The following is a 72,089-nucleotide window of genomic DNA, read 5'->3' as shown; positions in this document are numbered from 1 at the left end:
TCCATAATTCCCAAAACAATTCCAATTTGTTCCTTCCATTTCTTAAAATTAGTTCTACTCAAAGCTTAAATACCAGACAAGTAACTATTAATGGAAGTAGGATTCAATGCTGCAAACACATAATATCCATTACATAATATAATCAAGAAAACTACTTTTCACATCTCATAAAAATAACACCACAAGTTAAATATATCTAACTATAAAACATAATTAGTTAGATACGAAATCAAGTTATCCTTCCGTTGGGCCGAATAACAATATATTTTAACAATTCATAAAAGTAAATGAGATGACTAATAAAAATAAACAACATAAAATAAAATAAAATAATCATTAAGACCATAACGAGTTTATCACCGTTGGGCAGAAAAACTCAATGTCTCTTATTTTATTTTATTAACTAAAGCACGAGAGAAGTTTATCACCGTTGGGCAGAAAAACTTATTGCTATATTTATTATACTAATCATCTTGGTTGTTCAAACATACATAGTGTTGAACCTCCGTTGGGCTGATCAACAATGTTTCAACTCATAAGGTGTGTAACAAAACATTATAAGTGCATAAAACATTATCTTAATTACCACTTGTTCAATAATTTTCAATTTTTATTTTAATATCAATAGAATAAAAGATTGGCCAAAAATAAAATAAAATTGGACAAGTGTAAATCAAGGTTTTGCACTTGTTACACCAAACATCATTATAAAATGAAATTCATACTTATACGTTTCATGCATCAGAATTGAGAACCGCGCTCTGATACCAATTGATAGAAAACTTTGCGAAACATAAACTAAAAACCATTAAGGATTCAATTCCATACATGAAAACTATATGAATTTCTAATATACAAAATAAGTGAATACATACCTTGATCCATGATAGTATGAAATCCTCCTTTAAGAAAGAGAAATCTTGAATGGAAGATCTTGATCTTTAAGTTCTTGACTTGTCTAAGATCTTCAAACCACTTCTCTCTCTCTAGGCGATGGGAGCCTTCATGTGGTGACAACTTAAGTTTTTTTGATGAAGAGTATGGTTTGGGACCTTATACTATTTATACTAATATTCTTCCCATCAAAGAACCATTCATTCAATGAACTTCATTAAATAGATTAATGTATCTTACACATTCATGATACATAATGCATCTTCTATATTAATGAATTCATTAGATAAGACTAATGTATCTTACATATTCATAATAGATACAATGCGCATATCTAAGATTCATTCATAATGAATCCATCACATTCAATGTGCATCTCTATGATTCATTCATAATGAATTCATCACATTCAATGTGCATTAGCATTAGTCTTCTATACATTGTATATATAGGTGCATTCATCAATAATTAGTCACCATCTAATTGATGTACATGTATCTTACTTAATGAGATGAATCTAGTATAATTATGCATAAGCCACATTAAGCCATATTTAGGAAAAATTCTTACATCACGTTCATATTTTTAGCTCCTATAATTGGCCATCTGCAAACCTAATTTGACATGTCGCACATGCATAGAAAAAATAATACCCCGTAATTTTGGCACTCATATTAGCCATTTTTATTCTACCTTTAATGTAGATGAAAGTGATACTAGGGCTCGTTTAAGAACATGTTATTTTAGTAATTTTTTAATTTTTTAACTAAAATATGAGGTAAAAAAAATTAGTATGTTTGAGATGATTTTTTGACTTTTTATGAAAGGATGTGCAAAAAGTAGAGAGAGAAAGAAATCTTTGACTTTTTGATATAAGTTATTGACTTTTTAATTATTTTAATAATTTTTTAACTTTTAAGCTAAAACAACAAACGAACCTAAACTACTTGCGAGAATTTTTTTTTTTTTAATATGCTCTAGGATAATCATTTCCTTGTATAGCCAATATGTCCGTACCTTGATGTTCGCTCTGCAATAATTTGCATATTAACATTGAAAATACTTCTTTTTGATAGCTTGTCATATTCCAATGTTAAAAATAAACACTTAATGTCCAATATTTAAGATGAGCTGTTTTGGGAAGTAGGTTAAAAGTTAATTTTTTAATTTTCTTTTTTCTTTGCAAAAATATATAAAAAAAGTATAGAAATAATGTGACCAAAATACGTTAAAATTCAAAAAATGACTTTTTACCCACTTATCAAAACAAGCCGTAATAAAAATCAATGAATATGCTTGAGGTTGAATTCAACTATTCCATATACACCGTTGATTTTCAAGCCATATATAATTTTCGTGCGTACATAAATTCAGATGCGAAACTATGTTGGGGCCAAGGGGGTTATAACCCCTAATTAATTTTTGAAAATTTTATAGTTATCTTTATGTTTATTTTTGTAGATAGGAATCTTTATGTTTATAAGTATTTGTAAAATGTATAATGGGATAAGATAGTCTTCTAAGTTAGGAAAAGTGTCTTAATATCTCTTTATTCTATTAGTATTTTAGAATAACCAACCGTTTCACATGCTAATTCATGGCATTACTTTTATCTAGTTGATTTTTGATTATGCGAGGGGTACAAGCCACTTTTTTATTTTTTTATTTTTAATAAATCAAAGACGTATGTGTACTTTTGATTTACTATTATGTCAATAAATAAAATAGCTTAAAACGGTGGTTTAATCAATTATATACTGATATTTAGGTCTCATTTAGGAAGTGATCGGTTTAGTCAAAAAATCAAAAAATTATTAAAAAAATTAAAAAGTTAACAACCTATATCAAAAAGTTAAAGATTCTTTTTTCTCTCTACTTTTTGTACATCTTTTCGTAAAAAGTCAAAAAGTCATCCTAAATAAACTAATTTTTTTTACATCACATTTTAGTCAAAAAGTCAAAAAATTACTAAAAAAGTCTGTTTCCAAATGAGACCTTAATTAATAGTTTAAAATTAACTTTATAAAAGAATGACTTGTCAGATTTTTATTTTTTATTTTTTCCTCATGAAATACTTATTTCACAACATTCATGTAATAAATTATCTTTGATCAGTTGTGTACCAAAACTAACTCAATTTTTTTTATGCGCACCTTGGACTTTTCCTATACAAAATTTATTGTTCTGCCCTAGTCATATTCAAGAAAGATCATTACAAAGTGCATGACAAAGTTTTAAAATTTGAATTATATGGTGACAAACAATGAACTAAATTCGTGTCACTTTGAAGCAAATTAATGAATTGAAATTTGTATTTTTAATTATTGCATTAAATATTTTAAATAAAAATATAATTTAAAGACAATAAAATAGATCATTGACACAAATGAAATAACACCATCCGCTAAAAATGATCAAAACGCCGAAAAAGTTTCATTTACATTGTTTTTACATTGAAATTATATGAACAATTTTTTGTTAAAAAAATGATTTTTGGAGACTTTAATTTAATATTAAAGTGTGGTGACTTTAATTAAATATTAAAGTGAGTCCTAATCATTTTTTGTGTTGGGTCCAAGTGAGCCAAAAATCATTGGGTTTTGAATAAGAAATTGCCAAGAAATTGTTTCATGATGTTAGATTCATGAATAGGATTTTAAAGAGTATTTAAATTTTTTTTCTTGGCTAAAGGGTGTGAATCCTTTGGGCATCTATACTTTTCATTTTGTGGAAATGAGCTATGGATGCTTGGTGTTTTAATGACAAGCCTTAAAAGCTGAAGGCTTTTCCTCTCTCCCCTATACATGTATAAATTGAGACCCTCCTGTCAAGTTTCAATATAGAAATTTTTGCTTCCATTTTACAAGTCAGTTTGCTAGATAGTTCCTATTGTGAGAGAGTGCTGCCATTGTTTTGTTCGTTAAGCTAGACAGATAGTGCTTCTGCCGTAGCTGGTTTTGACCGTCGTATCCTGGGAGACAGACGCCGGGTTTCCTCAAGCACTCGACCCGTGAGGGCGAAATCTGTTTTAAGGAAACTGCTTCCGTGCAGGCTTCGGTTTCGTCTCTTTATCCTTTTATTGTTTTGTGTATTTCTGTTGAAATTTAATTGTAATTATCAGCATATGTTCTTGGTATATAATTTGATTTCTTCATAAATCTATTTATTTAATTTCACAATTTGAACAACAAGCTTAAAACAGATTTTATATATCTTTTCTATGAAATTGATTGAATAGATTTATATAGACTATTAGGTTAGCTTTGTATAATGTTACTAGGAATTGTTGCGCAATTGCTCACTATTTCAATAATTATAAATTATGCAATGGTACTCTCTAATTGCTTAGTTTAATTAGAATGCTCTATTATAATTTACATACTTAATTGTATTAGTATGATCTTGTTTTATGCATATGGTTCATCATTTCCCTACCATGATTTGCATGAATTTTAAGGTTATAAAATATAATTTATGGATGTTGCAATTTTGACATGCTAATTCTATTCTAGTCTCAATTTGTTACATGCTTATTATTTTCTAGGCTAGATTACATAATTTAATGTATTTGGAGTTATAGAGTTTTATGAATTGTGTACATGATTAATCTAAATTATCTAATTGTGTGCATTAATATGAATTATTTAATTGGGTGCATTAATCTAAATTATCTAATTGGGTGCATTAATCTGAGTTATTTAATTAGGTGCGTTAATCTAAATTATTTATTTGGGTGCATTAATCTGAATTATTTAATTAGGTGCATTAATCTGAATTATTTAATTGGGTGCATTAACTTTGAATTTGACTTATCTATTTGGAGTTATTAGTTTAAATGTTTATTATGAATTAATTTCATTCATGACTCATGAGTATTGAACTTTATTTTAAAATTGTAATTTAATTTTGAAGTTACAAATTGTATTTTGTTTTGGTACCTTATATTAGTTGGTTACTTATATAATTAATAGTTGGCTAGATGGTTTCAATTATTTATTATAATTAAATTTTTTAGATTATTTGTTTGTATTTTGTTGTGGTTTGCTACTAACTTTCTTTGTAGGGGTACCAATGCGAAAAACAAATATAAAACCAAATGAATAGAATTTGAGATGCAAAAACAAAAATGTTTGAAGCATGTTTTGCTTGAGATGTAATTGATTTGTTTACCAATTTGTAGTAGTAAGTTTTATTTGCTTATATTGTTGTAGCAATGGTTTTACATTGCTTGTAAAAGTTTTGGACCCTGGTTTGCTTTAACCTAGTTCATCCCTACGAAAATTTAATTCTTAATTTGTTTATCACGGACTAGGAGTTAACATGCTCTTAAAAGTTTTGTCAAAAGGTTAACTGGGTTTTAAGTGGGACCGATGTGACCCCTCCAGTCTTCCTGGGAACTTTCTTGACCATGTTCGATTTTAGGTTTTGTGGTGAGACTAATTTTTGAATTAATTTTTCTTCTAAGGGATTTTCTAAAGGTTAAGTTTAATTTCTGGAAACACAGAAGTGATATTCTGGTGTAATTTTCAGAAATGGAAACTATCACTGATGCTGTTGCTACTGCTAATGTTAGTGGGGATTTGAACCCCGGGGCAACTGGATTGCCAACCCCTACTGCTGTGACCTCTGTGGTCAACCCTGGTGTTACTCCGGCTGTTCCAGGAGGACCGCTTAGTCACCATGAGCGCCTAGAAAAATTTGCTGGGGAAAACTTTAAGAGATAGCAGCAAAAGATGTTGTTTTACTTGACCACGCTAAACCTTGCCAAGGTTCTGAGTGATTATCCTCCAGCCGTAGCAGAGAATGAGCCTGACAGGAAGAAAGTCATGACGCTTGACACATGGAAGCAGACAGACTATCTTTGCCGGAACTATGTGTTCAACAGCTTGGCAGACTCACTCTATAGTGTGTTTTGTTCCAAGAGCTCAGCAAAAGAATTATGGGAATCTCTGGACAAAAAGTACAGGACTGAGGATGCCGGGGCAAAGAAATTTGTGGTTGGCCGTTTCCTTGATTTTAAAATGGTAGATTCTAAAACTATGATAAGCCAAGTCCAGGAGTTCCAAGTGATCTTGCATGAAATTCATACTGAGGGGATGCCTTTGAACGAGTCATTCCAAGTTGCTGTGATCATTGAGAAACTTCCCAATGGTTGGAAGAATTTCAAGAATTACTTGAAGCACAAGCGCAAGGAAATGTTTGTTGAAGAGCTGGTTGTCTGACTCCGGATTAAAGAGGATAATAGAAAGAAATGAGGAAGTACCTCTTCAGTAAAGGCCAATGTCGTTGAGCACGGCAAATCTTCTGGGATAAGGAAGAAACCCCCTGTGAACAAGAGCTCTAAGCTGGGGCCAAGGGGTGGTGTTGCAAAGAAGTTGGCTTACAAGCCGCAGGAACCTGGTTATCGGTTCTTTGGGAAGTGTTATAACTGTGGTAACGAGGGGCATCGGGCTAGTGACTGCCGCAAGCAGAAGAAGCCATACAAGACCAAATCTCGTGCTCATATGGCAGACTTACAAGAGCACTCCCATGAAGAGGATGATATACACTTGTCTGCCGTTGTCTCTGAGGTGAATCTGGTCGGTTCAAACCCAAGAGAATGGTGGATTGATACTAGGGCTACACGCCACATTTGCTCCTTGAAGGAGCTGTTTACAAGTTCAAACCGGTTACAAACGGTGAGAAGTTGTTTATGAGAAACTCTACTACCTCATTTGTTGAGGGAAAGGTGGTCCTGAAGTTAACCTCAGGAAAAGAGCTAACTTGAACGAAGTCCTGTATGTTTTGGACATTTGTTAGAATCTTGTCTCAAGGTCTCTTCTCAGTAAACATGTTTTTCGCATGGTTTTTGAGTCCGACAAGGTCGTTCTGACGAAACACAAGTGTAAAACTTGTGTTGAAGTGAAGTGGACAAGATCCCGTATGAGTTATGAAAATGCGTTAAGCCTTCTTATAAATTCTTACAAATGTGGGGGTGTCTTGCAATTGTGGCGATTCCTACACCCTAACGGGTTAGGATAGGCCCGAAATCCATGGATTGTATATTCATTGGTTATGCACATAATAGTAGTGCATATCGGTTTCTTGTTCATAAGTCTGAAATTCCAGACATACACAGGAATACCATCATGGAGTCAAGGAATATATGTTTCTTTGAAGACATTTTTCCTTGCCGAACCCATGCAGGGGTTCCAAGGTCTTTGGAGCAATTTGATGAGCTTGCTAGTGAGAATGATCATGTTGATGATCCAAGTGATAATCAAATTGAGGTTTTAGATGAGCCCAAAAGGAGTAAAAGGGCTAGGACATCCTAATCTTTTGGTCCAGACTTCTTGACTTATATGGTTGAGAACAAATCTCAAACTTTCCATGAAGCTGTGACTTCTCCTGAGAGTCCTTTATGGAAAGAAGCGATCAAAAGTGAGATTGACTCCATCTTAAAGAACCACACCTGGGAGTTGGTAGATTTACCTCCAGGTTGTAAGCCTTTAGGCTGCAAATGGATTTTTAAATGAAAGATGAAGGCCGATGGGTCTATTGACAAGTATAAGGCGAGACTCGTTATCAAAGGGTACAGGCAACGAGAAGACCTGGATTACTTTGATACGTACTCACCTGTAACTAGGATAACATCCATTCGCATAGTGATTGCGATAGCAGCTTTGCGCAATCTTGAGATACACCAGATGGATGTAAAGACAGCTTTCTTAAATGGGGATTTGAATGAAGAAATCTATATGGAGCAACCTGAAGGGTTTTCAGCTCCAAGACAAAGCAAGAAAGTCTGTAAACTTGTCAAATCTTTGTATGGTTTGAAGCAAGCGCCTAAACAATGGCATGAGAAGTTTGATAATGTAATGTTGTCAAATGGGTTTCGAATCAACGAATGTGACAAGTGTATTTATGTCAAAGACACTGACAGAGGTCATGTCATTTTGTGTCTATATGTTGATGATATGCTCATTATAGGTAGTAACGATGAAATGATCAAAACTACCAAGAAGTTGTTAAACTCTAAATTTGACATGAAGGATATGGGCATTGCAGATGTTATTCTGGGAATTAAGATTACCAGAATCTCTGACGGAATTGTACTTTCTCAGTCTCATTATGTTGATAAGATACTTGAGAAGTTTAGTGGATCAGATACGAGTGTGTCATCGACACCTGTAGACTTAAGTCTACACTTTACCAAGAATAATAAAGAGAGTGTCTCTCAATTAGAATATTCTCGGGTAATTGGAAGTTTAATGTATCTAATGAGTTGTACTAGGCCAGATATAGCTTACTCGGTTAGCAGGCTTAGTAGATACACAAGTAATCCTGATGCTTCTCATTGGAAGGGCATTGTGCGGGTGTTAAGGTATTTACGCTACACTCGGGATTATGGGCTGCATTATACTCGATATCCAGTGGTGCTTGAAGGATATAGTGACGCGAATTGGATATCAGATATAAAGGACTCAAAGTCCACTAGTGGATATGTGTTCACTCTTGGTGGGGCAGCCGTGTCTTGAAAATCTTCCAAGCAAACGTGTATATCCAGATCAACGATGGAATCAGAGTTTATTGCTTTGGATAAAGCAACGAAAGAAGCAGAATGGCTTCGCCATTTCATTGAAGATATTCCACGTTGGTCTAAACCTGTGCCAGCTATTTGTATTCATTGTGATTGTCAATCTGTAATTGGTAGGGCACAGAGTAATATGTATAATGGAAAGTCTAGACAAATCTGCCGTAGACATAATTCCATACGACAACTACTCTCGAATGGAGTTGTCTCTTTAGACTATGTAAAGTATAAGGACAACATTGCGGATCCGCTAACCAAAGGGTTAAGTCGAGTGTTAGTCGAAATGTCGTCAAAATGAATGGGGTTAAGGCCTTTGGAAGTTACCGGAATGGAAACCCAACCTAGTTGACTGGAGATCCCAAGATCTAGGTTCAATGGGACAACCTAATTGCGTGTAACGGTGGTATGTCACTGAGGAGGTTAAACCTCCAGCCATTCCTTCTATTAGTGATACCTGCAAGTGTAGAGGATAAGCTGAGCTTTTAATGACTCTTATGTGTTAAGCTGTTGAGCTAAGTATTGCAGGATACTTTAGTAGAGTCACCTATATGAGTTTGAAGTGGGGCCAGAAGAATTGGGCAGGCCAAGATTCTTTGAAACCACTCGCTGAACCAGGCTAGTGTCCAGGGTCACATAGGGCACACCAGTGAGAACATAATGGTGGTAGGAGTAATTCCCGTGTGAGATCTATTGTCTCAGTTTACATAAACGGTAGAGCAGTTCAAGATGTCTTATTCACTGATCTGCCAGTAAACTCGATAGGTTTTCACTGGGAGAGGTTCAAAGCCAAAAGCTACCTTCTCTGATGTCGGGGTTAGTCCGTTATACTCTCTCTCAGAGTCTTTATTGTTGAACGATGTCCGTTTGTTGAGTCATTCGGTCAATTTTTATTCATGTGGGGGATTGTTGGAAAAAATGATTTTTGGGGACTTTAATTTAATATTAAAGTGTGGTGACTTTAATTAAATATTAAAGTGGGTCCTAACCATTTTTTGTGTTGGGTCCAAGTGAGCCAAAAACCATTGGGTTTTGAATAAGAAATTGCCAAGAAATTGCTTCATGATGTTAGATTCATGAATAGGATTTTAAAGAGTATTTAAATTTTTTTTCTTGGCTAAAGGGTGTGAATCCTTTGGGTATCCATACTTTTCATTTTGTGGAAAGGGGCTATGGATGCTTGGTGTTTTAATGACTAGCCTTAAAGGCTGGAGGCTTTTCTTCCCTCCCCTATATATGTATAAATTGAGACCCTCCTGTCAAGTTTCAATATAGAAATTTTTGCTTCCATTTTACAAGTCAGTTTGCCAGATAGTTCCTATTGTGAGAGAGTGCTGCCATTGTTTTGTTCGCTAAGCTAGACAGATAGTGCTTCTGCCGTAACTGGTTTTGACCGTCGTATCCTGGGAGACAGACGCCGGGTTTCCTCAAGCACTCGACCCGTGAGGCGGCGAAATCTGTTTTAAGGAAACTGCTTCCGTGCAGGCTTCGGTTTCGTCTCTTTACCCTTTTATTGTTTTGTGTATTTCTGTTGAAATTTAATTGTAATTATCAGCATATGTTCTTGGTATATAATTTAATTTCTTCATAAATCTATTTATTTAATTTCACAATTTGAACAACATTTTTTTCATGGCAAATGAGGAATTATTATATCAAGTTCATTATACCAACCTCATGCATATACATCTACTTCAAGTAGTCTCCATCCTTTACAATTTTTATTTATTTTTAATTATATTCTTTATAGTTTTGCTTGCAGTTTGGATAAAGTATTGATGAAAATTGTATAAAGTCACGGGGGACACAGTTTATGTATTAAAAAATATTTACATTAATGAATGATGATGTATAATATACTCTTTTACTTTTATTTTGAATTAATGAAAGTTCTAATAAACTCTATTTATGAAGAAATATGTAAAATAATCATTAGAATTGAGCATATTTTAAAAGTCACGTCTGATTGACCATATGTTTTTTTTTTTTTGATTGGAAATGGTATATATCATAGAATTATATCATAAAAAGTTATTTAGCAGACCTGATTTATTATATAGTTGTGTATACTTAATAAGATATATATATATATATATATATGATTATTTTATAAGAGAAAAAAGAAAAGAAAGAATGTGATTTCGTGTTAAAAAGACACCCCACATGTGATATAGACCATATTATTAAAAATAAAAAATAAAAAATAAAAAAAACCTTTATATGGGGCTCACTGATTCAACAGTTATATACTATGCGTTTTTGTTTATAAAAGGTTTATATATTTTTTGAAAATTCCTATCAAATTGATTGTTGTAATTTTTGCTTGTTATATGTGTAATAAAAACAATTTAAATTGAAAGTGATTCTATTTTTTTTTTTTTTTTAGATTCTACCACTCTATTTACTTTCGTTTTCAAAATAATTTTTCTAATTTTAAAAAAAAAAAAATCTAAAAACTAATTTTAATGAATTTTTTTTTTATCATTTTCATACGACTCTTTTTTTGGAGTGAAAATAAGGAATTCATATGTATATTTTACTTTTTCATTATAAATTTATTAGTCATTTGAATGAAAAAGTAACGTTGTCACCTCTTTTACATTAAAATATATACTTTATCTTGTGTATTTTTGTGTCTTTATACCATCTATATTATTTTTTGTCTCTTTAACCTTACTAGAAAATAGATCTATTGCAACTGTACGGGGAGCAAATATTCCGGCAAGCCCGTACTCCTTTCTTCCGAGCTCCGTCTCTGTCCGATCACCTGCGAGCAAATAATAGTGAGCTACCCGGCGGTGTGTGGCCGGAAAAACCCTCCGACGATCAAGCAAGTTAGCACACACCTTAGGATAGAGAGAGAGAGGGGGGGTTAGAGTGTAGGAGTTTTCTTACAAAGTGTTTGTCTTGCGTATGGGGGGCGCATACATGCTTATATACCCTCTGCGCCCCATATCCACTCCCAGTCATTTCTTGACACGTGGCTCCGCTATCCCATCTGTCAGCATAAACCTTGCTGAACATCACCTAATCTCAACTGCCTGCCTTCTCAGCTGGAGCTCGGCAGCCGAGCTTCTCTATCCACGGTCGTGCTGTGCTTCATACCCAAGCACTTCACTGGCTAAGCCCAAGGAGGACCGGGCTAGGCGGCATCTCGGCAAAGCCTAGCCCGGGGCACCTCCTGTGGTCGGCCTTCCTGCCGATCAAACGATTACCTCGGCTGACCACGCCTTTCCGGGCGCCGGTCACTCAGCTTGACTGGCTCCACTATTGCCTGATCAAGCAGCTCGGTCCAACCGAGCACTGCCTTGCCGAGCAGCTTCTTTACGGTCTGGAGCGGCACATACTTGGCCCAACTCCTGCCCGGCCCAAGTCCTGGCAGCCCATCCCTGGGCGGATCGCCGGTCATCTCGGCCCCATGCACCATTAGGCTCTCAACCTGCTCGGCCGTTACCTCGGCCCAATTCAAGATCATAAATCTCCCTCTCAATTGCCCCTTAATTCCGTCCGCGAAAGCGTGACTGGGATTACTCATTTCGACCGAGATAACATTTCTTCGGTCTTCAAAATGCTGTAGGGCGACCGGGCTAGTTAACATTACCGTCTGCAAACTTGCCCGGTTATACTCCTCGGCTGATGTCCTCTTCTTTGAAAGTAGCCCGGTTGGCTCCTCGACTCTTCAACCTGTCTCTTCAGTTCTGACGTCGCCATAAATGGGGACACGTGGCGGGCTGCCATTGGTTCTCGAGCAACCAACCCGCCGTTTTGCTAGAATTTGAATTTGGGCGGTCTCTATTCCTCTATAAACATGCCCCTGCCCTCTTCATTCCATTCTTACTGCCTCTCCTGCTTATCAAGCTTCACAGAGCTTCTGTCCATCCTCTGCCGTTCCTGAACTCGAGCTCCAAGGTGGAGAACGCACTGCCCTAACTTGGTAAGTCCTCAAACTCTCCTTTTATTGTCATTTTCTTCGATATTTCACACATTAGGGTAGAGAAACGCAGCTTTTAGGATTCGGGCACCAAAAACCATCCCAAACCCTCCATTACTCATGGTGTTCTTCATTTTTCCTGAAGAACACTGAAAAACTGGGGCTGACCGGGCTCCTGGTTTTCATTTGATCCAAAAAACCAATCTGACCGAGCAAATAACATGTTTGTCTCAACTCCAGCAGAAACCGAGATAGCAAAAGGAATCGGTCGCTCGACCGGGCTAACATCTGGTCTACTTGGGCGACCGAACTCCTTAGTTAGCTTAGACGACCGAGGTGGTTTGGCACTCTTAATGACCGAGCTAAAGTCCAGCTCCTTTCGCGCGATCGCGCTCACACTTACACTTGCCATCATTTTCCTGCAGAGTCCAAGGGGACCACTGTCCATTCCTGAGGCTCTCCAGGCCGAGCAATGACCAATTACCACAGTGCCAAACCCCTCAGCCGAGCTATCCTAGGCCGACCACAAATGGGGAAATTTTGATTTCTCGTAGATACTCCGGCTGCACTGGCTGCATTCAGGGAGGAGTACGGCATCCCGGCCGATGTCCACCTTGAACTTGCAGAAATTGAGACAACGCCTTGGGGCAGAGAGGAATGCCCCTTCACCGTGCTATCCATTGTCGAAGGGGGCCTTCGTTTCCCACTCAATCCATTGATTACCGAGTTTCTGCGCCGAACCGGGCTAGCACCCACCCAAGTATGCACCAACACTTACCGGATAATAAATGGCGTGCACGAGCTAAACAACCGGTTAGGCATAAGCCTAGGTTTAGCCGAGATCCTGCGCCAATACACCCTAGGCCACACCGGCGACGGCCTCGCCTATTATCTCAAGATTAGACCGGGTAGAGAGAAAATCGTGACCGGCACACCAGACAAGGATCTTCACGACAATGATTTCTTCTGGGTGTCAGGAAATTACGAGACAGCCGAGGTACCGGGTTGGATGATAAGCAAAAACTTTGGCAGCACATGTAAGCCGCGCAAATTACCTCGGTTAATACACTTTCTTCATGTTTCTGTACTTAGTCATTTTCTTTCTTGTTTCTTTTGCAGCAATCCAAGCCTTGCAAGCCAACTATCATTTTCCCAACGTAGAGGCAATCAGGACCGCGCTCCGCTACTGCGATCGAGATTGCAACCAATTGCTCGGTTACAGTCCCACATACAGATACTCCACTCCCCGCCGGAGTAAAGTGACAGACTTCCTCCGCGCTCCAACACCTCCACCAGATCCAACTCTGCCAGACGTTCCACTCATTCGCTTGACAGAGGGGCAAGAGATGGCCAAACGAAGTAGAATCAAGAACCTGCTCACCGCCACGTCTGCCGAGATGTCGAGCGTTGTCACCCGCTTGCTGGCCACCGGTCAATCCAGCGGCGCCGTGATCGCTCTTGCCTCTACAGCGACCGGGCAGTCCAGCCGGGAACCTGCTCCTCGCCGTGCTGGTAAAAGAGCTCGTGCAGACCCATCTGCCGAGCTTGTCGCCAAGCTGACTACCGAGCATCCATCTGACGCTCCCGTCCCAGTGCCGGCCTGGCGTCCATAACTGAAGCACCGGGGTCAAGACATCCCGGCCACGGCTTCGATCAAGGGCGATAAAGAGCATTTGCTCGCCTTCAATCTTACCAAAGCTCTTCTTCTATCGAGCGACGTGGTCGGCAGCGACCACGTCCCTGACACTCGGTTGATAAAATCATCAGTGAAGTCTATGGCTAGGGTAAGTCAATGTGCCTCTGAAATTTTCACAAGTGTTTGCTCGGCTCCTTCTCTAATGAACTTTACTTCTTGCAGGCCATTCAGAAACAACACCTAGTACTGGAGCGCATCCATAGACTTCGGCAAAAGGCCAATGACACAGCCAGCCAAGTCCAGAGCCTCCAAGCTGAGCTCGGCCGGGCAAAGTCTTCACTTGAGATGGCTAATGTAGACAACAACAGACTGCTCGGTCAGCTGGATGCGGTCGTGAAAAAACAGGATGAGCTCCAGACCGAGGTAAACGCGCTCAAAAAAGTCGCGAAAGAAGGACTGCCGGGCTGCTAACAACGCCGGCTTCAACGAAGCCGAGCAGAGCTATGAGAAACAAGTCTTTGCAACACAAGACATTTACTTCAAAGCTGGCTGGAAGTCCGCCTGCGAGCATCTCGGCCAGGGCTCTGACACCGACGTATTTGCCGATCCTCCTCCTGCTTCGCTACCGGTCTACCTCGTGCCTTACGCAAACGACGTCTTCAGCGCTTTGCAAGCTGAGGCCGAGGAAGGGCTTGAAGAGGGAGACCCCGAGACAGATACAGAGGCAGAGGATGCCGAGGTACAGGAGCAGCCCAGCCATGACGAGCCCGGTGCCCAAGACAAAAGTCCAACTATCAACCTTGAGGCCGCCGAGGACGAGTTTACCAATCTCTCCCCCTTAGTTTAGTTTTCTTTTCTTTTTGTATGTTTGCTTTCTGCGTTTCTGATGTAACCGGGCTCTGTCCCCACCTTTTGTATTGACTTTCTTATCAATGAAAAACTCAAATTTTGTCAAGTGTTTGCACGGTTGTCATCAATTCCATCTTCAGCAAAACATCTCGGTATAAATCATAGATTGAACAAAATACCTTGTCAACCAGAATACATAACTCGGTTGAAGTACTTACGCAGAACAAAACAGCAACTTCATAAACCGAAATAACCATCTCAGTTAGTAATAACAAAGTTGAACAAATCACCAGCTCTTCCAACCGAAGTAAATCATCTCGGTTGGGAATAGCAGTTGAACAAATCACCAACTCTTCCAACTGGGATAAATCATCTCGATTGGGAATCCGAAGTTGGACAAAACACCAAAATCATCTCGGTTGGGAATCCGAAGTTGGACAAAACACCAACTCTTCCAACCGGAGTAAACCATCATGGTTGGGAATCTGAAGTTGGGCAAAAAACCAACTCTTCCAACCGGAATAAATCATCTCGGTTGGGAATCCGAAGTTGGACAAAACACCAACTCTTCCAACCGGAGTAAATCATCATGGTTGGGAATCCGAAGTTGGGCAAAACACCAACTCTTCCAACTGGAATAAATCATCTCGGTTGGGAATCCGAAGTTAGGCAAAACACCAACTCTTCTAACTAGAGTAAATCATCTCGGTTGGGTTAACTACGTCGAACAAAACAGCAGCGCCTTTCGGCCGGAGTAGATCATCTCGGCTAGAAATAATTAAGTTGAACAAAACACCAACTCTTCAAACCGGAGTAAAACATCTCGGTTTTTACATTAAAACACAGTCCAAGTGCTAAAGCAAAATTACTTCTATATATTGACAAAAAGAATTACATTCTGTAGTGCAAGCCAAAAAATTCCTTTGCACAAGAAAAGAAAGCAAAAGCTTAGAAATAATACAGTTTCAGGTTGGCCGCATTCCATAGCCGGGGTATTGCTCTTCCCTCTAGATCCTCCAAGTGGTAAGCCCCCTTGCCCGCCAGACCGGTGATCTTGTAGGGTCCTTCCCAATTTGCCCCTAATTTGCCTTCACCTAGCACCAGGGTGTTGCCCATAACTTTCCTCAAAACCCAATCACCAACTTTGAACGGTCTGGGGTGCACTGTCTTGTTGTACTTCTTTGAGAGCTCTTGTTGGTAGGCGGCCACATGGATGAGGGCCTTCTCCCGACGCTCTTCCACTAGGTCTAGCTCCTAGGCAATAGCCTCGGCATTCAGTTCGGGCTCAAAACTCTCGCTTCTTAGGGTGGGCATGCCAACTTCCAAAGGTATGACCGCCTCCATGCCATAAGCCAAAGCAAATGGAGTTTCCCCGGTAGATCGCCGCGGGGTTGTTCGGTATGCCCAAAGGACGCTGGGTAATTCCTCGGCCCATTTTCCCTTTGCCTTCTCTAGCCGTTTCTTCAACCCATCCAGTATAGTCTTGTTTGATGCCTTGGCTTGGCCATTGGACTGCGGGTAAGCCGGAGTGGAGTTGTAGAATTCAATCTTCAAATCTTCACAAAATCCTCTGAATAGGCGACCGTCAAACTGGGTGCCGTTGTCAGAGATCAAGATCTTGGGGGCGCCAAACCGCGTGACCACCTTCTGCCAGACAAACCGCTTCACGTCTTTCTCTTTGATTGTTGCCAAGGGCTCAACTTCAACCCATTTTGTGAAGTAATCTGTGGCCGCAATGAAGAATTTCCGGTTGCCCGGTGCTGTTGGCAGTGGCCCCACTATATCTGGCCCCCACATGGTGAAGGGCCAAGGACTGGTGAGGGGAAGAAGTTCCCTAGCAGGCTGATGGATCTGATGGGCGAATTTCTGGCATTTTTCACACTTGCGAACGTACTTTTGTGCGTCGGCCTGCATGCACGGCCACCAGTATCCCTGCGAAATAGCTCGGTAGGCCAAGGACCTGCCCCCTATGTGGTTGCCACAAATGCCTTCGTGAATTTCGTACAAGAAGGCCTCCACACTACTCGGGTGCACGCACTTTAGATAAGGATCGGTGAAGGACTTTTTATACAACGCACCAGATGGAGAGAGCCAAAACCGCTCTGACTTCACCCGGACTTTGTGTGCTTCTTTCTTGTCAGTTGGTAGAGTCCGGTCTCTGAGGAATAAGATCAAGGGGTCCATCCAAGGAGGACCTAGCGCGGCGCAGAGTACATCCGTCTGCCCGGCGTCTTCAATGCTTGGCCGTGGAAGAAAGTCAATTAACAGGGGGTTTGGAGACGTACTATCTACCATAGAAGCGAGGCCGGCCAGCTCATCAACTCGGTTGTTTTCTTCACGGCCAATCTGTTGGACCCTGATTGCCTGAAACTGCTTGATGTGTTCCCTGACCAGAGCTTGGTACTTCGCCATTCTGTCATCTTTGGCTTCGTAAATCCCAGAGACTTGGTTAACCACAAGCTGGGAATCACTGTACACCAGTAGCTCGGCAGCCTTCATTTGAATAGCGCTCTTGAGCCCGGCGAGAAGGGCCTTGTACTCAGCCTCGTTGTTAGATGCTGGGAAGCCAAGCGTGATAGAATGTTCAATGGTTAGGCCATCCAGGGAGATAAGAACGATACCTAGGCCGGCACCATGACGGTTGGACGCTCCATCAACAAAAAGTTTCTACATTTTCCCCACAAAAAACTTCCAGCAGTCTGATGGGTCTTGAGAGTTGCGAAGGGCAATGGGATCATGGTTTCTTGGCTGTCTGGGTTCAAGTTCCGTGTTGATTGGTTCCACTCCAGCTCCCCTTGGTGATTCGGCATCGGACTCAGCAAGTCGGTTTGTAATGCTCAAGTCCGTAGGCGAATCATCAGGTTGCGGTGCAATGCCGGCCGCAGGTTCTGAGCTGTGTGGTTCCATTTCTTTCCCCCTTAGTGATGCGGGACCGGACAAAGCAGATGGGTCGGTGATACTCAACTCCGTCATCGCATCACCGGGTAGTAAAACCGTGCAAACTGAGGGCGCTTCAATGGTGCGCGCAAACTCTGCATCGCTACTTCCACCAACTGGTTGTATCTCGGATGGTCTTACGTGCATCTCATCATCCGCCACGGTAATATCGACCGGGCATACCAGATGAGTGCCAGGTGAGAACTCGGTGACGAAGTCTGCCAAAGTCTGGGCTTTGATAGCAGTGCGCGGCTGGAACTTCACATCAAACTGTCCTAACTCGACCGCTCACTTAAGAATGCGGCCTGAAAAGTCCGCCCGTTCAAACAAGGCCTTGAGGGGAAACTCGGTCAGTACGACGATGGTATGTGCGTGAAAATAATGCGCCAACTTCCTTGAAGCCATCATCAATGCCAACGCAAGCTTTTCCAGCGGCAAATATCTCGTCTCAGCCAGTAGCAAGGTCTTGCTGACATAAAAAATTGGGAGGTGCTTGATTCCTTCAGCGCGGACTAACACCGCACTGACTGCGTGCTAGGAGACGGCAAGGTAAAGGTAGAGTTCCTCACCCGGCTTTGGTGTAACCAACAGTGGCGAAGAAGACAGATATTCCTTGAGCTCGGCCAAAGCTCTGTCACACTCTTCGTCCCACGAGAACTTTGACTTCAATGCTTGAAAGAAAGGGCGGCAGCAATCTGATGACCGGCTTATAAACCGATTAAGCGCGGTGGCCATTCCGGCCAGATGCTGCACGTCCTTAGTCGAGCTGGGCTGCTTCAACTCTTGCACGGCTCTGATCTGGGTAGGGTCTGTTTCGATGCCTCGGTTCGTGACTAAGAACCCCAAAAATTTTCCAGATCCCACGCCAAAGGCACACTTGGATGCATTCAAGCGCAGCTTGTGCTTCTTTAGAATGGCAAACATCTCGGCTAAGTCGGACAAATGGTTTGCCTCTTGTCGGCTCTTTACCACCATATCATCGATGTAAGCCTCCATTGTACGGCCAAGCAAAGGAGCAAACATTTTGGTCACCATCCTCTGAAAGGTTGCCCCGGCGTTCTTCAAACCAAAATGCATGACTTGGTAGCAGAAGAGTTCCCTTGGAGTCGTGAAAGAGGTGATCTCTCGGTCAGGCCTATGCATGGCAATCTGATGGTAGCCGCGGTAGGCACCCAAGAAACTGAGCCTATTATGTCCAGCCGACAAGTCCACAAGCTGGTCAATTCGCGGCAAAGGGAAGCTATCTTTAGGACAAGCTCGGTTGACTGTCTTATAGTCGACACAAACTCGCCACTTTCCATTCTTCTTGGGCACCACTACTGTGTTGGAAATCCACCGAGGGTAGTGCACTTCCTGAATTGCTCGTGCCTCAAGCAGGTTCTTCACCTCCTCTGCAACTACCTCGGCGTGATGCAGTGCCGATCTCCTTGTTCGCTGGATGACTGGCTTTGCTCCAGGGAAGACATTGAGGTGATGGCAGATAAAACTCGGATCGAGGCCAGGCATGTCATAAGGTGACCACGCGAAGACTTCGATGTTGGCCATCAAAAACTCAACCATCTCGGTCCTCTCTATGGCCGTGAGACTTGAGCCGAGCAAGAAAAACTTGTCCGGCTGTTCTGTATCAATTCGCACCTCAACTAATTCCTCAACAGCCTTGTCTTCGGCCTTGGTGCCCATATCATCCAAGACACCCTGGTCCTCCGGTCCCTCAATCATTTGAACAAATCCTTTGGCAGCTCGGCTTCTGTTGACCGCCACGAAGCACTGCTTGGACATGACCTGATCGCCCCAAATTTCCTCGATTGCCCCCATAGCCGAGGGGAATCTCATCACCTGGTGGTAGGTCGACGCTACAGCTTGCATAGCGTGAAGCCATCCCCTTCTAAGGATAAGGTTGTACGTCGAAGGCACTTGTAGCACCCAAAACTCCACTTGCTTGACCACGGATCCCGCTTTGACCGGCAGGATAATCTTTCCCAAGGGCCACTCCGGCTGCGAGTTGAAACCAACCAGTGGCGAAGTTGCCGGAGCCAAGTCTGTCTCCCGGAGTTTGAGCTGCTTGAACGCATCATAATACATGATCTCGACCGAGCTTCCCTGATCGATCAAGATCCGTTTAACATCAAATTCCTTGACGCGTAGTGTTACTACTAGGGCATCGTTGTGCGGCGTCTGGATACGCTCTAGATCCTTTGAGGTGAAACAAATTACGTTTTTTTCTTCAGTCTTCTCCCTTTTGATGGAGGCTGTACCGACAAAACTTCCCTCATATGTTCTGCCTTTTTTATCATGCCCCGGAGTTCGCAAACACACTCCGGTTCCACGATGCCGTGGATGACATTAATAACTCCCTGTGGTGGTGTGTCTCGGTCATCCTGTCCCCTGGGATCGACCGGAGCCTGATTCGGCTTCACGCCACCATCAACGTAAAGGTCTAGGTGCCCGGCCGCGACCAGCTCTTCTAAGTGTTGCCTTAAAGGCAAACAATCCTCAGTCCGGTGGCCTCGCTCCCGATGAAACGTACAACGATACCGCGGATTATAGCCCTTTTGTCCATCGCCCAACTTAGCAGGAAATCGGACATACTCCTCGTCTCGGATTTCACTAAGTATGCGATAGATTGGAATCTTGAAGACCGTGGTTATGCCAGTCCTTGCTTTCAACCTTCTGTTTGCGTCCGCCACGTCATCTCGGGGGTAGTCATCCCGGTCATTCCGACGTCCTCTACCCCGGTTTTTGCGATTCGAGCCACGGTCCGATTCCTCTACTCGGTCACTTGAGCGGCTGGACTCTTGCCCAATTGCGTGCACTTTGCCTGCTGTCTTCTTGTCTGTTGCTACCGGAGTTGCCTTCACGGTAGAAGCTGACGCGTCATCCTCAACTCGGATGTGCTCATTGATGCGCTGGCCCATGGAGGTCGGTTGGTGCATGGTCAGCGAGTCCCGCAATCTATGGCCGATCGGGAGACCACGCTTATATTGCGTGATTGTGAGGTTGACCGGACAATCCAAGATCTCGTTGAAGGTTTCCCAGTACCTTGAGTTGTATACCTTCAGTGTGTCGCTCGGTTCCATCTTGACACATAGCAAATGATCGACTTCTTTTGGTGTTTTTGTGTTGGTTTTGAAGCGTGTAACAAACGCCTCGGCCAACTGATGCCACCTTTGTATGCTCCCTTCCGGCAACCTCTCGAACCACTTTAAGCCCAGCTCGCCTAAACTGGATGGGAAGATTAGGCACATAAGTCCGTCATTTCGTCTATACCCGGCCATAACCTGTCGGAAGTGGCTCACATGCATGTAAGGATCGGTTTTTCCGTCGTAGAGTGTGAACTTAGGCTGGTGGAAGCCTGCCGGAAGCGGTGTTGTTTCTATTTCCAGGGAAAAAGGGGTGGCACTCAGCCTGGCCAAGTCCGTATCTTCAAAGAGTGGCACTACTTGGCGGGGTGGAGGCATTCCGACCTCCTAGTTGGCGTGAACCCCGTAGGATAGCCGCTGGAAAGCCGGTATTCTCTGAGCTTCGCGCTGGCGAGCCCGCTCCTTTAAGGCCGCCCGTAAATCCTCTGAATGAGCGGAGTAAGAGTACCTCGACGTCATCACCAGACGTGAGGGTTTGTAGGTGCTGTCTTGCGCGCTAGACTTTTCTGCATGCGCGTCGGAATCACCAACCTGGTAACTTCTGGTAATAGATATGGACTGAGTACGTCGCTGACTCTGACCGCCTGAACGGCGGGATGGGGTGCGCTCACTGTGGTCTCCCACTCTAGCTACACATTTCCCTTTGACATGCCGCTTCAGATCCTCCATCTCCGCCACCATTCGCCGGATGACAGCGTCTTGGTCCCTCAACTTATTTTCCAGACGTCTGGCATGTGAGTCTCTCCTCCCCCGGTGACCGTCTGGACTCCGTGAATGACCATGACTTCTTCCGCGCTTATCCCGCGTGTCTCCTGACTGTCCTCCGATAGGCGTCCCCAAGTCTGCCATTGGATGGATGGCGGGAGGACCTTCTCCCATTCGGGTGAACTCCGGGGTGGCTCCGTCTATGGCAGACAACGGAAACTCGTCGTTGTTCGCCATGGACGGCGATCAGATGAACCTGGAAGACAAGGTTTTGTCTATCAAGTTTCCCACAGACGGCGCCAATTGTACGGGGAGCAAATATTCCGGCAAGCCCGTACTCTTTTCTTCCGAGCTCCGTCTCTGTCCGATCACCTGCAAGCAAATAATGGTGAGCTACCCGGCGGTGTGTGGCCGGAAAAACCCTCCGACGATCAAGTTAGCACACACCTTAGGATAGAGAGAGAGAGAGAGGGGGGTTAGAGTGTAGGAGTTTTCTTACAAAGTGTTCGTCTTGCGTATGGGGGGTGCAGACATGCTTATATACCCCCTGCGCCCCATATCCACTCCCAGTCATCTCCTGACACGTGGCTCCGCTATCCCATCTGTCAGCATAAACCTTGCTGAACATCACCTAATCTCAACTGCCTGCCTTCTCAGCTGGAGCTCGGCAGCCGAGCTTCTCTATCCACGGCCGTGCTGTGCTTCATACCCAAGCACTTCACTGGCTAAGCCCAAGGAGGACCGGGCTAGGCAGCATCTCGGCAAAGCCTAGCCCGGGGCACCTCCTGTGGTCGGCCTTCCTGCCGATCAAACGATTACCTCGGCTGACCACGCCTTTCCGGGCGCCGGTCACTCAGCTTGACTGGCTCCACTATTGCCTGATCATGCAGCTCGGTCCAATCGAGCACTGCCTTGCCGAGCAGCTTCTTTACGGTCTGGGGCGGCACATACTTGGCCCAACTCCTGCTCGGCCCAAGTCCTGGCAGCCCATCTCCCGGGCGGATCGCCGGTCATCTCGGCCCCATGCACCATTAGGCTCTCAACCTGCTCGGCCGTTACCTCGGCCCAATTCCAAATCATAAATCTCCCTCTGAGCAACTATGTCAAAACTTTTGGACTACTTGTATTTTCTCAAAACCTTAAGGAAAGTGTAATTTACTCCTCGTTTGGGAACATGCTATTTTAGTAACTTTTTAATTTTTTGGCTAAAATATAAGGTAAAAAAAATTAGTATGTTTTGGACGACTTTTTGACTTTTTACGAAAAGATGTGTAAAAAGTAGAGAGAAAAGGAAATCTTTGACTTTTTAGTTGTTGACTTTTTGATTTATTTAATAACTTTTTTACTTTTAGACTAAAACAATCACTTACCAAACGAGGCCTAAAATTAACTATTTTGGGACACTTGTCAATCTCCTAAGGTGTACTTGTAGGCAAAATTGACAAAAATTTAGACGAAAAGATCAATTTGAAATTGGATTTAAAATGTAAGAATCAAATTATTCAAATTAAAATTATAAACTATAGTAAAATTTGAATCAAATTATAAAGATAAAAAAAAAGTGTAATCAACCATTAAAAATAAAATTTCAAAATCAAACCTAGGCATATTTTTTTATGAACTATCATTTATGCAAAACTAGAGATGACAAAAAAGTTTATAAAAATTCTACATGAGTATTATGCAAAATTTTTGATAATTTTTTTGAGAATTCCCAACATTTTTGCTATCATTTTAGAATAAGAGTTGTAGAAGGTGAAATTATCTCCATAAAAAAAACGAGATGACGTGTCCTGCCTTTCTACTTTGCCAAGAGAAACCAAATATTAGTGATCACCCCTGACCATATTTGGTTGAGAGGATCCTCCGATAATCAAGTCAGTATACTAATCGACTATAATAGAATATATAATGTTAATTGAAAAGGAGGTTTTTTAGTTACCTATTACTTTTCTTATGTATTACTTGCCTGTCCTTTTATAGTTTCTTAGTTCAAATCTCGTTTGTTTGATCATCTTCCAATTGGATGGTTATGCATGCGCTTGACTCTGGTCGATCAAGTTGCCAAGTTGCTTTTATTCTTGATTTTAGATTTTGTCATATGAACAACTTGGATCGTGTCAAATGTTAGTGGCTAACTTGCCATGCATTATGTCCATAAGATCAATTCGATTGGATGACTTTGCCTTCTACTAAGTCCAACCTACGTTTCTTTAGTTTCTGACTTGTGTTTCTAGCCGTTAGATTGAGGTTTAATCCAATGTTCTTCCTTTGTTTTGTAGATCTGCCTTTTAGAAGGATATCTCTATGCTTGTTTGCCTTTCATGCGCTTGGGCTTATGTCAACCTGTTGTTAGCTGTCCTCTATAGGTTTTAAGGAGTTGATTTGGGTTCATCCTTCTCTTTTTGGGCTAATGTGGTTAGGTTTAGGGCGCAGGCTCATAATTTTTTCCCTCCACAAGAATAATTATAACCTATTGAAATTTTGAAAAAATAATTATATATTAATGAAAAAATTTATAATTTTAATTATTAATATTTGTAAAAATTATCACTGATTTATAATTATTTTTACAAAACACCACTTATTATTTGATATTTTCTAAAAACTACTACAAATATATGTGAGAAAGTATGACCAGAATTAATGTAGAGACATGAAAAGTCAACACAATCAAGCGATCGCAACCGTCCATCACTGAACTATTTGGCCATCAAAAGACTGATGGAAAAAATCAGATGAAAATTCTACAAATCTACGGCTGATACTTGCCATAAGAGAGAGAATGTGGGCCCAAGCACCATTCATGCATGCATGAAAGCAAGCACATACATGGAGCAGATGAGCGCATGAACTAATATAGCCATGGATTTTCCCAATAACTATATAAGGCACCAAATGAAGGACAAGCTATCTTTCCATTTATCAGATCAAATCCATCTCTCTCCCCATTTCCCATTTCCCCTTTTTCTTCTTCATTCTCTCTCTACTTCATATATTTCCATATCTTCAAACAAAAACCGGAAAAAAAATTAAAAAAATTATACATATATATTGGACCATCTATGTTTATTAGATGTTTGGTGTATGTAAATTTATGTATTTTTGTGATTTGAATGTGAAAGAATTGGTAAGAATACAGAAAGAGAAAATTTTTGGGGGTTTGTGTTGAGGATTGTGAGCATGCCCTCAGTTCTTACTGTGCCTCCTCTTAGATCTTAGTGTTTTTGAAGATTTCACATCTGGGTTTTCTTTAATCAGGTGGGTTTTGTGAAAATCTCGATTTGGGTATTGAAATTTTTGATCTTGATAAGGGTTCTGGATTGATATTGTGGGTTGGGTTTTTTCCAGGGGCGTTGAATTCTGTGTGGGTTGATCGTGAAAGGATCTGATGTTTTTGGATTGAATTCGAGGATATCCAAGTTGTGCCTTGCTGGTTTGTGGGTTTTCTGGAATTCTTCGAAGAAAGGTATGGTTGTTGTTGTTTGATTGGTTTTAATCTGCATTTGTAATTGATGAGCTCGGATTGCTGCGATGGATTGGTAAAAGGTTGAATTTTGATGGGTCTTTGTATGTTGTAGATTGAATTAGCAAGAGAATTGGTGTTTGTTTGTAAAGATTTGAGTTTTTCTTTGTTTTTTTGAATTGGATAGTATTGATTTGCACTTGCACAATTTAGAATCGGGTTCAATGAAGTAATTATTCTTTTGTAGGGAAAATGCAATCCGATCTTGGAAAGTTATTTATTGGTGGAATTTCTTGGGACACAAATGAAGATCGTTTGAAGGAGTATTTTAGTGGGTATGGGGAAGTTTTGGAAGCAGTAATTATGAAGGATCGGAGCACAGGGCGCGCCCGTGGTTTTGGTTTTGTTGTCTTTGCCGACCCGGTAGTTGCAGAGAGAGTCATTAAGGAGAAACACAACATTGATGGCAGGATGGTAAGTTGGTTTAGAATTTCTCAATTTATTGTTGATGCTATCTTCATACGAGAGTCCGGATTTGTCTAGTTTGGTTGTTTTTTTAGAATGTAGGCAATTTAAACTAAAATTGCTTATTGTCTTTTTATTCTTGTTTTTGCTGCTCTTCAATGATATTAGATTTTGTTGGCAATGTTTCTGTTTATTATGTTAGATTAAGATCAAATAGTCTTTGAGTTTGATGTGCACCATGGGTTCTCAATCTTCAGGTTGAGGCAAAAAAGGCTGTTCCAAGGGATGACCAAAGCACAATGAGTAGATGCAGCAGTAGTATTCAGGGGTCTCCCGGTCCAGGACGCACGAGGAAGATATTCGTTGGAGGTTTAGCTTCTACAGTCACCGAGAGCGACTTTAGAATGTATTTTGAGCAGTTTGGGACCATCACGGATGTCGTGGTGATGTATGATCACAACACCCAGAGACCAAGAGGCTTTGGATTCATCACCTATGATTCAGAGGATGCGGTGGACAAAGTGTTGCTTAAAACTTTCCATGAACTGAATGGTAAAATGGTTGAGGTCAAGCGTGCAGTCCCCAAAGAGTTGTCGCCAGGTCCTAGCCGAAGCCCACTTGGTGGATATAACTATGGTTTGAGTAGGATCAACAGCTTGCTCAATGGCTACACTCAAGGGTACTCTCCAAATACAGTTGGAGGCTATGGCCTTAGAATGGATGGTAGATTTAATCCGATCACTGGTGGTCGAAGTGGGTATGCTCCATTTGGTTCTGGTTATGGAATGGGTTTGAACTTCGAACCAGGGTTGAATCCAAATTTCGGGGGAAGTGCAAACTTAAATAGTAATCTGACCTATGGACGGGGATTGAACCCTTATTATGTTGGTAATTCAAATAGGTTTGCGAATCCTGTTGGGTATGATGGAGGGAATGGAGGAAACACTTCCTTTTTCAGCTCGGGGAATCGGAATTTGTGGGGGAATGGAGGACTTAATTACGGAACAAGCTCAGCAGGTTCGAGTGCCTTTGTAGGGTCTGGAGGTGGAAGCATTGGAGGCCCCTTTGCCAACAGTGGATTTAATTGGGGTTCTTCTCCAATTTCACCCCAAGGTGAAGCTAATGTTTCTAGCCAAGGTGGAAATCTTGGTTATGGAGGTGGTGATAATAGCTATGGTTTGGGCGGGGGAGTGTATGCAAGAAATGCTGCGACTAGTGCCCCCCCCTCATCATCGTATGCTGCCTCAAATGGTGGTTATGATGGGGCTTTTGCTGATTTTTATGGTGGTAGTTCAGTTTACGGGGACCCTACTTGGCGTTCGACAAACTTTGAGAGAGAGGGATCTGCTTCGTTTGGTTATGGGCTTGGCAACGGAGAGTCCGATATACTGCCTCAAAGTCCTTCTGGTTTTGGCGGTGGTTATAGTATTACTAAGAGACAGACAAATAGAGGTAAGGGCAGCCACTAATAACTACAATATAGTGTCCTCTCATCAATCTTGATCGCATGTTTAGTTTTGTTATGGAGTGCAGACCTTTATTTTACATCACAGTTTCGCAAATTATACATTTTTACACAACATAGATATTTCCAGAACATGATGAAATCATCATTAAAAATATAAAGGAAAAGTTACAAACGCTGACACACCCGTTCTCACATTCGGTAAAAGCATTAGTGAGTGTTAGTAGCATTGTTGGAAGTATAATTGCTAGAGGTTTGTTTAATCTTGTGATATATGATTCAATCTAGAGGCTTTATTTTATTTTATTTTATTTAATTTTTTTTAATCCAAAAATAAAATAAAATCTTGTGATATATGATTTAGAGTCCCTTTTGGTTGTGGTGATGCTTATAAAGAATTTGAAAGAATGGTAAAATTTATGTCATGGACTCAGAGGTGCAAGCATCACTCCCACCCTATAGTTGTAGTCATTTGAAAGACTCAATATCAAATTTGTGGTGAAGTTTTATATCCAAAAGAACAATTATGTTCTAGGATATAGTTTCATTTGGTTGAAATTGTAAGCTAGACCTATGGTTTTGCTGGACATCCTGGACTGATTTATTGTAATGTAATGACGAGAATAAACCAATAGAAACTGTTGTGAACCTCATGGTTGAGGTGCAGAAATTTATCAAAATAGGTGATTGGGAATAATAACACAGTTCTCATAGAGGAAAGTTTGAAACTGCAGCTCTGACCCTTGATGTATTAAGCTTATGATACTTGATGCGTGCTCCTCCTGAAACTTTGATTATGCACTGTAGGAGCTTATTCTTGTCTTAACCTCAACCTTAAGTTGGGAGCCTAGGTTTTGTTTCGATGTCTTTTAATATGTGCAGTATCCCCTTGATAACTGTTAAAATAAATCTTACTAAAAAAAAAAAAAAAGAAAAAAAGAAAAAAACTTCCATACTTTATTTTTTAAATGCTGCAACTGCAGATTCACTTTATGTGTGTGTGTGTGTGCATACTGCTGTATGAATCAGTTCTGATTGAGAGATTGATAAAAAAGTGTTCACTCTCAATAGGGCCATTTGATAGAAATGACTGTGCAAGGAGGGGAAATCATGCTCAAACATTAGCTTTGATGGGATAAAAATAGAGAAAGACTGAAAATTTAGAAAATATTCAAACTCTTTTACATCAGCTTCAACAAGTAATAAAACTGGTAAAATGGCTAAATTCAGAATGGTCTCAATACGAAAGACCTTAGAAATCAGGATAGATGTTTTTTCCTCCCTCTATTTTTCTTATTATTTATTTTGGATACAGTATTACAGCAAGAGCATTAAACATAACTGTTGCTTTTTTCCAAGGAAACAAGTGGTGAGGCTTGAACCCTTAATTGGTGATTATTTAAGAATGTGCCTGGGCTTTGGGGGCTTGTGCTAGTGCGAGTGTGGGTGTGTGTCCAAGCATTAGACTTTCCTAAACCTAAACTTTAGGGTATTGGGATATGTGTATCCAAAAGTAATATTATGAGGACATATTTAGATCACTCCTATAAATTGTATATTTATATAATATTCTTAGATAAGCTGAAGCTTGAAAGTAAATAGTATTTAGGAAAAATATGAAATTTCTATCTCCCATCCATACGAGAGGCAAATATTTATTTACTAGCAAATGTGAACTTCTTCTTCCTTAAATATCATATAAACTAGATGTCCAAGTGTCTAATAAATTTGGTATTGCTATAGGACACATATTTCACACCCTTATCCTTGTCGTATATCCAGTGGACATAGGTACTGTGGGGGGATTAGAAGAGTCCATATAACACTAGTGCTAGGTCAGAGATATTGCATGCGGAGTAATATTAATAACCAAACCAAACTCAGCATTTTGTCTCAATAAAATGGTGTTGGCTACATGAATCATTTTTCATCATTCTGCTTTATCCAGAGTTACATGCTTAGTCAGTTTAGGTCTTCACCTCACTTAGCATTTCTATTTATAGGATCATCTATGTCACATGTACTCTTTAATTTTGTTGAAGTGTCTGTGTCGACATGACACAACACGGGTGCAGGTACAGGATATGGATTGGTCCTTTAGACTTCTTAGTTTTTTTTTTTTTTAGGGAAAAAAAATTGGAGTAAAATCATTGCATTCTATATTTTTATATTGCCAATACATTAAAATCATAGCAAAATCATTATATGTAATATGATATATCATGAATAAATTATACACATATATAATTTATATATTTCCAATTAGACGATGTATCGTCATAACTAATTTTTGGATTCTTTTTTGATGAGTCCATGTATCCTAAAATTTGGAGTTTGATGAGTCTGACCTGTAGACATATACACCCACACTTGTCGCCCACACTTGAACCCATGTAACATAGGTGGTCATATCGCTTTTTTTTTTTTTTTTTTTTTTTTTTTATATATATATTCTTGCATCTATAGGTGTACTCTCTTTTTTGTGAAGGATAAATGCATCTATAGGTGTGCATTGTGCATGACCAAACCATCTTTATTACTTGTCTCTCAACTTATCTTCAGTTGCTACTCCTACTATTTCACAAATATATTTAGTTTTAATTTTATCTTTTCTATTCTTATCACACATTCATCTAAGCATTCTCATCTCAATTGCACTCATTTTATGAATGTGTTGTTTCTTAGTTGCCTGACCTTTTGTCTAGTAAAGCATTGCTAGGCTTATAGCTGTTCTATAAAATTTCTTTTCAATTTTGTTGGTATTTTTTGATCACATAATATGCCAGATGCACTATTCCACATGATCCAGTCTACTTCAATTCTATGGATCATATCATCTCCATGTCACCATCTGTATTAATAATAGAACCTTGGTAACGAAAATGTTCACTATTTCTTATCTCCTGATTTTCAATTCACTTTTTCATTATATCTACTTCTACTTTTACTAAAGTTAAATTCTAGTTTTATTTCTACTAATTTTAAACCCTTTGACTCGAGTGCTTATGTTCAGATTTCTAATTTTGCGTTAATTTCTTCCTTAGTTTCATCCACTAGAACAATATGCAAACTACATACACCATGGGACATTGTCCTAAATGGGTTTAGTTAATTCATACATAACTATGTAGAGTAATATTTTTAATGCAATGATAAAATGAAAATGATCAATGTAGTATGCTTCCACATGTTTTTAAGAAAAGGGTGGTCATATGTAATCATCTATTTGGTCATATTTGACATTCTGCTTTTGAACATCCTCATATCATTGCTAGGTGGGTGATTGCATGTCTCCTATTTTTTGTGCGAGCTAGTGGGACGTACCTCTCCACCAAGCTTGTTATCCACTTATCTATAAGGTAAAGGCTCAAGGCTTAGTTTTGCTTCCCTCTTTATGCGCACGTGTATGTTGCTCTTAAATATCAGAAGTCTGCCCTTCATTTCCATAGACACCCTCTGCCACAAACCTGATGAAGGCAAGCTCAATCCATGTCCCTGGTAAAACCACCTAGAGACTTTGATGGCAGGTTACTTGATTGCTTCATTGTCTATTATTTCAAACTACAAATTTTCTTTCTAGATTTAGTGTTTTTGTCAGCTGGATGTGACATGTTGAGTTGCCAACTCTGGTGGGGGTTAGAATAGGAAACATAAATAAGGATGGTGAACCTTGAAGTGATTGTCACAAGGAAAATTCTGAACATAGAGAATATTTTAGACATGACTAGCATATTGTAACGAATAGAGACACTGTAGAATATTTTAGATCGTTTAAGGTTGACTCAAGTCGGAATCTTTTCAACAAGTGGTCTAATAGCTTTCCATTATACATAATTGCAAAGGTCCTTTACTACAGAGAGAGAAGGTTTTACTTCTTGTCTTAAGTTAAGTTCCTAGTTGTCATTATATTAGGTAGCTATTATCAATATCAAATAAGAAATTTGTATGTTTGCCTCACATTGACTATAGACTTAATTACAATAGAAAATGCATTATAAAGTTCTTTCATACCTATCTCTCAAACTTTCAAATGATATTTAGTGGTGTAAGTTGAGTACATGTGCTTAGACTTTAAAGGGACTTCCCAACAACATATGCTGCTCAAAGTGTTTGTAATACCCTTTAGGGACGCAGGGAAGCATGAAGCGTACAAAGTTGGAACAATGATTTTGGGTCCATTGACGAATGCTAGTAACAAAACTTTCTTTGAACCTGTTGATTCACTATGAGTACTAGTAATAAAGGATCAAAATCTACATTGATTTCGCAAAATACTAAAGATTGGAAAGTGGAGAGAAATGTCTATAATTTTATTAATAATCCGAAGCACACTCTAAATATCCATGAGTACAAGAAAGCAATAAAATAGGAAAACTAAATCAACACGAATCAAGAAAAATTCTATACTAAACCAAAACATTCCTAATCAACTATTAGTTCCAAAATAAATAAAATAAAATTTATAAATCCTAAAATCACTTATGCATCATCCTTCCCAACTTGAGAAAACCCGTATTCCAGTTTACATTGCTTGAAATAATTTGACAGGCTTGCACTTGTCTGCATTTATTTAAGATTAATTTTTCACATTAGAATTTTAAGGAAGAGCCTTCCAAAAGTAAAGGAAAATTTTTCCTTAACAAATTTGACATATCTTCATCTAGGCACAAAGCCCAAGGAGGTGAAGCTGGATATGTAAATCCTCCAAAGAATTTCACTTTTAAGAAATTTCTCTTCTTAAAGTTCGTCTTGTTCCCATTACTTTGTAGGCTCATGAAGCTGATGGTCACAGCCAATACCCCAATAAACCAAATTCACTTGATTCATAAAGTTTTTAAGGCCAACAACAACGAACATACCATCTCCATTTATAATTTTTGTCAAATTGGCAAGATTGTAACATTCATATTAATGACTCTGCCAACGGACTGGGGGCCTTTGCACAAATTCTAAATGCCACACAAGCATCTCACTATTTTTAATTTATTTTTAATTTTGGATAAATTACAAATATACCCTTGAAGTTTGCTTAAAATACGAATTGTCCCCTGTGATTTGGAAAATTACAAATACTTCCCTGTCAGAATTTTTTATTTAACAGAATTAATTGAAAAAGTGAAATTTCTAATTGTTTACTTATACAATAATACAATAATAAAATTATTTGAATTATTAATTGAAATAAAATTTTAACATTATTAAAAACTGTTAATTAACTTGATAATTTATTAATAAAATGACCTATTTGTTATGAAATTAGAAACCTTAAGGGTCATAATCCACAGGAGATAATTTGTAATTTAAGTAAACCTCAGGGGGTGTGTTTGTAATTTACCCTTCAATTTTTTTTGCAATATTTTTCAAAAATTTTGTTTGGTGGCTTACTCCAATTCTTAATTGAATTTGGAATATAGTTGATTTAAGGCAAATCAACTATATCCTCTTCCATTTGAGGGTGTGGTTTAGTGATTCATTGTGAGGTTGATTTACAATGGTTAAGGCGATGATTTGCTATACTAGTGGGTCAATCACATCCTCTAACCATTGCATTGTTTTCTCCCAATTACATGGTGCTCCTCTTGGCACTGTGATAAGGACTTGAGTGCCAAATCTGATACCAACTGATGCAGAGAAGCTTGAAGCGAACATAAGTTGGAACAACGATTTTGAGTCCGTTGATTTGTGCACGAGTGTTGACAACAGTCACTGTGAATACGGAAAAATTACATCAAAATCTTTTGTTGATTTTGTAGAACACCAAAGAAATTGGAATATGAAGAGAAACGTCTTTTATTAATAATCCAAAACACACCTTGAATAGCCATAAGGCCTACAACTCTATTTTTAATAAACTAAAGTAAAACAAGAAACTAGTAAAATAGGAAAACTAAATCAACACGAGAGAAACCTGATAATTCTAGGCTATTCTATACTAAAACTAAATTACTTGTTTGCATTCATCTTTTTGTGATTCAAACTTTATTGGCAATTTTTGTAAAGTAGCATGTATAGGAAGCTGACATTCATCATTCAGCATTCCTTATGAGTTGTGCTCTGGATACTACTATATGACTCTAATTAATGTAGTTATATATTAATATGTGTTATTTTGAAATGTGTAGATGTATATATATTTTCAAAGGCATTATTTTCATTATGAAGTTATTTTCCTGCAGAAGAGTTGTAGTTGACTACTGTAGGTATCTAGATTGCCCTTGCTACATGGCAAGTCCCATGGTCACCATATCACCGCCATCTCAAGATCATCACCTTTATTTGGCAGTCCCTTCAAGGCACCATTGTGTCCTCAAATAGACTAGTTGGGGTTATATGTCTGGTTGAAGTGAGAGTAAATAGACTACCAAGTATGGTTGCTTGGCTCACTAGCGCACTTGGTGCCCTAAACGTGAGTTGGAGCACCAAGAGATTGAATCAAAGTATGAAGAGCCTCAAGGGATGGTCCACAACACTACTCAGCTGAGCCAAGCTCGCCCTCTCAATCATAATCCACTAGACAATGTCGTGGCTTAGCACCCCATGGGTCACCTAGACGAGCCCTTGCTTGACCATGGCCCTCCATACCTCATTCCCATAGGGTATGTTGAGGAGCAACCCAAGGCATTGCTCGGCCAGTGTGCCTTTGCTTGGTCGCTCACACTCGACAGCATAGCTTGACCCTATGGCTTGGCTATGTCTTCCCTATGTACTCACCCCTTGAGCTAGGACACTACTATAATTGCTACCGTAGCAATCACTTGGCATCCTAGGCTGGGAGTAGGGCTTAGTGTCACGGACTGAGAAATCCTGATGCTACCCTCACTAAAAAACATTGGAAGCCTAAGGAGATTGCTAGAACTCTCTAGAGAGGGCTAGAAGATGGGAGGCTAATAGAAGAACCTAGAACTCTCTAGAGCAGTCAAGAGGATAGTGGAACAAGAAAGCTCAGGGAGATTGTAGAACATGCTGGAAGCTTCTAGAACTCCCTGGAGCATTGTAGAAACTTGTACATAGTTAGAGGCACTTGTAGAATCTTCTAGACATGTACATACTAGAATAGTCCTAGAATACTCTAGCTAGGGGGAAGTGTCTAGAACACTCTCCATTAGTATAGTTCTAGAATATTCTTTGTAAGGCTATATAAAGGGGAGGGCTTCATTTGCCCAAACCACCCAAGTAGACCCAAGTACCCAAGCATTGTAAAGCATTCAAGCAATACAACATAAGCATTCCCCAAGAGCTCTCTAAGTTTCTCTAAAACTCTCGTGTGCAAACTTCTCTTAGTTCCCTTCCACAAACGGCTTACTTAGGTGCAAGCAAGGCGTGCTACAAGCATCTAAGGCCGCACGGTTGGCTTGGAAAGACTGAGGGTTGGTTCAGAAAATCCAAGGCCGTGACATTAGGCATTTACTGCTCAGGGTTGTTGGATGATTGTGACTTGGAAGCTAGGATCAAGAGCTCATCAAGGTTGCCTGACAGACTTTTTTAAGGAGCAACTCCTCCTTGATTGGTCTTAGAAAGAGGAGTGTTGACCTAACACTTGATACCTAGTAGAGAAGTTTTATACCTACCACCTACGTCATGCAATGTTACACTCTTTGAGGTATCATAGCTAACTTTGCGGCTCCCATGATACTACCTCCGAGGTTTGAATCATGGGATGCATAGGTATAGCTGCTACTTTGTCAGGCAAAGGAGAGTTGGCAACCTGTCCATATGTGAGCTGGTCTCCAACAGTCCTGGAGCCCATATAAGAAGCATCCATGCGTGTAAACAACCCACAACATCCGTTATATTCTTCCTCTACCAACAAAAGGTCTTCATCATCTTCACCCTTTGGCACTCTTAGATGTTGTGGTTCTCTCCTCTGCGTCCGGCGATTCCTGCCCATTGAACTGCCCACCATATTTTCAGAGGTTCACAACTGATCACCTCACTACCAAATAACTACTACTACCTCATTAAGCTCATTGGCCTTGAGTTCATGTTAGAGGCAACCTAGACTGCAATGCCATGTTCTTCATAGCACTCTCTCTCTCTCTCTCTCCCTCTCTCCCCCTAATAGGATTTGGATGAAGTTATACTATTTGTAGCCACTTAAAAGCTGTTTGTTTATTGACAGAAAATGTTGTAATGCCATGCTATGCCATTTTTGTTTGAAACATAATAGCTAGCTCTTATGAATATAGCTCATGACAATATTTCTTTGTTTTCATTTGTTGCAGGAATTGCTGGTTAGGTGGATATATCAGATATCAGTATGTTTTAGTAGGTGAAGAAATTTGGTGTAGCTGTTGAATTGTGAATTTTGCACACTCCCTCGTGAATATATCCTGGTTAAAAAAAAGTTGAAAGGAAATTCGTTATCTTATCTAGAGCTAACTGGAGTGTCTGTTTTGAAGAATTAAGTTTTAGAGATAGAAATTACATGAGATTTTGTGTTAAAAGGATTGAGTTTTGAGTTACCATCTTAGGGTTTATTTTTTTGGAATTTGAGTGAGATGTAAAATCAGCTAGCGGAATATATAGTCAGAAGAAATGTATCATGCATCTCTGGTGAGGCGGCGATACATACATGAAGGACAGACTACGATTTTGGAATTTTAATTTCTAGAATTCTATTTCCTGCTGTAATGTTCTCTGCAAAGTTGCGAGTTCTTATCAGCTAATCCTTGTTTTGTTTTTCTTGTTCCCTTCATTGGATTTTGTTCTTCCTCAGATTGTACTTCCAGAGGTTGTTGTGATTTAGTAGTGTGAATCATTTTGAGGGATACCCATCTAGGGTTCCCGTGAATAAGTTGCCACATTCTGATTCTTTTTCCATTGAACTTTCTTTCTTTACTACAAGTTTGACATGCGTGAAACGAACTGTGTAACGAATATTTGACATTATGATTTGTTTGGGAAATACAAACTCACCTAAACATTATATGTGACCGGTGTTTCCTAGTCTGATTTTCTTACTGGTTCATTAGCTGCTTTTGACTGTCACTGGTTGTTTGGTAGACTGACCAACAAATCCGAGAGCACTTTGCAAATTTAATGGATGGCAAGAGTTTTACCTTGGTTGTTTCATTTTATACAGCTTAAAGCTCAAGTATAGGGGTGGCATTGACATTATTCTCGATCACCATTATAAACTGCATCTATTAGGGTAAGTTGTGTTGTCATGAAATCAATTTTATGGTTTGTTTGGTGCAACTTATTTGAGGCTGCTTGTGCTTTTTTCTCTTCAAAATCTGTCGATATTTGTTGCAACTTATGCATACTGTAATTAGATAAAAATAGCTGAAAAAGTTTATTATGGGGAAATTGGTTTTGATTATCAACTTTTGGATTATAAAAAGTTACACCAAATGAGGCCATCATTATTGTTATCATCGTCTTTATCATCTAAATGTCGAATTTGTTATTGTCCTATTTTTTTCATACACAAGCCCTGTTCTAGAAAGAATCATGTGCACTAGGTCGTCTATTTGTTTTTTATTTTTATTTTATTTTTTTAATTTTTATGATTGATGTTTTACTTTCTATAGGAAAATACTCGTCAGCCTTCTATGTTGTAAAACTTTTCAAAGAAAATGACCAGTGTTTGAATCCTAATGGGGTTAGTTGAGTGACAAATTGAATTTGTGATGAGCGTTTTAGAAACGGTAGGTCATGAGTTCAAATTTGGAGTTGTAAAACATGGGATTGCTAATAATAAACTCTAGTATAACCTTTCACAATGAATGAAATGATATTTTCCAAATCTTTCCTTTTTCATGTTCAAAACTCCGGTTTTTATTTATTTATTTTTATTGAGTTGGAAATGAAGAACAGATTTGACCTTATTGATCTCAATCTTTCATTGGGCAGATACTGATATTATTGCAGCAGTGTATCTCAGTTCTAAAAAATAACACATTTTTAAGATTTCAAAATTTTCTTTGACCAACATCATTTTCTACAGCCTGTCCCTCATGACCATTTCTAGGGTGATCCCAATGATCGTAATGATCGAAAGAAAACTTCTGTATCTAAAAAAAGTTACATGCATCAGATTTATTATTCATTTTTGGATACTTTTGTGATAAATATATTTAACTTTTCCATATAATGATTCCAGCATTCCTTTGTCCCAAAGAGGTGCCACAATAATCAACTAGTCTGGGCTGGGCCCTTGAGTTGAAGGGCCATCTGCTCTCTCTCTCTCTCTCACACACACACACACTAGGCATGCTTAATTTACGCCTCAACAGGTCATTTTAGTAATTTTTTAATTTTTTGGCTAAAATATGAGGTAAAAAAAAATTAATATGTTTGATATGACTTTTTGATTTTTTATAAAAAAATGTGTAAAAAATAAAGAAAAAATGAAATTTTTGACTTTTTAGTATAAATTATATTTTTTTTTGATTTTTTTAATAATTTTTTTGACTTTTAGACCAAAATGAACACTAGTCAAACGAGGCCTTAATCAAGCATAAGACACCAAAGTGCCACGATATCTTAACAGAGGGATTATTTTATGATCACATAAGACTTTCACAAAATGGGACATAGAATCTCATATTGTGTCCCATTATGTGAAAATCATCTGTGCACTTATTCATTATTTACTTGCTACACCCATTTTCCCTTTTCTACTTTATTTGATTCTTTTAATATGAAATGTAGTTGAAAAGCGAAAACAGGATTGAACATTGCCTTTCAAACCTTTCGGTTCCTCAGTAAGTTGGCTCGTGATCAATTCATCTCAGTTGTTTACAGGCTGTAAATCTTTCAGGCTTTCAGTTTATGTAACACATAATTCAAGGGAAAACTAATGGGGTGAGCAATAAGCCGACAAACTGAGCGTCTTGATATCCTGCTTCTGTAAGTGTCCCTGGATGGCACCAGAAAATTTTTCCTTTGCTAGAAAATCCTGATGAGTTCTATAGCGCTGAATATCTTACTCTGCGTTGGAGAAGATGATTGTGCATGCACACACAGTTAGTGAGAAAAGAATCTATGTACTAACATGTTTGGAAGGATAGAAAATGGAGAGACAGATTGGAAGTGTTACTTAGAACCAAAAAGAAAGTATAGACCCATTTATCTCGGGTTCTTTCTGTGGTTACTTCCGCAGCGAAGTGAAAGTAACTTACGAGAAAGGTTGCTTGGTTGGCGGATTGAGTTCAAATGATGAATGCCAATTCATTTCTTGTACAAGAATCTGAGGCAATTACATGTATAAACTTTGCACTGGTCAATTTTTTTAGCAAACTGGAGAAGATGATTTAGCATTCTTTGATTCAAGCGCTAATATACGAGAATGCTAATTCAGAATTCTTAACACATGAGGGCATCGCTGAATGGTGGTTTGGGCAAGAGCACACATAGCTTGTTTGTGCTCTCCTATAGGCGGATACAAAAGCTTAATTGTGCTCTCTTATTGGAAAATACATGAAGGTAAGAAATCTTCGATACTTTTCTGATTTTATGAAGTTGTAAATTAAGAATATCAACATTGATACTAGTTTGCAGGCAAAGCACAGTTTACAAACCCATAGGAATTATTAAACAACCTGTACATTTACTTGAACATATATCTAGATACAAATCTATATATTATATATGTATATGTTTCTTTGGTATTTTTGTGTTATGAAAAACTACTCCTGAAGTAGTGCTTCTCAAATTGGACACATCTTGATTATCTGATGGTGATGTTAGGAAGAATGGAATAAGAATATAAGTACATTCCTATTAGTTTCATGTTCAATAAGCTTATGTAAAAATGGTGAGATATAACTATTAGGTGTTGGATTGGCCTGAATTTTCTTTTCGAATTTTAGTTTTTCCCTGTGAATGTATGAAATAATTCCATCTAGGTATAATGCAAAATGAACTTCAACTATAGACAGTTAAATTATAAAAATACAAAAAAATAAAAAAAAACAAAAAAAAAATAGAAGAAGAAGATGTAAATCAATGGCGACTTCTGCAAGTTTATTCATTGCAAGGAAAAGAGGAAATAAACAATCTGGAAACCAAAGAAAATGATAAAGTACTTACTTAAAAAAACTAAAATCAATAGCAATAAAGTTTGAAACACAAACAAAACATGCTTACACATTCAGAGTCAAGACACCTCACACTACTCACTCGACTCACTCACTACAATGCAAGTCACCTCTGGCTTTTGAATCAATAAAACAGATCAGAAGAAAGCTCTACTCCCATAAAACACTCTTGGGTTTCCTTGTCCATTGCTCCTTGTTATTACCGGTACTTTCTCATCCGAGCCTGTATCTCCCAAATCATCAGCACGTCTGTTGCCAATTTCCAAAGGAAGCTTCATCTTTGCCAATGACTCAGTGAATTGATGGATACTTTTCATGTACATATCGACAATCTCTTGCTGCACCATCTTTTTTTCAGGCTCAATGTTTGGCAGTGCAACTGAGACACAACTTGGTGGTGTTTCAAGCTTTGAAACTTCACCACTGCCAAGACCACCCACTGAAGTACCATCAGCTATTTGATTACTTGTATCTTCTGAGCTAAGGTGCTTATCATCATCGATTTTGCCCAAGCACTCTATGCTTTTGGAGTCAAAATTGTCACATGTGACTTGAAAATACTCCGAAACCATCCTCTCATTTTCAATCACAATATTTGGATCTGGGAATTCAATCTTATCAAGTTCACATGGGACTGAAACGGGTACCTCTGAATCTAACCTAGCCAGTGAACTAGGGATTTCCAAGACCCCCGGAGAAGATCCATTGTATGTGACACTCAATTGGACAAAACCGGCTTGAGAATGGAATAGATCAGTAGTAGAGAGTGAAAATTCTTGATCTAACTTTCCATTCCCAATGACATCACAAAGAGGAACCAATGCAAAACCCAACAACTGATCCTCAAGATAATTCCTAATCCTACTTAGCATCCATATTTCACATTTCAGTGACGAGTCAATCGTCTTGACATCGAGCCGGAGGCTCTCATTGAAGACTGGATTCTGACCCCCACCATTAATGATCTGGGTTGAAACAGTTTTTTCAGGGTCACTAGTCAAGAAAATCTTGGCATAGACATCTTGATTGTGGTATATACATATGTTTTTGATGTCTCTTGCTTGGTGTATGTAAACCTCAAGAACCCCAATAGACCTATCTTGCTTTCCCACCATAGTTTCCTTCCCACTGACCCTAGATTCCCTTGATAGATCAGCAGAGTTGTGAAAGATGGAATTGGGTTTTTGGTTATGAGATTCAGAGTCAACAAAGGAGTTTGGCAGCATTTCTAGTTGATGAGATTTCATTATCATAAACGGTACAATGTTGGGTTCACAAAGAAAAGGGGGCAAAATGGGATTTGAACAAAGCAACCAAAACCCTAGGAAACACTCCGCATTTACAGACTAGTATACTTGATTTGTATCTTGAACATCAAAATTCAAACCAACATGTCCCCAAATCTAGACTGTTATAGAATCCGGATCCTCCGTCGCCTTTTCCTGTCGCCCTCCAAAACGACGTCGTTTTGGAGGGTTTTTTTTTTTTTTTCTTTTCTTCTTCTTCTTTCTCTCTCACTGATAACTCTCTCTCTCTCCTCATTTCAGATTGCAAATTGAATCGGAGATAGGAGCAACAATCTTCTTTCCATTAATACCATTTTTGTATATATTCTTTAAATTTTTATTTCAAAAAGCAATTAATAAACATCAGATTTGGGTTGTCATCTTCAAAGGAGATTAAATTTCTTAGGAAGAGGACCACAACCTACTGTGAATGGCAGCTCCAGTGTGTTTTTTTAAAAACATTTTACTAATTTTTTTTTGTTTCAATGGCAGACCCTCCAGAAAGCAACCCTCCTCAAAGCCTTAAATATGAAAAACAATAAAAAACAAAAACAAGAGAGAGGCACAGAAGAAGGAATCTGGATCCTCCTTTCCTACCAGACCCACCACCTCTTATAATAATATTGAACCAAAATTTAAAAATGCAAAATCGTTCCACAGAAAACAAATTTTCTGGGCATTTTCTTTCCAGACTGGAGAACCCCAGAAAATTTTGCATTTTTTTTAATGTCAAGAACGAAATTTGTTTTGTAGATTAGTTTAGATTAGATTAGATTTTGCATTTTTAATTTTCTGGGCATTTTCTTTCCAGATTAGATTAGATTTTGTCAAGAACGAAATCTGTGGAACCAAGCCCTTTGTGTTTCGTTTTGCTGTGCTCTGTTCTAAGAGCATGAAAAATTTGATTTTGGGTTTGATGATGATGATGATGAAATTTGATTTTATTCTGGGTTTGATGATGATGATGAAATTTGATTTTAGTTCTTGGGTTTGTGAGTAAAAAAAAGATGAAGCAAAGAGGCAGGTCTGGAGACCCAGAAACCAGAGGGGAAAATCGAAATAAGAAAGAAGAAGAAGAAGAGGGGTGGCATGGGTTTTCTCAACTTTTCTCTCTCTACTCTCGTATATAAACTTGTGTTTCCCGGCGAATTCACAACAACAGATAACGGAGAAACCCTCTCGACCTTCTCCCTCGAAAATTTTCCCGAGAAACTCTCCGAGAAAGTTCGTATGATCAGTTGGAGCGGAGACAAGAGAGAGCTTCATTCCAAGGAATGGTTGCTTGATCAATGGTGATTTTGGGTAAAAGCGGAGAGAGAGAAGCAGATAAGTTAATGGCGATGAGATCGGAGAGATCGAAGCCTCTGCACAATTTCACGATGCCGTGTTTGAAGTGGGGGAGTTAGAGGTATCTCAGGTGCATGAAGATGAATCCAAATGGCGAAGTTTGTTTTGCCAATCGGAGGTCTTCAGCTTCCGAAGTAGACAAGCGTTGTCGTTTTGGAGGGCGACAGGAAACAGCCACAGGGGAGTGCGACAGAGAAAGGCTTCAAACCCACAGAAGCCAAAGCTCTAAATATAGACCTTTCAGCTTCAGGGAGATTTTAGCCCAAAACCCTGATACCAAAAAAAAAAAAAAAAAAAATAGAAAAAAAGAAAAGTAAAGTAAATTACACTTTACTCCATTAAGTTTTAATATTTTTCACTTTGGTCCATAATGTTTTTAAAAATTTAATTTTATTCTCACAACTAACTTTAGCAGTCACGTACGTATTATCACATTATTATATAAATTTAGATAAATTACACTTTTCTTAAGTTTCAATATTCTCACACTTTAACCTTTAAAGTTTTCTCCAACTTTAGCCTTTAATATTTGTAAATTTTCTCAATTTTCTCTAACAGTCAATGTCTGTCCAAAATTGAATGAATGACAACTAAATTGCTCCTATTCACACTCTACTCCACTTCATTGTCTCTTTCCCTTCCCAAATCTACTAAAATGGCAATCATATTTGATAAAGAGATGTTTGATGAAGTATTCAATGATATGTATTTGAAAGGCCTATAATGTTGGAAATTTGATGGTGGTTTTAAGATATTGTCAGTGACACTGAGGAGTTGATGTAAAACGGTGAATGGTCCTATATTATTCAGTTGTTGGTAATGACAGATTGACAGTGATAAGAGCGACTATAGTTAGATACAAGGTTTGAACGTATAGAGCAAGGTAAAGAAATGAGGATGTGCAGGTTTTAGTATTGGTATTGTGTCGGTGAAGGAATCCGATGGAGAGATAGTAGAGAGTGTAGTGAATAAGTGGTGAAAGAGGCGGTTGGTCATGAAGGCAAAATGTAATTTGTTCAAAATTTTAATTTTTTATTATGCTACATGGTTGTTGACTTGGTATTTCTTGTTCAAAATTAGACTAATATAGGTTGTTGGAGTAAATTCGAGAAAATAGAGACCAAAATGAAAAAATTAAAAATAAATGAAGACACTAAATGGAAAAATATTAAAACTTATGGGGCCATAATGTTATTTATCCTAAAAAGGACAACCAACGCCTACCAAGAGTTAAACAAAGACACGGCGAGTCCAATAAAGCATCCACGGGCGGCGCCACCTTAATTAGGTGAAGTGACTTAAATTGATCATATTGAATTTCGTGAAATATATATATAAATTGACCCCACTAATTCATAATTATTGAAGAAACATTTATTCACAAATTTATTTTCACCTGTTTTACTTAATTCAATTTATTTTATTTTACTTCAATAAATTTTATAAGTGATATAATTATCAAATTATCCTCTGATAATAATTGGGTGAAACGTACATTATTGTCCACATTGACAGTATTAATATTCCATGGTGCTAACATTCATTGTTAATGTGTACATCACACTATCAAATTTATTTAATACAAATATTCACATAATTAAGTTGTTAAGAGTTCAAAAAATATTTATAAGGCTAAAATTATTCACAAAAGATTTTAAATATGAGAATTAGGATTTAGTGAATTAAATGTCTAAAATAATAAGATGTATATAAGAATATTTCATGGATTAATTGAGATACAAATATTTGAAAGAGAATTTTTTTTAATAAGTTTCCCATTATTTGAACCCATTGCATTTAGGAATTAACTTAGAGTCAAAATAAAATTTTAAAATTTGAATAGAGAATTTCTAAAATACATGAACTCTACGACACTCGTTAAATACTTTTTGATACATAATTATTAGGGCAAATATCTTGGTTGATTCAAATATGCTCTAAATACTTAGATAGTTAAAGATATGCTTATTTTTGTATACCGCGTACAATAAATACATAAAATAATATATTTTATATATGTCTCCCATATATCGTGTCTTGTATATTTTGATTTTTTTTTTTATTTTTGGCCAACGTATTCATATTGTGTCTAGTGTTTATTTTCATACTTAGTAATTTTTTAACTTTTTACGAAAAAATGTGTAAAAAAATAGAGAGAATGATGTGATAATTTATAATGACTTTTTAATTTTTGACTAAAATGTATAGTTGACAAACGAAATTTGAGTAAAATTTTGGGTTTGGCTTTGGTCCAGTCCACCATCGGACTGGACAGTGCTGTTGGGCCCGTGGGGCCCACCACGGGTCCTGTTTTGAAAATCTGAACCGCTGAATATGTAGAACTCGTCGAGTACTATATGCTTGTGAAAAATCACGTTGATCGGATATTGATAGCTATGTGATCAAATCAGTTTTGTATAAAAAAAATGGACGGTGAATAAATTAATAGTTGATAAAAAACTGTTTTGATCACATAGCTATCGATATCCAATCAACGTGATTTTTCACAAGTATATAATATTCGACGAGTTCTACACATTGAACGGTTCAAATTTTCAAAACAAGACCCGTGGTGAGCCCTCACGGGTCCAACAGCACGGTCCAGTCCGATGGTGGACTGGACCAAAGCCAGGCCCTAAAATTTTTAGATAAACTAAATCATTGAATAACACTGACACGTGAATTTTATTTTGAATAATGAAATTTTTGGTATTAATTTTCTTTGATTCTTGATATCTAAATATACCTAAGAGTGAAAATTGGAGTATATTTATTTTTTTTAAAGATTTGTAGTAATTTCATTTTTTATTCACCCCACCGAGAAAAATATGTCTAGAGAAAGAAGCCTACTGAAAGCAACAACTTTTTCTTCAAATCATAGAACACTTGTCAGAATCCAATGCAATCACAAGGAATGAGAATATGTACAAAGAACTATACACATATTTTTGAAGGAGAGATGACTAGAGATCTAATTAGAGAGCGATTGTTAGGTTTAGTGGATCCATTTAGAAACTCATCTCGTTGATTTGAATAATTCATTTTATAAGATTTATCAAGATAATTCATGTAAAAAATTAAATTGATCAAATATTGATAGTTACATATTCAGATTATACATATTACAAAATTGAACAGAAAATATGATTTAAAGGATAGACTATCTATTTTATTATTATTATTTTTTTACAAAAAATGTAATTCAATTATTTGGTTATCAATGTCAGATCAATTTATTTTTTGTGTAGATACTCTTTTCGATGGATCTTAAAAAATGAATGATTAAATGGATCTAAAAAACTACTAAGTTTAACAACACCTCTCCATCAACTTGAAAGGAGCTGAACCCTTTTCAAAGGAGTGAGAGCTGACGGGAAAAATTGGGAAAAATCTTATCATTGATTTTGTTTGTTTGTTTTCTTTTGTTTTGTTTTTGACAAAGAAGTCAATCCAGCTAGTTTGAACGCTTTAAGAGTAGTTTCAACGTGTTATTTAAATTGGCATAATTATATTATTACCGTTGTTATTCTTAGTGTTGAATTTGACATAAACTTTGTCAAATTATTAAATTTTAGTATTTTTATTAACGACTAGATGTATTTTGTAGTGATTTAATGATAGTTGGAAAAATAAGATGATAGTCATGCCAAAAAATGACACAAATATTAGAAATAAGGTTGCCAAATTTTAACATTTTTGTATGCTAACATACCCAAAATTTTACAATGAATCTATCCCCTTCTATATACTTTTTTCTGTCCCCTTCAACCTGATACGTTTTTAATATCATATTTGTTGATATGTACAACTCCATAAACCAATAAAATGTAAAGGGACAAACAAGGGAGCATAGAATGGAATAGGAGATTCCTTGTTTGGTTTGTATTTGAAAAATATATTTTGAGATAAAAAGTACAGAAATTTGTTTGGTTTGGTTTTTTTTAAAAAGATGTTTTGAAAAATTATTTTGAGAGAGAGTTTGGGAAAAAGTAATTGATTTGATGTGTATGAGAGAGAGATTTGTTTGAAAAATTTGTAAACCAAACAAGTTTTAGAAAAAAAATTTTGAAAAAATTTGTTTGGTTTGATTACTTTTGAAAACTTATTTGTAGAGAATTTTTCTCAAATTTTTTTGAGAAACACAAACCAAACAAGGCCAATTCGGTGTTCTTAAGACTGTGTTTGGTTGAGGAGTTTGGAAAGATAATTGGAAAGAGAAAGGAAAAAAATGTGTGAAATTAGATGAAATGTAGGTATAATTTATTCACATTTTACTTACTTTCCCCCCTCTCTTTTTTAAATCCTTTCGCAAATTCTCTAATCAAATAAAGCTTAAACACCCAAATTGACATTAAAACAGAGTGACACACTGTCTAACAAATTCATACTATTAACAAAAATGCATGTTGCTTTGAATATGACACTTGAAAAGGATTGAGGGAAATAATGTGATGGACCTTATCTAAAATAAAAGATTTTATCATTTAAACTATTGAAGAGAAGTATTTTAACTAATTGAATTCGGGATTAGCGTTGATTAAACCACAACTTGAATAATTCAATTGATTAGGACAGTAAATTATGAGTTTAAAATTTTAAAAATAAATCAACGGTTAAAAATTTCATTTCTTATTCTTCCAGATAAAAAAAGAAAAAAAATAAAATTCATTTCTTATTTTACTACGAAGTCACCCAATGCATATGTCCAATAATCATTCAGTAATAGTTGAAAGTACTAGGAATTTGTTGGAACTACGGCCGGGACACCTTTGTGAAAAGAAAAAAAAATTGTTAAATAGATTATTTTGGAGAAATATTGATGACCCTCTAAGTGGTAATCATTACTTTTCCTTTTAAGTGTGAATAAATATATACAAATACAAGTAAAAAGGGATGGATGCAAGGGACTTTAACCTATGACTAGCTTAAGGTTTCATTTGGAAAGAATGAGTTGGGTTAAGTTTGATATTATTTTAGTCATAAAAAAATAAAATAGACTTTTTAGTTCAATAAGATAAAATATCGCATCCAATCTATGATTATTATATTATTTTTCTTATAACAAGTCAAAAAAGTTAAAAATCATTCTCAAACAAAATTTTTTAATTTCAGACTAAAATAATTAAAAAATCAAAAAATTAAAAAGTCAACCCACCTTTCAAACCAACCTTTAAAGATTTCAACCCATCGAGTTACATGACTATCAAATTTTTGTTATGACAACCATGATCATATATATACGCAATTCGTTTTTCTTTTGTTGTGAAAGTTAAGAGAGATGTGAAAGCAAGGCTTCTTCGTTTGATAATATTTTTTAAAAAAATAGTGGGACACTCAAGCCTCGTGTCACGAAGTCAGCTGAGTCAATTAGCTAAGTGAATAGGCTATAAGCGAGCATCAAGATCCTCTATAGTGTTTTTTTTTTTAAAGTTTTCTAAAGTGGTGTATTGTGTGGTTGAGATTTAATACTAAAAAATTGATGTGACTTGTCATTAAATCTCAACCACACAATGCACTTAGGAAAAAAAAAACTCTAAAGGATCCTTGCTCATTAGCGAGAAGCGCAGTAGCTCGTTAACCAATGAGCTTACGGCCTAAGAGGGCAAACTTTTTGTTTGTAGGAGTATTGAAGTCATGTAAAGTAACGTCTCGTTTGGAAGCATATTTTTTTTAGTAATTTTTTAGTTACAATATGATATAAAAAAAAATTGGTATATTTGGAATATTTTTTTAATTTTTTACAAAAAGATATATAAATGGTAGAGAGAAAAAAGAATCTTTGATTGGTATAAATTATTGGTTTTTTAATTTTTTTAGTGACTTTTTGACTTTTTAACTAAAAAGTGATGTTGCCAAATGAGACCTAACTACATGTATTCGACATTTATTCATTTATGATTATTATATATAATTAAAACAGAAATACTTTAGAACTCTAAAAAGAGAGTTCTAAGATAGTTCTAATGGATGGGACCCATCTATGATGCAATGTTTTTATTTATTTATTTTAATGGCACATGTATAGGGCTTAATTTATAACTCTATATCTAAGGCCTCTCAATCACCGTCATAATTAAAATTAGGTAACCAAAACTGTCGTAGAATAAAGATAAATATATGACACAGATGGTTATTTAAAACACACGAGGTATTGAATGTAATTCGATCTTTTGCCCTCAGCTGAATGTAAGATTCAAGGATGTTTTGTCACTGGCAGTTTACATTGGAGTGAAAATGGTCGATTTGGTCTAAGGCGCTATTTTCAGGTACTGATCCGAAAGGGTACTGCTGGTTCAAATCTCAATTTTGACATGTTTCTAATATTTTTACACCATTATTATTTTGTTGTATTATTAAAAATCTCTAATTTTATTTGCACCTGACATATTTCAAATATTTTTACACCATTATTATTTTTGTTGCATTATTAAAATTTTTAAATTTTACCTGCACTTGACATTTTTTTGGTTTAACACGTTAATGGCTTATAACAAAAAAATCGCATTGCAATTTTTTTTTGTTTAAAATGTTAATGTTGTTGTGGAGGTAGAAATTGTGCCATATATATTAATCAAGAGATTAATAAAGAATTGAATTGTATCGTTCTAAATTTGTAAAAAGAATAAATAGTTAATGCCTCCCAACCGGCGGTTGCCGGCCCGATCGAGAGCACTCCGACGATCAAATTAAATAGCATATATCTAAATCAAATTGAATAAGTAAATAAAATAATTTAGACATACCTCCCCTAGAGATGAAAATTACATCCGTTTATATAGACAAACTTGCTACTCATTTTATCTAATGAGCTTAAACCACCAATTTGGTTCAACGAAAATAAGCCACTTGTATGACCCAAACCTTATTTGATACATGTATGTCAGAGCAAGTTGACAAGTTGCATTATAAGGTATTATTTTATTACCTTAAATGTATTTCCATGCAGGCATTGGGTGGGTCCACCTCACATGGATTAATTTTTATCTCTCCACAATTGTATAATGGAAGAATATATTGTAACAAAATTGAAAGCATAAGATTCACATTATTCAAATTAAAATATGGAGATCTATTCTAAAAATTAAAATTAAAATTAAAATTAAAATACGGAGACTAAAGTGACATTTCGCTTAAATTACAGAAACTAACAGTACAATTTAGGGGGCTTAACTGTAGATTCTAATAGGTGGACTTATTATCCAATAAGTTCTATAATAATTAACAACATTTTTTATCAAATGCTATTAAAAAAGTTACTAATTATTAATTTTCAGGGACAATTTAAAAAGTTTGTCACAAAAAAGTTACTAATTATAAGTTTTGTCAACAGTTTATCTATGTACTAACATGTTTGGAAGGACAGAAAATGGAGAGACAGATTGGGAGTGTTACTAAGAAGCAAAAAGAAAGTATAGGACCCATATATCTCGGGATCTTTCTGTGGTTACTTCCGCAGCATAGTGAAAGTAACTTACCAGAAAGGTTGCTTGGTTGGCGGATTGAGTTCAAATGATGAATGCCAATGCCAATGCATTTCTTCGATATTTTTCTGATTTTATGAAGTTGCGAATTAAGAATATCAATATTGGTACTAGTTTGCAGGCAAAGCACACTTTACAAACCCATAGGTATTATTAAACAACCTGTTCATTTACTTGAACATATATCTAGATACAAATCTATATATTATATGTATATGTTTCTTTTGGTATTTTTGTGTTATAAAAAACTACTCCTGAAGTAGTGCTTCTCAAGTTGGACACATCTTGATTATCTGATGGTGATGTTAGGAAGAATGGAACAAGAATATAAGTACATTCCTATTAGTTTCATGTTCAATAAGCTTTTGTAAAAATGGTGAGATATAACTATTAGGTGTTGGATTGGCCTGAATTTTCTTTTCGAATTTTAGTTTTTCCCTGTGAGTGTATGAAATAATTCCATCTAGGTATAATGCAAATGAACTTCAACTACAGACAGCTAAATTATAAAAATGCAGAAAAGAAAAAAAAGAAGTAAATCAATGGCGACTTCTGCAAGTGTATTCATTGCCAGGAAAAGAGGAAACAAACAATCTGGAAACTAAAGAAAATGATAAAGTACTTCCGTAAAAAAAAACTAAAATCAATAGCAATAAAGTTTGAAACACAAACAAAACATGCTTACACATTCAGAGTCAAGACACTTCACCACTCGCTCGACTCACTCGCCACAATGCAAGTCACCTCTGTCTTTTGAATCAATAAAACAGATCAGAAGAACGCTCTGCTCCCATAAAACACTCTTGGGTTTCTTTGTCCATTGCTCTTTGTTATTACCGGTACTTTCTCATCCGAGCCTGTATCTCCCAAATCATCAGCACGTCCATTGCCAGTTTCCAAAGGAAGCTTCATCTTTGCCAATGACTCAGTGAATTCATGCATACTTTTCATGTACATATCGACAATCTCTTGCTGCACCATCTTTTTTTCAGGCTCAATGTTTGGCAGTGCAAATGAGACACTACTTGGCGGTGTTTCAAGCTTAGAAACTTCACCACTGCCAAGACCACCCACTGAAGTACCATCAGCTATTTGACCACTTGTATCTTCTGAGCTAAGGTGTTTATCATCATCGATTTTGCCCAAGCACTCTGTGCTTTTGGAGTCAAAATTGTCACAAGTGACTCGAAAATACTCCGAAACCATCCTCTCATTTTCAATCTCAATATTTGGATTTGGGAATTCAATCTTATCAAGTTCACATGGGACTGAAACGGGTACCTCTGAATCTATCCTAGCCAGTGAACTAGGGATTTCCAAGACCCCCGGAGAAGATCCATTGTATGTGACACTCAATTGGACAAAACCGGCTTGAGAATGGAATAGATCAGTAGTAGAGAGTGAAAATTCTTGATCTAACTTTCCATTCCCAATGACATCACAAAGAGGAACCAATGCAAAACCCAACAACTGATCCTCAAGATAATTCCTAATCCTACTTAGCATCCATATTTCACATTTCAGTGACGAGTCAATCGTCTTGACATCGAGCCGGAGGCTCTCATTGAAGACTGGATTCTGACCCCCACCATTAATGATCTGGGTTGAAACAGTTTTTTCAGGGTCACTAGTCAAGAAAATCTTGGCATAGACATCTTGATTGTGGTATATACATATGTTTTTGATGTCTCTTGCTTGGTGTATGTAAACCTCAAGAACCCCAATAGACCTATCTTGCTTTCCCACCATAGTTTCCTTCCCACTGACCCTAGATTCCCTTGATAGATCAGCAGAGTTGTGAAAGATGGAATTGGGTTTTTGGTTATGAGATTCAGAGTCAACAAAGGAGTTTGGCAGCATTTCTAGTTGATGAGATTTCATTATCATAAACGGTACAATGTTGGGTTCACAAAGAAAAGGGGGCAAAATGGGATTTGAACAAAGCAACCAAAACCCTAGGAAACACTCCGCATTTACAGACTAGTATACTTGATTTGTATCTTGAAAATCAAAATTCAAACCAACATGTACCCAAATCTAGACTGTTATATCTTGAATTATTGAGCTCAATCTTGAGACTCTTACAAACTTTCAGGTTAATGAACTCAAAGCATACACACTGCTAGGTGAGCAAAAACAGAGAAAGGCTTCAAACCCACAGAAGCCAAAGCTCTGAATATAGACCTTTCAGCTTCAGGGAGATATTAGCCCAAAACCCTCGTACCAAAAAAAAAAAAAAAAACAAAGAAAGAAAAAGTGAAGTAAATTACACTTTACTCCATTAAGTTTTAATATTTTTCACTTTGGTCCGTAGTGTTTTTAAAAATTTCAATTTTATTCCCACGACTCACTTTAGCAGTCACGTGATGTAATATCACATTATTATATAAATTTAGATAAATTACACTTTTCCTTAAGTTTCAATATTCTCACACTTTAACTTTTAAAGTTTTCTCCTACTTCAGCCCTTAATGTTTGTAATTTTTCTCAATTTTCTCCAACAGTCAGGCCAAGTTTGGCTAAACTAAAAAAGTACACTTATTTCATCTTTTTATCTTTTTTGGATCACGTAAATCAACATCTCCTCTCTACTTTTTCTACACATAATACAAGAAAAGTCAAAAAGTGCACTTATTTAGTCTTTCCAAACTTGGCCTCAATGTCTGTCCAAAAATTGAATGAATGACAACTAAATTGCTTCTATTCACACTCTACTCCACTTCATTGTCTTTTTCCCCTCCCAAATCTACTAAAATGGCAATCATATTTGATAAAGAGATGTTGTTTGATGATGTATTCAATGATATCTATTTGAAAGGCCTATAGTGTTGGATATTTGATGGTGGTTTTAAGATGTTGTCAGTGGCACTGAGGAGTTGATGTAAGGCAGTGAATGGTCCTATATTATTCAGTTGTTGGTAATGATAGATTGACAGTGACAAGAGAGACTATAGTTAGAGATAGGGTTTGAACGTATAGAGTAAGGTAAAGAAAGGAGGATGTGTAAGTTTTAGTACTGGTATTGTGTCGGTGAAGGGATCCAATGGAGAGATAGTAGAGAGTATAGTGAATGAGTGGTGAAATAGGTAGTTGGTCATGAAGGTAAAATGTAATTTGTTCAAAATTTTAATATTTTATTATGCTGCATGTTTGTTGACATGGTATTTTCTTGTTCAAAATTAGACTAATATAGGTTGTTGGAGTAAATTCGAGAAAACAGAGACCAAAATGAAAAAAATAAAAATAAATGAAGACACTAAATGGAAAAATATTAAAACTTAAGGGGCCATAATGTTATTTATCCTAAAAAGGACAACCAACGCCTTACCAAGAATTAAACAAAGACACGGCGAGTCCAATAAAGCAACCACTGGCGGCGCCACCTTAATTTGGTGAAGTGGCTTAAATTGAACATATTGAATTTCATGAAATATATATATAAATTGACCCCACTAATTCATAATTATTGAAGAAACATTTATTCACAAATTTATTTTCACCTGTTTTACTTAATTCAATTTATTTTATTTTAATTCAATAAATTTTATAAGTGATATAATTATCAAAATGTCCTCTAAAAATAATAGGGTGAAATGCGTATTATTGTTCACATTGACAGTATTAATATTCCATGATGCTAACATTCACTATTAATGTGTACATCATACTATCAAATTTATTTAATATAATTATTCACATAATTAAGTTATTAAGGGTTTAAAAAATATTTATAAGGCTAAAATTATTCACAAAAGATTTTAAATATGAGAATTAGGATTTAGTGAATTAAATGTCTAAATAATAAGACGTATTGAAATATAAGAATATTTCATGAATTAATTAAAATACAAATACTTGAAAAAAAAAAATTTAATAAATTTTCCATTATTTGAACCCGTTGCACTTAGGAATTAACTTAGAGTCAAAATAAAATTTTGAAATTTGAATAGAGAATTTCTAAAATACATGAACTCTACTACACTCGTAAAATACTTTTTGATACATAATTATTAGGGCAAATATCTTGGTTGATTCAGATATGCTCTAAATAGTTAGATACTTAAAGATCTGCTTATTTTTGTATACGGCATACAATAAATACATAAAATAATATATTTTATATATGTCTCCCATATATTGTGCCTTATATATTTTGATTTTTTTTTTTTTTGGTCTAGTGTTTATATTCATACTTAGGTCTCGTTTGGAAATAAGTAATTTTAGTAATTTTTTAACTTTTTACGAAAAGATATATAAAAAAATAGAGAGAATGATGTGATAATTTATAATGTTTTTTTAACTTTTTGACTAAAATGTATAGTTGACAAATGAAACTTGAGTAAAATTTTTAGATAAACTAAATCATTGAATAACACTGACACATGAATTTTATTTTGAATAATGAAATTTTTGGTATTATTTTTGTTTGAGGCCTGGTTTGGGTACCCATAAAAAAGTCAAAAAGTCAAAAAGTTACTCAAAAAGTTAAAAAGTTATCACTATTCATCCAAAAAAATATTAAAAAATTAATTTTACACAATCTTCTTTTTCAAACAACTCTGACGGCACAATAGCGGAGCTGACATTTGGGAAAATTTGCACTTATTTAGGTGTACAAATAGCACGGTGCTGTTCGGCCCGTGGAGGACCATCACGGGTCCCTTTTTAATAATTTGAACCGTCAATGTGTAGAACTCGTCGAGTAATATATACTTATAAAAAATCACATTGATCGGATATTGGTAACAATATGATCAAATCAGTTAAAATTTATAAAATGGATGGTGTTATAGTTAACGGTTGAAAATAAACTAATCCGATCAGATAGCTATCGATATCCGATCAACGTGATTTTTTTACAAGAATATAATATTCGACGAGTTCTACACATTGAACGGTTTTGATTAGCAAAACGGGACCTGTGGCGGGCCCTACGGGCTGAACAACATCTCCAATTCAATGCTCGAAAAGCAGGGAATCATTTCCCAGCCTCTACTGCCGACGTTGTCCCTCAATTCAGCCTATTGTGCGGCCTATTCCATCAAATCTTCTTTTATACACTAATTTATATGATTTTCTAATACACATTTTTTCGTAAAAAATCAAAAAGTTATCTCAAACAACCATCTTTTTTTCCTCAATTTTTTAGTCTAAAAAGTTAAAAATGCACTGATTTATAACACCTCAAACAACTCCCAGAAGTGATTGGTTGCTCGAAAGAGAGGCCCCCGAATCCCCCCGAATTCAAAAACGACGTCGTTTCGTCGTTTTGATTTTTTGTTTTTTTTTTGCAGAAGAAGAAAATCAGAAGAAGAGAAGGAAGAAAAAGGAAGAAGAAGAAGAAGAAGAAGAGAAGGGGGAAGAAGAAGAGAAGGAGAAGAACTGGAAGAAGAAGAACTGGAAGGGCCAACAAAACCGGGCTGGAGGCGGGGCAGAGGCGGAGGCCGGGGCTGGGGGTGGGGGTGGGGGCGGGGGCGGGGGCGGGGGCGGAGGCAGTGGCAGGGGACGGAGGCAAAGGCAGAGGCGGGGGCTGCGAGGCAAAGGCGGAGGCAGAGGTAGAGGCGGGGCTGCGACGAGGCGACGATCGGGCGGAGGCGACGGCGAACGGAGGGCTGTCGGAGCTGCCATCTCCTTCTCTTCCCCTCTCTTCTCTTTCTTTCTCTCTTTCTCTTTTTCTTCTAAATTTCGGACTATTCAAGGAAACAAATTTGTGGAGAAAAATCATTTTTCAAACAACCCCCGATTCTTGATATCTAAATATACCTAAGAGTGAAAATTGGAGTATATTATTTTTTTTAAATGATTTGTAGTAATTACATTTTTTTATTCACCCACCGAGAAAAATATGTCTAGAGAAAGAAGCCTACTGAAAGCGACTACTTTTTCTTCAAATCATGGAACACTTGTCAGAATCCAATTCAATTACAAGGAAAGAGAATATGTACAAAGGTCAAAGAACTATACACATATTTTTGAAGGAGAGATGACTTCTTTCTAGCTTAGTGATCTAATTAGAGAGGGATTGTTAAGTTTAGTGAATCCATTTAGCTTCCGTTTGGAAAGTGGGTTAGTTTTTTGTCTTTTTAATTTTTTGGCTATTTTAGTCTGGGTTATTTTAGCTTAGTTTGGGAAAGACTTTTTGACTTTTTGACTTTTTTAGCTTTTTTTGTGAGAGAGGATTGTAATGATTATGGGTTGGATTTGATGTTTTTTTTTTTTGTAACTAAAATAGCCTATTTTGTTTTTTGTGGCTATTTTAGCCAAAAAAGCCTGACTTTTTTCTTGCCAAACGGAGCCTTAAAACTCATCTCATTGATTTAAATAATCCATTTTATAAAATTTATTAAGAAGATAATTCATGTAAAAAATTAAATTGATAAAATATTGATAGTTACATATTCAGATTACATATGTTATAAAATTGAACAGTAAATATTGATAGTTACATATTCAGATTACATATGTTATAAAATTGAACAGTAAATATAATTTAGAAGATAGACTATCTTTATCTTCTTTTTTTTTTTTTTTTTTTGGACAAATGTAATTCAATTATTTGGTTATCGATGTTAGATCAATTTATTTTTTGTGTAGATACTCTTTTCATTGGATCTTAAAAATAAACGGTTAAATGAGCCTAAAAAACTAAGTTTAACAACACCTCTCCATCAACTTGAAAGGAGTTGAACCCTTTTCAAAGGAGTGAGAGCTGATAGGGAAAATTGAGAAAAATCTTATCATTGATTTTGTTTGTTTGTTTTGTTCTTTTTTTTGTGGTAAAGAAGTCAATCCAACTAGTTTGAACGTTTTAAGAGTAGTTTTAACGTGTTATTTAAATTGGCATAATTGTATTATTACCGTTGTTATTCTTAGTGTTAAATTTGACGTAAACTTTGTCAAATTATTAAATTTTAGTATTTTTATTAACGATTAGATGCATTTTATAGTGATTTGGTAGTTGGAAGAATGTAATGATAGTCATGCCAAAAAATGACACAAATATTAGAAATAAGGTTGTCAAATTTTAACATTTTTGTACGCTAACATAGCCAAAATTTAACAATGAATCTATCCCCTTCTATATACCTTTTTATGTCCCCTTCAATCTGATACGTTTTTAATATCATTTTTGCTGATATGAACAACTCCATAAACCAATAAAATGTAAAGGGACAAAGAAGGGAGCATATAACGGAATAGGAGATCTTGATTCCTAACTCGGTGTTTTTAAGACTATGTTTGGTTGAGAAATTTGGAAAGGTATTTGAAAAGAGAAAGGAAAAGATGTGTGAAATTAGGTGAAATGTAGGTATAATTTATTCACATTTCATCTATTATTATTTATTAAATTTTTTCCCCCTCTTTTCTAAATCCTTTCACAAATTCCCTAATCAAATAAAGCGTAAACACCCAAATTGACATTAAAACAGAGTGACACACTGTCTAACAAATTCATACTATTAACAAAAATGCATATTGCTTTGAATATGCCACTAGAAAAGGATTGAGGGAAATAATGTGATGGACCTTATCTAAAATAAAAGATTTTTATCATTTAAACTATTGAAGAGAAGTATTTTAACTAATTGAATTCGGGATTAGCGTTGATTAAACCACAACTTGAATAACTCAATTGATTAGGACAGTAAATTATGATTTAAAAGTTAAAAAATAAATCAACGGTTAAAAATTTCATTTCTTATTCTTCCAGATAAAAGAAAAAAAAGGAAAAAAATTCATTTTTTATTTTAGTATGAAGTCACCCAATGCTTATATCCAATAATTATTCAGTAGAAGTTGAAAGTACTGGGAATTTGTTGGAACTACAGCCGGGACACCATTAAGGATCATGAAATTTTTTTCATGAAAATGATTGTGAAAGAGTTATGATCCTTAGATTACCTTGATTAGTGTGTGGTGTTTTATTCTAAGTGTAATCCAAGGATTACAAAATTTTCATGAAAGGTTTTTCATGATATCTAACATTGCTATTATAAAAATTAAAAAAAATATTGCTAATTAAATTATTTTTGAGAAATATTGATGACCCTTTAAGTGGTAATCATTATTTTTCCTTCTAAGTGTGAATAAATATATACAAATATAAGCAAAAAGGGATGGACATGAGGGACTTTAACCCTTTGACTAGCCTAAAAGACTTCAACTCATGGAGTTACATGACTATCAAATTTTTGTTACGACAACCATGATGATATATAGATGCAATTCGTCTGTTTTTTTTTTTTTGGGTGTGGAAGTTAAGAGAGATTTGAAAGTAAGGCTTCGTCGTTTGATAATATTTTTTCAAAAAACAGTGGGACGCATAAGCTGCATTTCACGAAGTCAGGCCAAGCCAATTAGCTAAGCGAATGGGACTGTTAGCGAGAAGTGTAGTAGCTCTTAAATCAATGAGCTTACAGCCTAAGAGGGCAAACTTTTTATCTGTAGGAGCATTGAAGTCATGTAAACTAAAGCCTCGTTTCAGAATACTTTTTTTAGTAATTTTTTTTGATGCTTTAGTTAAAATATGATAGAAAAAAAATAATATGTTTGGAATGATTTTTTAATTTTTTACGAAAAGATATGTAAAAAGAATATTTAATTTTTTGGTATAGATTGTTGGTTTTTTAATTTTTTTATTGACTTTTTAATTTTTTTGACTAAAAAGTGATGTTGTCGAACGAGACATAACTACATGTATTTGGCATTTATTTATTTATGATTATTATATATAATTAAAATAGAAATACTTTGGAGCTCTGAAAAGAGAATTCTAAGATAACTCTAATGGGTGAGACCCATTTATAAAGTGATATTTTGATTTTTTTTTTTAATGCCACATTTATAGAGTTTTATTTAAAACTCTATACTTAGACCTCTTAATCATTGCCCTAATTAAAATTAAATAAATAGAGCTGTCGTAGAATAAATTAAATATATGAAACATATGTTTATATAAAACACGAGGTATTGAATATAATTCTATCTTTTTGCCCTCAGCTGAATGTAGGGCTGAGCAAGGAATCCGTAAAATCTGTAATCCGATCCGGTCCAGTCCAATCCGATAGGTTTGGATTGATTTTTTGAATCCGTGGTTCGGTTCCGGATTGAAAATTTCAAAATCCCTAGGCCACAGATCGGTTCCGGATTGAACCCTACGGTTCCGGATTGGAACCGATCCGGATCATCTAGAAATAATCTATATTTTTATACTATATACCTTCCCACACCATATAATTTCTTATCTGATATAAAAACTAAAATGTAACCTAACCTAATCCAACAGCCTCACTCATTCACGCCTTTCACTCTCATCTCAGGTCTCTATATCGATGGTGTCTCTCTCTCTTCTCTTTCCCATCTCAAACTGAGTTCTCTCTTGCACTCTTATCCATCTCAGATTAATTAGATCGGTGTGCTGCTGCTCGTCTCTCTCTGTCGGTGAGTGTCACGACCCAAACCCGGCCCTATGGGTTTAGCACCGTAACCGGCCAGTAATCCGAGATTACCGAAGGCCTGCTTAACAGTAATACAGTAAAACAGAGTACAGGGCCTGGCGGAAGCCAATACAGTAATTAAAGAATGTCCAATGAGCTGTGACAGTCTGTATGCCAAAAAGATTTTTCGTGCATTCATACATATACAAACAGTACAGTCTATACAAAATTTACAGTCACACAGTACAGGGACCTAATCCCTTGATAACAGTACAGTTAGTAACTGACAGTCTATACAGTAATCCAAACAGTATGGAGACAGACGGGGGAAAACAAACAAAACACCCCAAAGCCATAGCATGGCAACTCGGAACCTCGCAGTGAGGCACAAAGGCTGGCTTGACAAAACTGGAGTCTAACCCACGCTCCTAGCTCCGATCTGGTGGCTGAGCACCTACATATATATATAAACAGTGAGCTAAAGCCCAGTGAATAACATAATGTGTAAAGAGGTTTAGAATGAATGTCCTTACGGTAGTGAAAACAGTTCAATTCAATCAGTATTTCAGTTGTTCAGTACAGTAAACAGTCATATGTGGTACATCCATTAGCATAACAGTAACAGTAGGTCTTAAAAGACCGAACAGTAATGATGGCCATCAGTCAGTAAACAGTAGTGGCTCTACGAGGGAACCGACAGAGAATTCTGTCGCAGTAACAGTAACAGTAAACAGTAGGTACTAAGGATGCCACAGTACAGTTCAGAAATAAAGGACACACATTCATTCAGTAATACCAGTTCAGTAAACAGTTCAGTTCAGTATTCAAAAGATATCAGTTGAACATATCTTTACACAATTGTTACTCACAGAGTTTGGGCTACGGTATGCTAGAGCGTGTCTCCCCAGTCGCCAACCCTACACAGTTCACAGGTTGAACACACTAAGCTACACAGTTGGGAAATATCATAACTTAATCCCTAATTTGCCTTGGTGTGTTCTACAACGATATCCTCATCAAGATGTCTTAAACTAGGCCTAGGAATGCCTAGGATGGAATGAGGATGCAAAAATACACTTAGAAAACATTTTGCAAACTTTGCTGAAAATAGAAGCCTCGCTCGAGTGAGACTTTCTTCGCTCGAGCGGAAGTCCAAAATCAAAGGCTTCGCTCGAGCGAGGAATCCTTCGCTCGAGCGGTCTGTCGAAACAGTAAAAATACTGGATGCTGTGATTTTGCGCGCGATGGTCGCTCGAGCGGAGCCCTGGACAAAGGTGCTCGCTCGAGCGGGGAATCCTTCGCTCGAGCGAGGAAGCCAAATCTGGAATTTCCAGATTTGCCTCCCAAGCTCAAACCAAGCATTCTACCACTCCAAACTCGACCTCTTGGGCCCAAATTCTGGAAAACATAACTAAATTCAATGTATAACAAGTTTCAAAGCTCAATTTATGAATTCAAGCCCCAAAGGTGAGTCATTTAAAACCATATTCAAACCCATTTTCAAACCATTTTCCAAGAACAATCCTCAAACATGACATGCATGATCTTAAATCATTTTCAAAGCTTTAATGCTGTTTCAAAAGAGCTTAAACCTTCAAAAACAAGATGAACTCATGGGGTACCACAAAATTATGAACATGCATGCACCATTATACCATGAATTCAACTCAAAACTCATTAATTCAAACATACATGCATGAAATGAGCTTCAATTCACCATTAATGACCCAAATCATGACTTAGCTCTACAATCTAACATGGACCATGCAACAATCAACTCAAAACATGAACAAGAAGACAATGGAGCTACCTTTAGTCTTGTAGTTCAAGAAGGGAGCTCAAATATGCAATCTCCTTAACAATTTCTTCAATTTCCAAACAATTCTACAAGTGAACTCAAGACTCTCACTTCCTCTCTCTCTAAATTCGGCTAGAACAAGAAGAAATGGCTGATGAAATGTTTTGATAAAGCATACACAAGGCTTCAAATATGAGTAAACAAAGGCCCCACTAGATGGCAAAAGTGTAATTACGTCAAACTCTTTAATTAGCTTATTTTAATCTAATTTAATCATTCCTAATCAGTTTTCAGGTAAATACACCATAAAATCACATTAATTACGAGGGTCATGGAACATCAATCGGTTTCTAATTCGGCCGCCGATAAGGCCTTCAATTAGCAGTTTAAACATATAAGCATGAACAGATAATCATACAGTCAAACAGATAGAATGCAATTTAACTAACATATACTCAATCAATTCGGTTTCCAATTTCAGTCAGTCAGTTCAGTACTTTAATCAGTTCAATTATCAGTCATAATCAATTCAGTTTAACGGTAATCGATGGTTATCGGTAATCAATCAGTCATAAGTCGGTAAACAGTATGAGGGTTGTTACAGTGAGTTCTCTCTCTCTCTCTCTTTCTCGGTGTTCTCATCTCTCATCTCTCTCTCTCTCTCTCGGATCAGTGACTATTTTTGTTCATTTGTTCCCAGATCATCCATCTCAGATTAGATCGATAGCTATAGCTGTTGTCTCTCTCTTTCGGTGAGCTCCTCTCTCTCTCTCTCTCTCTCTAACACTCTGAAATGGGTTTAATCTCTAACACTCTGAAATGGGTTCCTAGATCATCCATCGCAGATTAGATCGATTGTTCATGTCATCTACAATGGATTCGGTAAATGTAAGTAGAAGATTTTTTTTTTCTGTTTTTATTTTTATTTTTATTATGTTTTTTGTTTTCATTTTATTTTTATACTTTTTTTTCTTCCTGTTTTGTATTTCTATTTTCTGTTTTTATTTATTTATTTTTTTCTGATTTCATCTCTGTTTTGTGTTGTTTGTTTGATCAGTCTGATTGTATTTCATGTAGATATTTTCTCTGTTTTTCCATCTTTTATTAATGAGGGGAAAAAGATTATAGAACAGGGGTAAGAGCATTCCATAAATATTCCGACTTTGATTTAAGTAACCATTGATGCACAAATCAGTGTTTATGGAAATTAAACTAGGAGGGAAAGACTTTGCTAGATGGTAAGATCATTTGAGGCAGAATGTGAGCACAAGTACTTTTTGATAGTTAGAAACATTAATTATTTAAATCGGTGGTTCTAAACCGATCCAATCCGTATTTCAACGGATTGGTTCCACAATTTAAACGGATTGGATTGGTTTTAATTTTTCAGGAACCGTAAATAACGAATTGGTCCTGATTTTCTCACAATCCAGACCAATCCAGTCCATGCTCACCCCTAGCTGAATGTAAGGTTCAAACATATTTTTTTGTCACTAATGGTCTACACTGGAGTGAAAATAGCCGATTTGGTCTAAGGCGCTATTTTCAGGGAATGAGGATCCTCTCCTTGCAGCCCCCATCCTTGCGCCTGTCCTTGCAGGCCTTCGGGTCTACTTTTAGGCCCAATTTTGATAATCCGAACCGTTCATATTTTATGATTTATTCAGTATATCATACCTGTAAAAAATCAAATTGATCGGATATCAGAAAGTATGTGTTCGGAAAACTGTTTATTAAATTCTTTAAAAAATAGTTTTTAGTTCAATTTTTCGAACACATGCTTTCTGATATCCGATCAACTTGATTTTTTACAGGTATGATATACTGAATAAATTATAAAATATGAACGGTTCGGATTATCAAAATTGGGCCTAAAAGTAGACCCGAAGGCCTGCAAGGACGGACGCAAGTACGAGGCTGCAAGGAGAGAACCTTGGCTCATTTTCAGGTACTGATGGTACTGATCCGAAAGGGTGCTGCTGGCTCAAATCCCAATCTTAACATGTTTCTAATGTTTTTACACCATTATTATTTTTGTTGTATTATTAAAATTCTTTAATTTTACTTGCACCTGACATATTTCAAATATTTTTATACCATTATTATTTTTGTTGCATTATTAAATTTTTTTAATTTTACCTGCATTTGACATTTTTCTTTTTGTTTAAAATGTTAATGGCTTATAATAAAAAAATCACATTGCAATTTTTTTGGTTTAAAATGTTAATGTTGTTGTGGAGGTAGAAATTGTGCCATATAGATTAATCGAGAGATTAATAAAGAATTGAGCCGCACCGTTCCGAATTTGTAAAAAGAATAAATAGTCAGTGCCTCCCAACTAGCGGTTGTCGGCTTGATCGAGGGCACTTCGACAATCAAGTTAAATAGCATATATCTAAATCAAACTAAATAAATAAGTAGAATAGTTTAGGTAAGCCTTCTCTTGGAGATGGAGATTACATCTCTTTATATAGACAAACTTGCTACTTATTTTATCTAATGTGCTTAAACCACCAACTTGGTTTAATGAAAATAAGCCATTTGTATGGTCAAAACCTTATTTGATACAAGTTGCATTGTAAGGTATTGTTTTATTACCTTAAATGTATTTCCATGTAGGCATTAGGTGGGCCCACCTCACATGGATTACTTTTTATCTCTCTACAATTGTAGTAACAAAATTGAAAGCATAAGATTCACATTATTCAAAATAAAATATGGAAATCTTTTCTAAAAATTAAAATTAAAATACGGAGACTAAAGTAACATTTCGTTTAAATTACAGAAACTAATAGTATAATTTAGGGGATTAAGTGTAGGATCTAATAGGTAGACTTATTATCCAGTAAGTCCTATGATAATTAATGGCATTTTTCATCAAATACTATTAAAAAAGTCAATTGTTAATTTTCAGTAACAATTTAAAAATTTTGTCACAAAAAAGTTACTAATTATAAGTTTTATCAACAGTTTATCTATGATTTAATTGTGGGGACATAATTTTTGAATGACAAGCACGTAGCCGAGGTGTCACAGAAGTGCCGGTCGATGTGTCACGAAAGTGCCGGCCGAGGTGTCACATGTCCTGGTTATGACGCTGAGATGATCTCGGCTAGGCCGAGGTTATCTGCGAAGAAACTGGAATCCGAGATAAGCGGATAAGAGACAAGAGTCCTAGAATGGGAGAGGACTTCAGTTTGGGTAAAGATAAGACTCTTAGAGAGTTATCCTAATCCTACTGGGAATCCAAGATTAACAGTAATTCTAAGTCCATTGAAGCTAGGCTTCTATTGAGACTAGGTTTATGTTGGCTATAAAAGGGATGCATCCTCATTGGTCTAAGGTATGTTTTTTATGCTCTAAATAGTGAGTTAAGCACTTTTGCTATCTTTGAGAGATAACTGACTTGATTGTCGGAGTGCCCCCAGGTGGATGAACCACCGCCGGAATCTTTTCTTTTTGTGGCAGGTCGTTCGGGCTTAATCTATTCTGCCAGTGTTCTCCAGCTGAGTGCTTGATTGATAGTGTGGTCAGAAATTGACACGCACAATTTGGTGCCGTCTGTGGCAAAGAAAGGAGAATAGATAGCCAACGACAGACAGAAAGAGAAGGTTAGGGACGACATCCCTACTGAGAGTGGGAAATATATTGACCTTGACGTCGAAGAAGACAACTGCAATGAAGAGATTCGTGATAAGAATCACGGAGGAAAGGATGTCGGCCAGGAGGGCGGCATACCGAAGAAATCGGACCGGAACGGGAACCTATATCACCTTGGCATCCTGAGGTGATAATTTATAATGAAATTTATAATGAATTTTTAACTTTTTGACTAAAATGTATAATTGGCAAACGAAACTTGAGTAAAATTTTTAGATAAACTAAATCATTGAATAACACGGACACATGAATTTTATTTTGAATAATGAAATTTTTGATATTAATTTTCTTTGATTCTTGATATCTAAATATACCTAAGAGAGAAAATTGGAGTATATTATTTTTTTTAAAGATTTGTAGTAATTGCATTTTTTTATTCACCCCACCGAGAAAAATATGTCTAGAGAAAGAAGCCTACTGAAAGCAACTACTTTTTCTTCAAATCATAGAACACTTGTCAGAATCCAATGCAATCACATGGAATGAGAATACGTACGAAGAACTATACACATATTTTTGAAGGAGATATGACTTCTTTCTCGTTAGTGATCTAATTAGAGAGGGATTGTTAGGTTTTTTTAGTGGATCCATTTAGAAACTCATCTCGATATGAATAATTTATTTTATAAAATTTATCGAGGAAATAGTTTATGTAAAAAATTAAATTTATCAAATATTGACTGTTACATATTTAGATTGCACATTTTACAAAATTAAATAGTAAATATAATTTAGAGGATAGACTATCTATTTTTTTTTTTTTTACAACAAATGTGATTCAATTATTTGGTTATCAATGTTAGATCAATTTATTTTTTGTGTAGATACTCTTTTCAATGGATCTTAAAAAATGAACGGTTAAATAGACCTAAAAAACTATTAAGTTTAACAACACCTCTCCACCAACTTGAAAGGAGTTGAACCCTTTTCAAAGGAGTGAGAGCTAACGGGGAAAATTGAGAAAAATCTTAACATTGATTTTGTTTGTTTGTTTTGCTTTGTTTTTTTTTGTTTTTGGTAAAGAAGTCAATCCAGCTAGTTTGAATGTTTTAACGTGTTATTTAAATTGGCATAATTATATTATTACCTTGTTATTCTTAGTGTTAAATTTGACGTAAACTTTGTCAAATTATTAAATTTTAGTATTTTTATTAACGACTAGACGTATTTTATAGTGATTTAATGGTAGTTGGAAAAATGAGATTGAAAAATCTAGAAAACCCCTAGATGTTGATTTGTGATTATGTATCAATTTTAAGCAGAATATAACAATCCCAATCAAACAATCAAACAATCAAGACAAAGAGACACAACGATTTAACGTGGAAAAAACCACAATTGGACACCTCCAACTGTGATCAAAAAACCACGGGCAACAGCCACAAGACAATCCACTAAGAAGAATTAAAGGAATTACACAGGTATACTCTCAATTACCTAGCGAATCCACAACGCCTAATTGAACCAACCTTTATGTGCCTCTTCCAACCCCATCTTCACCACGGAATTGTCTTTCTGATGAGCCACTCCGGATTCCACCAAAGCTTCAGGCTCGAATTCTTCAGAATCCACAACTGAAGAATAACTCTCTCTTTTGTGTATAACAAACAAACCTTTGATGTACTCTCTTTAGATCATGAGTTGAATACTCAATAAAAACATCAAAGAAAACTCCCAAAGTATCCCCAGATATAAACCCTAGAAACCAAAAAGAAGATCTGGAGCAGTTATCCTAAAAATCTGACCCAACACGCGAATTTATAGAATCTGTCCCGCGATCTCCGCTCGAGCTCAACACAGCCCGCTCGAGCGGACTGACCAAAAACTGCGTGCGAATAAACTGAGATGCGCTCGAGCGTAGGAGAATCCGCTCGAGCGTAAAATCACACATTCCAGTATTTTTACAGGCGACTGCAGAGATGCTGAGAGCTTCCAATCCCCGCTCGAGCGTCACTTTCCCCGCTCGAGCGGGAAGGCCAAAAATGGAAAAACTAGAAAAATATAACATGATCGAACAGGCAACTTGGAATGCATTTTTGCATTTTTCTTCGGGGGCGCTGCCCCTCGACCCCGCCGTGGCACTGCCCCGGACCCGCCAAGGGGCGCTGCCCCCTGGACCCCCGCGAGCTGACCGGGCAGCTCGATCCCCGTCATAATCAGCGAAGTGGCAATCTTGAAAGCTTTATCATCACAAACTTTTCTGAAATGCTTGATTCGGGTTGGATTCGCATCTAACAACTCATAGCCTCACTGAAAGAAAAATGCGAAAAGAATTACAACTCAAAGGAGTTTTGGCAAACGGGATTGCCAAGAAAAAAAACCTAACAGAGATGATAGTCATGTCAAAAAATAACACAAATATTAGAAATAAGGTTGTCAAATTTTAACATTTTCGTACGCTAACATAGCCAAAATTTAACAATGAATCTATCCCCTTCTATATACCTTTTTCTGTCCCTTTCAATTTGATACGTTTTTAATATCATCTTTGTTGATATGAACAACTCCATAAACCAATAAAATGTGAAGGGACAAAGAAGGGGGCACAGAACATTCCTAATTTGGTGTCCTTAAGACTGTGTTTAGTTGAGAAATTTGAAAAGGTATTTGGAAAGAGAAAAGGAAAAGATGTGTGAAATTAGGTGAAATGTATGTATAATTTTTTCACATTTTATTTACTTTTTTTTTCTTCTTCTTTTTTTTTTTTTTTTTTTTTTCAAATTCTTTCGCAAATTCCGTAACTAAATAAAGCGTAAACACCCAAATTGACATTAAAACAGAGTGACACACTATCTAGCAAATTCATACTACTAACAAAAATGCATATTGCTTTGAATATGGCACTTGAAAAGGATTGAGGGAAGTAATGTGATGGACCTTATCTAAAATAAAAGATTTTATCATTTAAACTATTGAAGAGAAGTATTTTAACCAATTGAATTCGGGATTAGTATTGATTAAACCACAACTTGAATAATTCAATTGATTAGGACAGTAAATTATGAGTTTAAAATTTAAAAAATAAATCAAAGGTTAAAAATTTCATTTCTTATTCTTCCAGATAAAAGGAAAAAATAAAATAAATTCATTTCTTATTTTACTATGAAGTCACCCAATGCTTATGTCCAATAATTATTTAGTAGAAGTTGAAAGTACTGGGAATTTGTTGAAACTACAGCCGAGATACCCTTACGAAAGGGAAAAAAAAATTTGTTAATGAGAAGGTAATTTATGTTTGTACATGGGCCGAGCTGGAACCAGATGGGAAATGGACCTAACTAAGGGCTGTGGTGATGGCTTGCTTAGCCCGGTCCTTTATCCTGTCAGTTTTGTTAGAGTTGTTTGCCAGAAGACTGGTCTTAGTATTCTGAACCGAGATATAGAGAGAAGAGAACTGAGCTGTAAGAGGACAAGGCGGAATCGAACTAGGTGAGCTCGGAGAAATCTGTCGTAAAGCGTGGTGGTGTTAGCTCGGTTGTTTTGCTACCAGACAGTGATAGGACCATCTCACTTGGTTAAGCAGTGAGGGGGGTGTAAAAAGATAGGCATTATCTTTTTGATTCCTAGGAGGACTCTACTAAAGAGAGTCGAAGTCCTATTAGGATTGTGGCAGGTGGAATTTATAAAAGCTCATGATAGACCTATGTACAGGGATCGCAATTTTTATTCTCAACAACACAGAGCTTTTTGTCTGTTGTCTATTTGCTGACTTAGGCATCAGAAAGGTATCCGGCACACACCCGTCGGCTAGCTCACGTTTGTGTTTTCAGGGGGTAAAGCGACGATATTTGAAGGAGTGCAAACTTGACCAACAGAATTATACGAGAAGATTATTTCGCGCTCGTACAATTAATTAGATTATTTTTGAGAAATATTGATAACTATTTAAGTGGTAACCATTATTTTCCCTTTTAAGTGTGAATAAATATATACAAATATAAGCAAAAAGGGATGGACACGAGCGACTTTAACCTTTTGACTAGCCTAAGGTTTCGTTTGGGAAGAAAGGTTGGATTGGATTTGGAGTTATTTTTGTCATAAAAAAATAAAATAGATTTTTTAGCTCAATAAAATAAAATATCACATCTAACTCATAATTATTATATTTTTTCTCTCATAAAAAGTTAAAAAAATAAAAAAAATCATTTCCAAACAAGATTTTTTAGTTCCAGACTAAAATAATTAAAAACTTAAAAAATTAAAAAGTCTACCTACTTTTCAAACGAACCCTAAAAGATTTCAACCCATTGAGTTACATGACTATCAAACTTTTGTTACGACAACCATGATCATATATATATGCAATTCGTCTTTCTTTTTTTGTGTGAAAGTTAAGAGAGAGCTGAAAGCAAGGCTTCGCTGTTTGATAAATTTTTTCCCAAAAATAGTAGGACACTCAAGCCGCATTTCACGAAGTCAGGCTGAGTCAATTAGGTAAGTGAATAGGACTGTTAGCAAGAAGCGGAGTAGCTCTTAAACCAATGAGCTTACGACCTAAGAGGGCAAACTTTTTATCTATAGGAGTCTTGAAGTCATGTAAATTAAGATCTTGGGAATACATAATTTTAGTAATTTTTTAATTTTTTTATTAAAATATAATGTAAAAAAAATTAATATGTTTGAGATGACTTTTTAATTTTTTACGAAAATATGTACAAAAAGTAAAAAAAAATCTTTGACTTTTGGTATATACTGTTGATTTTTTAGTTTATTTAGTGATTTTTTGACTTTTTAACTACAAAGTGATGTTGTCAAATGAAGCCTTACTACGTGTATTTGAAATTTATTTATTTAGAATGGTTATATATAATTAAAACAAAAATACTTTAGACCTCTAAAAAAAGAGTTTTAAGATAGTTTTAATGGATGAGATCTATCTATGATGTGATGTTTTGATTTTTTTTTTTTTTAATGCCACATGTAGACAACTCCATTTAAAACTCTATACCTAAATCTCTCAATCACTGCCCTAATTAAAATTAGGTAAACAGAGCTGTTGTAGAATAAAGATAAATATATGATACAGATGTTTATATAAAACACACGAGGTATTGAATATAATTCTATCTTTTTGCCCTCAGCTGAGTGTAAGATTCAAGGATATTTTGTCACTAATAGCTTACACTGGAGTGAAAATGGCCGATTTCGTCCAAGGCGTTATTTTCAGGTACTGATCCGAAGGGGTCCTGCTGGTTCGAATCCGAATTTTGACTTGTTTCTAATATTTTTACACCATTATTATTTTTGTTGTATTATTAAAAATCTTTAATTTTACTTGCACCTGACATATTTCAAATATTTTTACACCATTATTATTTTTGTTGTATTATTAATTTTTTTTTTTTAATTTTACCTACACTTGACAATTTTTTTTTTTTTTTTTTTTTTTAATGTTAAGGGCTTATAAAGGAAAAATCACATTGCAATTTTTTTTGTTTAAAATGTTAATTTTGTTGTGGAGGTAGAAATTGTTCCATATATATTAATCGAGAGATTAATAAAGAATTGAGCCGCACCGTTCCGAATTTGCAAAAAGAATAAACATACCTCCCAACTAGCGGTTGCCGCCCCGATCGAGGGCACTCCAATGATCAAATTAAATAGCATATATCTAAATCAAACTGAATAAATAAATAGAATAGTTTAGGCATACCTCCTCCTGGAGATGGAGATTACATCCCTTTATACAGACAAACTTGCTACTTATTTTATCTAGTGAGCTTAAACCACCAATTTGATTTAATGAAAGTAAGCCACTTGTATGGCCTAAACCTTATCTGATACATGTATGTCAGAGTAAGTTGGCAAGTTGCATTGTAAGGTATTATTTTATTACCTTAAATGTATTTCCATGTAGGCATTGGGTGGGCCCACCTGACATGGATTAATTTTTATTTCTTCACAATGGTATAATGGAAGAATGCATTGCAACAAAATTGAAAGCATAAGATTCACATTATTCAAATTAAAATATGGAGATCTTTTCTAAAAATTAAAATTAAAATACGGAGACTAAAGTAACATTTTGTTTAAATTATAGAAACTAATAGTATAATTTAGGAGGCTTAAGTGTAGGTTTTAATAGATGAACTTATTATTAAGTAAGTCCTGTAATAATTAACGATATTTTTTATGAAATACTATTAAAAAAGTCGTTAATTGTCAATTTTTTTTTAGCAAACTGGAGTCATTCTTTGATTCAAGCGTTGACATACGAGAAAGCTAATTCAGAATTCTTAACACATGTGGGCATCGCTGAATAGTGGTTTGGGCAAGAGCGCACACAGCTTGTTTGGGCTCTCCTATAGGCGGATACAAAAGCTTAATTGTGCTCTCTTATTGGAAAATACATGAAGGTAAGAACTCTTCGATATTTTTCTGATTTTATGAAGTTGTGAATTAAGAACACCTGTACATTTACTTGAACATATCTCTATTATTATATATGTATATGTTTCTTTTGGTATTTTTGTGTTATAAAAAACTACTCCTGCAGTAGTGGTTCTCAAATTGGACACATCTTGATTATCTGATGGTGATGTTAGGAAGAATGGAATGAGAATATTAGTATATTCCTATTAGTTTCATGTTCATTAAGCTTATGTAAAAATGGTGAGATATAACTATTAGGTGTTGGATTGGCCTGAATTTTCTTTTTGAATTGTAGTTTTTCCCTGTGAATGTATGAAATAATTCCATCTAGGTATAATGCAAATGAACTTCAACTATAGACAGTTAAATTATAAAAATACAAAATATATATATAGAAAAAGAAGATGTAAATCAATGGCGACTTCTGCAAGTGTATTCATTGCAAGGAAAAGAGGAAATAAACAATCTGGAAACTAACGCTGTGTTTGGTTGGAGGATTTGAGGAGGGATTTGGAAAGAGAAAGGGAAAAGTTAGGTGAAATGTGAATAAAATATATCTACATTTCACCTAGTTTCACACACCTTTTCCCTTTCATTTTCCAAATCCCTCCCAAAATCCCCCAACCAAACACAGCATAAAGAAAATGATAAAGTACTTCCTTAATGCTGTGTTTAGTTGGGGAATTTGGGGAGGGATTTGGAAAGGGAAAGGAAAAAGATGTGTGAAACTAGGTGAAATGTAAGTATATTTTATTCACATTTTATCTAACGTTTTTCTTTTCCTTTCCAATTCCCTTCTCAATTCCCCTAACCAAACACAGCGTAAAAAAAACTAAAATCAATAGCAATAAAGTTTGAAACACAAACAAAACATGCTTACACATTCAGAGTTGAGACACTTCACTACTCACTCGACTCACTCCCTACAATGCAAGTCACCTCTATCTTTTGAATCAATAAAACAGATCAGAAGAAGGCTCTACTCCCGTAAAACACTTGGGTTTCTTTGTCCGTTGCTCTTTGTTATTACCGGTACTTTCTCATCCGAGCCTGTATCTCCCAAATCATCAGCACGTCCGTTGCCAATTTCCAAAGGAAGCTTCATCTTTGCCAATGACTCAGTGAATTGATGCATACTTTTCATGTACATATCGACAATCTCTTGCTGGACCATCTTTTTTTCAGGCTCAATGTTTGGCAGTGCAAATGAGACACTACTTGGCTGTGTTTCAAGCTTTGAAACTTCACTACTGCCATGACCACCCACTGAAGTACCATCAGCTATTTGATCACTTGAATCTTCTGAGATAAGTTGTTCATCATTATCGATTTTGCCCAAGCACTCTGTGCTTTTGGAGTCAAAATTGTCACATGTGACTCGAAAACACTCCGAAACCATCCTCTCATTTTCAATCACAATATTTGGATTTGGGAATTCAATCTTATCAAGTTCACATGGGACTGAAACGGGTACCTCTGAATCTAGCCTAGCAAGCGAACTAGGGATTCCCAAGACTTCCGGAGAAGATCCATTGTAGGTGACACTCAATTGGACAAAACCAGCTTCAGAAAGGAATAGATCAGTAGTAGAGAGTGAAAATTCTTG

The 72,089-nt window shown here is 36.6% G+C and overlaps 5 protein-coding genes across 6 annotated transcripts in view; 1 reads left to right on the top strand and 4 right to left on the bottom strand.

Moving 5' to 3' along the window:
- The window catches only part of LOC114279177 (uncharacterized), a 1,237-nt gene extending 352 nt beyond the window's left edge, over positions 1 to 885 (bottom strand). Inside the window, exons 1-2 of the mRNA XM_082881180.1 lie at positions 876 to 885; positions 1 to 64 (exon numbers count right to left, since the gene is read on the bottom strand). The exon at positions 1 to 64 is cut by the window's left edge and continues 352 nt beyond it. Of these exons, the coding sequence (XP_082737306.1) occupies positions 1 to 64; positions 876 to 885 (74 nt within the window). The remainder of the gene's footprint in view (positions 65 to 875) is intronic.
- Positions 886 to 24,521: 23,636 nt separating this feature from the next.
- LOC114289551 (RNA-binding (RRM/RBD/RNP motifs) family protein) lies at positions 24,522 to 35,984 on the top strand. Of its 2 annotated transcripts, XR_014336151.1 has the most exons (6): positions 24,522 to 24,923; positions 25,014 to 25,131; positions 25,376 to 25,602; positions 25,851 to 27,045; positions 30,334 to 30,417; positions 35,281 to 35,984. XR_014336151.1 is itself a non-coding variant. In XM_082879504.1 (5 exons), exons 3-5 carry the CDS (start codon positions 25,381 to 25,383, stop codon positions 35,292 to 35,294), a joined length of 1,431 nt encoding a protein of 476 aa, XP_082735630.1. In that variant the 5' UTR covers positions 24,522 to 24,923; positions 25,014 to 25,131; positions 25,376 to 25,380; the 3' UTR covers positions 35,295 to 35,984. The 2 variants fall into 2 exon arrangements, 1 of the variants encoding a protein (XP_082735630.1); XM_082879504.1 differs by lacking the exon at positions 30,334 to 30,417.
- Positions 35,985 to 39,003: 3,019 nt separating this feature from the next.
- On the bottom strand, positions 39,004 to 42,026 carry LOC114273591 (uncharacterized). Its single transcript, XM_028215401.2, has one exon. It carries the CDS (start codon positions 40,353 to 40,355, stop codon positions 39,240 to 39,242), a length of 1,116 nt encoding a protein of 371 aa, XP_028071202.2. The 5' UTR covers positions 40,356 to 42,026; the 3' UTR covers positions 39,004 to 39,239.
- A 7,725-nt stretch (positions 42,027 to 49,751) lies between these two features.
- LOC114273590 (uncharacterized) lies at positions 49,752 to 51,466 on the bottom strand. Its single transcript, XM_028215400.2, has one exon. It carries the CDS (start codon positions 51,101 to 51,103, stop codon positions 49,988 to 49,990), a length of 1,116 nt encoding a protein of 371 aa, XP_028071201.2. The 5' UTR covers positions 51,104 to 51,466; the 3' UTR covers positions 49,752 to 49,987.
- A 19,996-nt stretch (positions 51,467 to 71,462) lies between these two features.
- LOC114273595 (uncharacterized) overlaps positions 71,463 to 72,089 on the bottom strand; it is a 1,612-nt gene continuing 985 nt past the window's right edge. Inside the window, exon 2 of the mRNA XM_082881179.1 lies at positions 71,463 to 72,046. Within this exon, the coding sequence (XP_082737305.1) occupies positions 71,463 to 72,046 (584 nt within the window). The remainder of the gene's footprint in view (positions 72,047 to 72,089) is intronic.

Source organism: Camellia sinensis, chromosome 7 (assembly GCF_055761805.1).
Source record: "Camellia sinensis isolate YWXY chromosome 7, ASM5576180v1, whole genome shotgun sequence".
Classification (NCBI taxonomy): Eukaryota; Viridiplantae; Streptophyta; class Magnoliopsida; order Ericales; family Theaceae; genus Camellia; species Camellia sinensis.
Note: the sequence above shows the minus strand (reverse complement) of the source record. Positions and strands in the feature narration are given on the sequence as shown.

What these genes read in the sequence shown, in the direction of transcription:
- LOC114289551 (XM_082879504.1), top strand. Translation starts at nt 25,381, where the DNA reads ATGCAATCCGATCTTGGAAAGTTATTTATTGGTGGAATTTCTTGGGAC. An exon ending in ACAACATTGATGGCAGGATG is followed by an intron (nt 25,603 to 25,850) that starts GTAAGTTGGTTT and finishes CTCAATCTTCAG; the next exon opens with GTTGAGGCAAAAAAGGCTGT.
- LOC114273591 (XM_028215401.2), bottom strand. Translation starts at nt 40,355, where the DNA reads ATGATAATGAAATCTCATCAACTAGAAATGCTGCCAAACTCCTTTGTT.
- LOC114273590 (XM_028215400.2), bottom strand. Translation starts at nt 51,103, where the DNA reads ATGATAATGAAATCTCATCAACTAGAAATGCTGCCAAACTCCTTTGTT.